The 71,898-nt window shown below is 40.8% G+C and overlaps 4 protein-coding genes and 1 pseudogene across 7 annotated transcripts; 4 read left to right on the forward strand and 1 right to left on the reverse strand.

Moving 5' to 3' along the window:
* Positions 1 to 13,944: 13,944 nt before the first annotated feature.
* Positions 13,945 to 15,365, reverse strand: LOC124046880 (annotated as a pseudogene).
* Positions 15,366 to 24,368: 9,003 nt separating this feature from the next.
* LOC124045956 (solute carrier family 13 member 3-like) lies at positions 24,369 to 37,809 on the forward strand. The gene is made up of 13 exons (XM_046365801.1): positions 24,369 to 24,594; positions 25,216 to 25,481; positions 25,675 to 25,838; positions 28,623 to 28,683; positions 28,792 to 28,971; positions 29,320 to 29,445; positions 29,643 to 29,735; positions 30,027 to 30,131; positions 30,255 to 30,352; positions 35,025 to 35,137; positions 35,362 to 35,523; positions 36,208 to 36,345; positions 36,461 to 37,809. The coding sequence occupies exons 1-13, from the start codon at positions 24,478 to 24,480 to the stop codon at positions 36,644 to 36,646; spliced, it is 1,809 nt and encodes a 602-aa protein (XP_046221757.1). The 5' UTR covers positions 24,369 to 24,477; the 3' UTR covers positions 36,647 to 37,809.
* Positions 37,810 to 38,856: 1,047 nt separating this feature from the next.
* LOC124045126 (osteoclast stimulatory transmembrane protein) lies at positions 38,857 to 41,439 on the forward strand. 3 transcript variants are annotated; one of them, XM_046364368.1, is made up of 3 exons: positions 38,857 to 38,985; positions 39,478 to 40,492; positions 40,650 to 41,439. In XM_046364368.1, the coding sequence occupies exons 1-3, from the start codon at positions 38,942 to 38,944 to the stop codon at positions 41,028 to 41,030; spliced, it is 1,440 nt and encodes a 479-aa protein (XP_046220324.1). In that variant the 5' UTR covers positions 38,857 to 38,941; the 3' UTR covers positions 41,031 to 41,439. The 3 variants fall into 3 exon arrangements, with proteins under 3 accessions (XP_046220324.1, XP_046220323.1, XP_046220325.1); XM_046364367.1 differs by lacking the exon at positions 38,857 to 38,985 and having other exon boundaries at positions 39,352 to 40,492; XM_046364369.1 differs by lacking the exon at positions 38,857 to 38,985 and having other exon boundaries at positions 39,352 to 40,492; positions 40,669 to 40,904.
* A 9,286-nt stretch (positions 41,440 to 50,725) lies between these two features.
* Positions 50,726 to 53,707, forward strand: LOC124045128 (thyrotropin-releasing hormone receptor-like). Its single transcript, XM_046364370.1, has 3 exons — positions 50,726 to 50,827; positions 51,016 to 51,877; positions 52,417 to 53,707. The coding sequence occupies exons 2-3, from the start codon at positions 51,083 to 51,085 to the stop codon at positions 52,828 to 52,830; spliced, it is 1,209 nt and encodes a 402-aa protein (XP_046220326.1). The 5' UTR covers positions 50,726 to 50,827; positions 51,016 to 51,082; the 3' UTR covers positions 52,831 to 53,707.
* A 12,135-nt stretch (positions 53,708 to 65,842) lies between these two features.
* LOC124045129 (transmembrane protein 198-like) lies at positions 65,843 to 70,744 on the forward strand. 2 transcript variants are annotated; one of them, XM_046364371.1, is made up of 5 exons: positions 65,847 to 66,058; positions 67,135 to 67,607; positions 68,855 to 69,430; positions 69,578 to 69,717; positions 69,890 to 70,744. In XM_046364371.1, exons 2-5 carry the CDS (start codon positions 67,418 to 67,420, stop codon positions 70,031 to 70,033), a joined length of 1,050 nt encoding a protein of 349 aa, XP_046220327.1. In that variant the 5' UTR covers positions 65,847 to 66,058; positions 67,135 to 67,417; the 3' UTR covers positions 70,034 to 70,744. The 2 variants fall into 2 exon arrangements, with proteins under 2 accessions (XP_046220328.1, XP_046220327.1); XM_046364372.1 differs by lacking the exon at positions 67,135 to 67,607 and having other exon boundaries at positions 65,843 to 66,058.
* The last annotated feature ends 1,154 nt before the right edge of the window (positions 70,745 to 71,898 follow it).

Below are 71,898 nucleotides of genomic sequence, written 5' to 3' on the forward strand. Positions count from 1 at the left end.
AACACTGCGAGACAGGACTGTGTGTGCTCACACTATCCTGTTCCAAAGATGAGGTCATTTAATCCTAATCAATCTATGAACTATTATGATAGGGACTGTTTATTGTCCATGTCAGCGAAAGGATGCATGGGTGAGTTATAATTAGACCAAGATGATGACAGCATTCTTTCTGCAACACAAGTAACATGGCTGGAGTATTTCATAAAGCAATTTCTATCTTCTAATGTGAAAATTAAGATTTTTTGGGGGATGAGTTGCAAGTGTGTGTCAGACAATATCTACATGTCTGGTGAGATCAGGATGGGATGTGTGTGTATGTGTCACATGGGGAATTTTCCCAGCTGTGTTAGGCGCTAGGCCTGCTGGAGACCTAGAGCGGAACCATTGGCTTATTACATTTCGCACAAGAGCAAAAACTCAGAGGATATCCTTAATCAGGGGCCAGAAAGTGTGCAATGAACAACCTTGTTGACAGAAAAATGGAGCCCTACACTTGCAGCTGGGCATGTTAACAACCTCAGGGATTTACTGTAGTGTGACATAGTAAAGAACAGAATTACTCTCCGCCCCACAAAAACACAGACACACCTACTCCGCTGGGAGATGTTGCAGTGACTGTATTTAGACTACATGCGGATGCAACTTCTGTTGATATCTGTACAGCCTTTGGTCCTCTGTTTTGCACACCGTGACATGTTGTATCAGTTGCAGCTCATTCCACAGCATTTGAATAAGATGTTTTACTGAGCCTAACATCGGAACACCTGGACATTTGCATGGTCTAACAAGGAAAATATTATTTTGACAAAGTGTTGCAAGCCTCAGCACCAAAATAATTGGGAACATATTTGTTAGACCAAGTGGTGTGGAATATTCCATTCCACTTCATTGCAGTAAGTTTTCTATGTTCATTCATGAACAATATGAAAGCAATTTTAACACACTTTTATGGCCTTTACAGTACTTCAATTTTAGTCTCTCATGACGTACTGTCACGTGTACTCCCTCTCCAGGTCACCAGGCTGCTTATTATGGAGCACACCTGTCACCATCGTTACGCGCACCTGCGCATCATCAGACTCACCTGGACTCTATCACTTCCTTGATTACCTTCCCTATATATGTCACTCCCTTTGGTTCCTTCCCCAGGCGCCATTGTTTCTGTTTCAGTTCCCTGTCTGTGCGTTGTTAGTGTTTCTTTTTGTTGTTGTATTATGTTGTGTTTATTTATTAAAACACTCCCTGAACTTGCTTCCCAACTCTCAGCGCACATGGTTACACATACTTAACATAAAAGTCCAGCACACGTGAGATTTAGGACTGGGTTCTGAAATTGCTTTAATTACTAAGGTTCATGGAATCATGCAGGGAAAAAATGGAATGAACTTACCCAGCATTATAGCATCGTCTCCAAGATCACCACCTCTTGCTAATGTGTAAACACTCATAGCTGCAACGACCAACATTTAATAGGAAGTGGCCACATTTCCATTGATCTTATTTGGTCCTCAGCAGCAGCTCGCTATTCCTCCCTCCCTGTCTCTCATTGTGTCAGTATCTCCTGAAAGAGGAGGCATTGTTTATCCAGATGGTAGGAACCCAAAGGCCTCACTCCATAAAGTCAGTCTCCTAATAATAACTCATATCTGAATACCTCTTTTGTCAACAAGAGTGACACGTTCAAATAATATGGTTCAGGAGAGACAATGGGGAAGTCCTCTGGATGAAAACAACAGGATGAGACAGCCTGCTCTGTATCATAATGACTCCTGAGTGGAGGGAGTTGGGTTGCTTAGCTTTCTTTCTTGCTGGTCTATCAAAGCAAACGATAAAGCCATAGTCTGTATTTTGAAGTATTGGAAATAACATTGAATCACAGGCAATCAAACAGCATTGAATCATTTACAGATAACTGCCACATGATGGCATGATATAGTCACTTTTACCTCTCTCTGTCCTCTGTGTGTGTGTGTGTGTGTGTGTGTGTGTGTGTGTGTGTGTGTGTGTGTGTGTGTGTGTGTGTGTGTGTGTGTGTGTGTGTGTGTGTGTGTGTGTGTGTGTGTGTGTGTGTGTGTGTGTGTGTGTGTGTGTGTGTGTGTGTGTGTGTGTGTGTGTGTGTGTGTGTGTAGGCATAACGTTTTAGTGCTCACTCATTTTTGAGTGAGTGACTGTGTGTCACATAACAAGAGAAAAAGTGTTGATACACAACCAAATTCGAAATTGCACCTTGTGTATTCAATTATTCTAACTCTCAACAATAAGTTGAGACCTCAACTGAGTTCCTAAAACCATTGCAACCTTTTTTGGGGGATTGGGGCCCCCTAGCAGCTGCGCATAGTCTGTGTATAGGAAGAGGTGAGTGGGTGTGTGTGCATGCGTGTGTGTGTGTGCGCATATTATTTTTCCGATTTCAACAACTCTTGTTTGGAAATAAGAACTGAAAATAGGCTACCACCTAGCCCTAGCCTACCTACATCCTGTTGATAACTGTGCGGTTATCTGCTACTATAAAGCAGGTATTCTAGTCATTACTGCTGCAAAAGATGTATAAGAGATGCCTCCATGTTAATTTGGGTTGGGGTAAGTGTGAATTTGTTTAATCAATTATAAACAAAGTTATTGTCAAATTAATACATTTGTAACATTATTATCATAAAGATGGTTTTCACAACGCTCTCCATAAATGCAGGCTTAGAAGGTTAGAATGTTGCGTGTGTCAGAACGTACCTAATAAATCATATTTGTGAAATAAAAATGTTAGTTTGAACCAAACAATCTTTCTTCATCAGGCACACATTAGAATTGACAAGTTGTCTTCCGTGTGTTTATTTTGTGTTTGTTTGTTACAACAGTGTATATGATGGCCAGTTTAGTCCTTTCCAAGAGTCTAGTAATCCAAGTAGACTGCAATGAAGACATCTCTATGAAGTGTGACGCTATCGAGGATAAGAGCTATCGATCCATTACATGGTATAAGGTAGGCTACAGTAGGCCATCATTGGTACTGTGTTTAACCTATTTCATCAGTGAATGCCTCTGTTTCAAATACATTTGGGTATTTTTTGATGATGTGAGAAGGAAATCTTTCAAATCAAACTATATAATGTAGTTTTGTAATGGCAAATATTTTTGGGTTTTCTGATCTGATGTAACTTGTGTTACTACATATTATACTGAACAAAAATATAAAACGCAACAAGCAACAATTTCATAGATTTTACTGTATGAGACATTAAATCTCATTTTAATCCCCTCTTCTGGTAAAATACCTCTGATAAATAACAGAATAGATCAATATACAATAAATACAATCTTCTTTTCTCTGTGTTTAGCTGAACAACCGGACTGGTATTATCAGAAGAAGTGATGACGAGAAGCCGCAGTTCTATGAATTTCCCCGACCTGCCAGGTTTGGAATGAGGGACAGTCTGGTCCTTCCCAGAGTCAGACCTGAGGATGCAGGGACCTACCTGTGTCTCATCAGGGCCAACATAGGACAGACCAACAGAGAGTCAAAAGTCACCCTCAGTGTATCTACAGGTAAACTATTACTCACTATAGTGGGTTGACTTGCAGTAGGCTATGGAAATGAACAGTATTATAACCTAGGTATGACGAGGGATGATGGATTGATTGATTGGATACATTGCTTTAATCACCATAGAAGCCACTGGGCCAAGCAAAAATACAGGTTTCATAGTACAGTAACAGGTCCAGAGAATAACAGAGCACTCTGTAACTTTCCTGGTCTCATTGACTTTAATCACGTCCACAGATTGTGTTATCCCGACTACAGTGGCAGTGACAGCATGGCAGGGAGTGACTCACACTACCCCACAGTGTACCATGCATTTGGTGGAGGCCTCTGTCATATGGACTTTATGTGGATTCTTGATTCTTGGCCTTGTCAAAATCGCTCTGTGTCTCATCTCTATGCAGGTAAATCAATATGTTTTCTATAGCCTTTAACCCTATGTGGTGTCGTTGTAGCAGAATATGTAGTTGATAGGCTACTTTACTGGGTTTTCTCAAATTTCACCTCCTCAGATTTACCATAGCTACAATGACACAAACTAGTGAGCGTGGAGGGTACTTACCGTAATCATGCGAGTTGTTTTCATGACATAGAATTATCCAAACTCCATAACTGCAGCGGTTGTGACAATCTATGTGAGGTGACGTTGCCCTTTCCTGCAGTCAAATCACCTCGTGGCCTCATGGCTAGAGTGTTATTAATATTTTTCAGAATTTCAAAGTTAATAAACATAGAAATAAAACAATAGGCAGGAAATCCGTTTTTTCTATATCAAACGTTTTTGTTATTTTTCAGTCTTCTGTGATGTACGTAAAGTGTATTATTGGGATGTAAACTCAAAATGTAATACATTTCAACTCTTTATCTGACATGGTACAGGTGTCTTCTTTTTTAAAAGTCCATAACCATGTCTGTGAGGTGAATACTTTTGTTTCAAAGAAGATTTGTTTAAGACGACCAAGACCTTGATTTCGCCCCACTGTAATGACAGGGTGTAGTGGAGGAAGGAGTCAGACACAGGAGACAGAGAGTTCAGAGTAGCGCGACATCTTTATACACCGACCAGGTGAAAACAGACGCCACTCAAAACAAATACCCCAAAACACAGGGGAACTAAACAGTATCAAAAAACAGCTCACGTACACGAACAACCGTGACATACATGTGTGTACAACGAGTATAACTAATAAACAGACAAGGAGGGGGAGGAAAATAATCAGTGGCAGCTAGTAGGCCGGTGATGACGACCGCCGAGCGCCACACGAACGGGAAGGGGAGCCACCCTCGGTGGGAGTCGTGACACCCACTGCAGTAAAAGTTTAATAGATGGATGATGATTCACTCTGTGAGGTAACATTTCCTCTCAAAGCGGGAGCCGTCACTAAACAGTTGTCCCCATAATTTCCCACTCAAAGACGCTGCCTTTATATTAATGTTTATTTTTCTCATCAGGTTGTTCGAAACATCAAGAGGAGACATAGCAGGGGCAAACAACGGCAGTGGTAATGAAAATGGTTGAGCCTTGGTCAACAGTTCCGAGTGCAGTGATTTCAAAAACATGTTAGGCCTGTGAAAACATCTGAGGTTAGCTACAAGCAGATGGCAAAATAAAAGGAAACACTTGAGTAAATGAGGGATTCAAGGTATATTGGAAGCTGGTGCTTCCACACAGGTGTGGTTCCTGAGTTAATTAAGGAATTAACATCCCATCATGCTTACGGTCATGTATAAAAATGCCCAGTTGCCCATTATTTTGACTACCATGTCTAGAAGAGATCTCAGTGACTTTGAAAGAGGGGTCTCAAAGGACCATAGAGGGTTGAAAGGCTGTGTGTGTGTGTGTGTGTGTGTGTGTGTGTGTGTGTGTGTGTGTGTGTGTGTGTGTGTGTGTGTGTGTGTGTGTGTGTGTGTGTGTGTGTGTGTGTGTGTGTGTGTGTGTGTGTGTGTGTGTGTGTGTGTGTGTGTGTGTGTGTGTGTGTGTGTGTGTGTGTGTGTGTGTGTGTGTGCATCTCAGTCACCAGATCTCAACCCAATTCAACACTTATGGGAGATTCTGGAGCGGCGCCTAAGACAGCGCTTTCCACTACCATCAACAAAACACCTAATTATGAAATTTCTCATGGTCACATCCCTCCAACAGAGTTCCGGACAGATGTAGAATCTATGCCAAGGCGCATTGAAGCTGTTCTGGCGGCTTGTGGTGAACCAATGCACTATAGATGCACGCATATCAATGAGACAAAAGTCAGTGTGGTGTTATGATTCTGAATGGTCAGATAGCTAGCAACAATGACAAGAAACTACCACGTGGGGAATCATAGGTGGCTCAAATTTTAAAAAGGCAAAAATTCGCTAGCTAGCTAACCAACAACGGCAACAATGTATTTGAGAGACAACAAGTGCACATTGTGCACATCAATTAATACACATTTGGAGACTAAATATAGGTTAAATGTTGTAAACAATCTAAGTTACCCTGTCTGTTTTGCCTTATAGTTGGGCACACACCGGTTTTGTTGCTAAACATCCAACCCGTCTATAAAATAAAGACACTTTTGTGTTGGTGTTTCCTTTATTTTGGCAATTACTTGTAGGTCACCTGGATAAACTTCAAATTTATGACAAACACAATAATGTAAAGTAAAACCTAACAATACGATGAAAGATGTAAATATCAGCTTCAAATATACAGTATATCAGAAGTTCTGCTTTGTGTTGCAAAAATCTTGCAATGATACCCTGAGCAGTTATCCACTAAATGCCGTTCTATACAGATTGTTCACCCTACTAATCATAGACTACTGTACTGATTTCAATTCTGCCGATGCTGGAGTTGATGGGTGAAGATCCATTGATTGGTGAAGATCCAAGATCCACTTTGTGAAGTGTTTGATGCTGATGAGGTATGAATCATGTCCAGGATTGCTTGTAGCCCTTTCTGGTCATGCCCTATCGAGTAAACCCCTGCTGTTCAAACTGCAGGGTGCTGTAATGACTTTAGCGTCAGGCTTTGGGGATTTCTCTGCCTATGATACTGTATTGTTATTAACTATGTAGGCCAGAATATACACATGTTATGAGGCTCAGGTGTGTTGTTTTCTGTATTCAACTGTATTGTGCCCTGTATGATACAGAAGAAAAAAACCTTTCCAAAGAACTGTCTGTGGTTTTTCACAAAAGTATCTATGCTTCTGCCAGGAAGTGTGTAATGGAGGGGGGAAGGGGGTTAGCATTTTGCAATTTTGTTTGCACACGAAACACCATGGCCTATTAACCTGTTCAGTGTATTGCCCTTTCTCCCTAACATGGAGAATTACAGTGAGTGAGGTGACTCTGACATTTCTCCATAAGACTCTCTCACCTCCTACGCTTCTAGGAGGGTACTTTGTCACTATGTGATAACACACTTACACCTTGCATTCAAACCTCTGTCGTATAGGTCTGTCTGTGATATGTTTTCCTTTTTTTTAAACGTAAATTGTGTCTGTTAAAACAGCAAGTAATACAAGTTGAAAATCATTCTGTGTTTCATCACTGATAATCCTCCTCCTGCCCGTGCAATGTTGTTTCAGTTCCTGTTCTTGCTTTCCTAACTATGGAAAGTGAAAGAGCTGTGTCATTCCTCCCTTACTGTTCTCCAGCCCGTATTGGCCTTACCTTGTGGGGGGAAATCCAGCTGGTTCGGATGCTGGACAGAATCTACTGAACACAGAGGGGCTAACGCAGACTCCCCAATGACTTGACCTATGTACTGCAGCAGATTACCCTGGTAGCATCAGAACAAAGGAACATGTTTTATGGATCCCGTACGCATCGATTTGACATTTACAGAGATGTGTCTTCTCATTGCGGGTCGATTGAAATAGACCATTTGAAAACATTGAGTAAAGACCTCCACCTGTTGGTGATTCTTCAAAATACAACCAGAATTGTGACACAACAACTTAGATAATATCACATGGATAAAAACGTGTGAAAGTTGTTTTTCTTAAATAAAAATACAAATACAAAAATATATTTGAAATATTGTACTGTAGTTTATCATGTGGACATTAATACAGGTTCATAGTGCTACTCATGCGTACATGGCAAATCGTACCATGCACACACGTTGAGCTTTTATGGTTCCTTTTTTTCTTCTTAAATACTTGCAATCATATTCATTGCTCCTGTTTGATACAGCCTGACAGGAGGCCAAAAGCAGCAGCTATTCTTCCTGGGATCCACATTAAACATGAAACATGACATAAAACAGAACATTAATAAACAAGAACAGCTCAAGGACAGAACGACATTAAAAAAAATGGCTGATATAGCCTACATATCAATACATACACACAAACAATCTAGGTCAAATAGGGGAGTGGCGTTGTGGGGTGAGGTATTGCTTTATCTGTTTTTTAAAAACCAGGTTTGCTGTTCACTTGAGCAATATGAGATGGAAGCAAGTTCCATGCAATAATGTCTCTATATAATACTGTACGCTTTTTAGAATTTGTTCTGGATTTGCGGACTGTGAAAAGACCCCAAGTGACATGTCTGGTGGGATAAGTGTGTGTGTCAGAGCTGTGTGTAAGTTGACTATGCAAACATTTTTAACACATTGTTTCTTGTAAAAAGAAGAAGTGATGCAGTCAGTCTCTCCTCAACTCTTAGCCAAGAGAGCCTGGCATGCACAGTATTTATATTAGATCTCTGATAACAATGAAGAGCAAGACGTGCTACTCTGTTCTGGGCCAGCTGCAGCTTAACTAGGTTTATTTCATTTGATTTCATGTGTATAATGGCAGGTAAAAGCTGAATTACAGTAACACATACAATAAACAATAAAACATTTAAATAAGACGAGATGCAACAAATTGAACAAAATCAAAACGATTTTGGAGGTAGAAGGAACTGAGCAGTGGAGGGAGGAGGGAGCATCTTTGTCACAGTCACAGCCAGGGAGCTCGGTAGTCATATCAGAGTCAGAGACAGGTTCGCAGCAATCAGCACACCTCGCTGTCCCCGACATCCTCAGCCTCTCCTTATGGAATCCATAGGTAGCTGGCTAGCTACTCCTCTACACTACCAATGTGTAGCACCCACTCCGGTGATGCCCCAGCAGCCGCTGCTACCAGAATGTCAAGAACTTCGAAAGTTTCTTCAAGTTCAGTCGCAAAAACCATTAAGCGCTATGATGAAACTGGCTCTCATGAGGACTGCCACAGGAAAGGAAGACCCAGAGTTACCTCTGCTGCAGAGGATACGCTCATTAGAGTTACCAGCCTCAGAAATTGCAGCCCAAATAAATGCTTCTCAGAGTTCAAGTAACAGACACATCTCAACATCAACTGTTCAGAGGAGACTGCATGAATCAGGCCTTCATGGTCGAATTGCTGCAAAGAAACCACTAGTAAAGGACACCCATAGGAATAAGAGACTTGCTTGGGCCAAGAAACACAAGCAATGGACATTAGACCGGTGAAAATCTGTCCTTTGGTCTGATGAGTCCAAATGTTTGATTTTTGGTTCCAACCTCCCTTTCTTGACAAAGAAGGAGAGTAATGGAGTGCTGCCTCAGATGACCTGGCCTTCACATTCACTCAACCTTTTTTTTCACCTTTATTTAACCAGGTAAGCTAGTTGAGAACAAGTTCTCATTTGCAACTGTGACCTGGCCAAGATAAAGCATAGCAGTTCGACACATACAACACAGAGTTACACAATAATACAGTAGAAAAAAAGAAAACAAAGTCTATATGCAGTAAGTGCAAATTAGGTCAAATAAGGGAGTTAAGGCAATAAATAGGCCATGGTGGCGAAGTAATTACAATATGGCAATTAAACACTGGAATGGTAGATGTGCAAAAGATGGATGTAAAAGTAGAGATATTGTGGTGCAAAGGGAGCAAAATAAATAAATACAGTATGGGGATAGATGGGCTGTATACAGATGGGCCATGAACAGGTGCAGTGATCTGTGAGTTGCTCTGACAGCTGGTGCTTAAAGCTAGTGAGGGAGATTGAAATCTCACAGCTTCAGTGATTTTTGCAGTTTGTTCCAGCCAGTGGCAGCAGAGAACTGGAAGGAAAGGCGACCAAAGGAGGAATTGGCTTTGGGGGTGACCAGTGAGATATACCTGCTGGAGCACGTGCTACGAGTGGGTGCTGCTATGGTGATCAGCGAGCTGAGATAGGGCGGGGCGTTACCTAGCAGAGACTTGTAGATAACCTGTAGCCAGTGGGTTTGGCGACGAGTATGAAGCGAGGGCCAGCCAACGAGTGCGTATAGGTCGCAGTGGTGAGTAGTGTATGGGGCTTTGGTGGCAAAACGGATGGCACTGTGATAGACTCCATCCAATTTGCTGAGTAGAGTGTTGGAGGCTATTTTATAGATGACATCGCCGAAGTCAAGGATCAGTAGGATGGTCAGTTTTACGATGGTATGTTTGGCAGCATGAGTGAAGGAAGCTTTGTTGCGAAATAGGATGCCGATTCTAGATTTAATTTGTGATTGGAGATGTTTAATGTGAGACTGGAAGGAGAGTTTACAGTCTAGCCAGACACCTAACTATTTGTAGTTATCCACGTATTCTAAGTCAGAACCGTCCAGAGTAGTGATGCTGGATGGGCGGGCAATGATCGGTTGAATAGCATGCATTTAGTTTTATTTGTGTTTAAGGGCAGTTGGAGGCCACGGAAGGAGAGTTGTATGGCATTGAAGCTCGTCTGGAGGTTAGTTAACACAGTGTCCAAAGAAGGGCCAGAAGTATACAGAATGATGTCGTCTGCGTAGAGGTGGATCAGAGAATCACCAGCAGCAAGAGCGACATCATTGATGTATATAGAGAAGAGAGTCGGCCCGAGAATTGAACCCTGTGGTACCCCCATAGAGACTGCCAGAGGTCCGGACAACAGGCCCTCCGATTTGACACACTGAGCTCTATCAGAAGTAGTTAGTGAACCAGGCGAGGCAATCATTTGAGAAACCAAGACTTAAAGAATAGCCAGGCATCCTCTACTGTCGGGATGAGGTCAATGTCATTTAGAGAAAAAGCAGGTCCACACCACATTGGGTGAGGCGGGTTGCAGGATAGTATTTTGAAGTAAGGGTTTAGAAAAATATAAAAAGATATACGAAGAAAAATATATATACATGGGACACAAGACAAAGGACAAATACGTCTGACTGCTACGCCATCTTGGAATTGCCCTCAGCCCAATTGAGAGAGTTTGGGATGAAGACCGCAGAGTGAAGGAAAAGCAGCCAACAACAACATATTCAAGACTGTTGGAAAAGGCCTCAGTGGTTAAGGGCGCTGTACTGCTGTGCCATCAGAGTCCCTGGGTTCGCGCCCAGGCTTTGTCGTAACCGGCCGTGACATCTATGGGGCGACGCACAATTGGCCTAGCGTTGTCCGGGTTAGGGAGGGCTTGGTTGGTAAGGATGTCTCATCGCGCACCAGCGACTCCTGTGGCGGGCCGGGTGCAGTGCGTGCTAACCAAGGTTGCCAGGTGCACGGTGTACCCTCCGACACATTGGTGCGGCTGGCTTCTGGGTTGGATGCGCGCTGTGTTAAGAAGCAGTATGGCTGGCTGGGTTGTGTATTGGAGGACGCATGACTTTCAACCGTCGTCTCTCCCGAGCCCGTACGGGAGTTGTAGTGATGAGACAAGATAGTACAACAATTGGACACCACGAAATTGGGGAGAAAAAGGGGTCAAATTAAAATAAATAAAAAGACTGTTGGAAAAGCATTTCAGATGAAGCTGGTTGAGAGAATGCAGAGACTGTGCAAAGATGGGTGGCTACATTGAAGAATCTAACATCTATATATATATTTCCCAACATCTAAAACACTTTTTTGGTTACTACATGACTCCATGTGTTATTTCATAGTTGTCATAGTTATTCTACAATGTAGAAAATAGCACAAATAAAGAAAAACTCTTGTATGAGTTTTGAATGTTATAAATCTTTTGACCGGTAGTGTATATCATTACAAAAAACAGGTAGGGAGAGTGAGCTTGTCCGCAGTGGTATTCAAACCCCAACGTTCTGGGTCGTAGCCCAGTTCAAATCAAATCAAATGTATTTATATAGCCCTTCGTACATTGGCTGATATCTCAAAGTGCTGTACAGAAACCCAGCCTAAAACCCCAAACAGCAAGCAATGCAGGTGTAGAAGCACGGTGGCTAGGAAAAGCTCCTTAGAAAGGCCAAAACCTAGAAAGAAACCTAGAGAGGAACCAGGCTATGAGGGGTGGCCAGTCCTCTTCTGGCTGTGCCGGGTGGAGATTATAACAGAACATGGCCAAGATGTTCAAATGTTCATAAATGACCAGCATGGTCAAATAATAATAATCACAGTAGTTGTCGAGGGTGCAACAGGTCAGCACCTCAGGAGTAAATGTCAGTTGGCTTTTCATAGCCGATCATTAAGAGTATCTCTACCACTCCTGCTGTCTCTGGAGAGTTGAAAACAGCATGTCTGGGACAGGTAGCACGTCCGGTGAACAGGTCAGGATTCCATAGACGCAGGCAAAACAGTTAAAACTGGAGCAGCAGCACGGTCAGGTGGACTGGGGACCGCAAGGAGTCCTCATGCCAGGTAGTCCTGAGGCATGGTCCTAGGGCTCAGGTCCTCCGAGAGAGAGAAAGAAAGAGAGAAAGAAAGAGATAATTAGAGAGAGCATACTTAAATTCACACCGGACAAGACAGGAGAAGTACTCCAGATATAACAAACTGACCCTAGCCCCTCGACACATAAACTACTGCAGCATAAATACTGGAGGCTGAGACAGGAGGGGTCAGGAGACATTGTGGCCCCATCCGAGGATACCCCCGGACAGGGCCAAACAGGTAGGATAAAACCCCACCCACTTTGCCAAAGCACAGCCCCCACACCACTAGAGGGATATCTTCAACCACCAACTTACCATCCTGAGACAAGGCCGAGTATAGCCCACAAACACCCACAGGTGTTTCCCATGTAGCTGACGACCCTCCCAACGCCGCCCACCGGCATCCTAATAAGGAAACAAGAACAAAGAGAATACGGCAGACAGAGTGGGAGGGTCGTCACATTCCCCCCCATAAAACCGGAGACCAACAACGGCCCCGGAACAACGACAGCCTCTGCGTCCCAAATTGACACAGCCTCTGCGTCCCAAATTGACACAGCCTCTGCGTCCCAAATTGACACAGCCTCTGCGTCCCAAATTGACACAGCCTCTGCGTCCCAAATTGACACAGCCTCTGCGTCCCAAATTGACACAGCCTCTGCGTCCCAAATTGACACAGCCTCTGCGTCCCAAATTGACACAGCCTCTGCGTCCCAAATTGACACAGCCTCTGCGTCCCAAATTGACACAGCCTCTGCGTCCCAAATTGACACAGCCTCTGCGTCCCAAATTGACACAGCCTCTGCGTCCCAAATTGACGAGGTGTTCACACCTCCACCTGCCCCAGCCAATCTCCTCCTCCCCAGACCTCAGCAACCTTTGCGCATAGGAAGCAATGTTTAAGAGGAAAGAAGAACACAAGATAAGGAGGGACCAGACAGGAAAGATAGAACATGACAACCCCAAACAATGGTCAGTCACGTAAACAATCAGGAACATGGCACAAACACCCACAACAGCTACAAACTCCAACAAAAAGAACGTCAGGGTCCTTCTTAATTTTTACAACTCCGAACGATTCATAGTCACTTCCAACGATTCATTGTCACTTCCAACAATTCATTGTCACTTCCAACAATTCATTGTCACTTCCAACAATTCATTGTCACTTCCAACAATTCATTGTCACTTCCAACGATTCATTGTCACTTCCAACGATTCATTGTCACTTCCAACGATTCATTGTCACTTCCAACAATTCATTGTCACTTCCAACGATTCATTGTCACTTCCAACAATTCATTGTCACTTCCAACAATTCATTGTCACTTCCAACAATTCATTGTCACTTCCAACAATTCATTGTCACTTCCAACAATTCATTGTCACTTCCAACAATTCATTGTCACTTCCAACAATTCATTGTCACTTCACAATGTAACAGAATTTCACCAATTTCAATCATTCAACCTTGTAGTGTTCAGCGATCTTCAACAGCTGTTCTTTAGTACATAATTCTAACAGTTCCTCTGATGGAAAGCGAATGAACTTGTCTACATGAGACACCATAGTCATAAGTAAATAATCTTGCTCAACCCCTCTGCTGAGAACATCAGACCACGACCAGAGAAATGACAATCTCCCTGAGCACCACAGAAGAGAGATGAGATACGGAGCTTCCCCAAAACCTACAATAACTCAACCCTTCATGCAGATTTGCGGTGGGTATTTACGCACTGTAGCCCGCTGGCAAGGAAATAGAACTCCCCAGCATGCTGGCAAATTCCACCAAGCCACGGATGTGCACCCGAGACAACTGCTCAATCCACAGACACCACAGAAAAATAACAAACATTTAACCATGCCCAACATGTCCAAAAATAAAACACGTCGCTAAGCCTATCAGGGGTAAAAGGCTATAGCTCCAAGTAGCAAGTTCCACTACCCTACCCAAATCTCCCACCAAGGTACACAGCCGATTACTCACCTCAGACTGATGTCCCAACAGAAAGTAGAACAAGAGTTTCCAGGCTGGGCAGGGCCTGGAAACTAACCATTATACTCTCCAACGCAGCACACAAAACAAACAACAAAAGGCAACCAATACTGGACCTATCTAACTCAAACAAAATATGCAAAACAAACACATACCTCCACGGTCTCCAAAACCAATATGTTCAAAAATCCCAGATGAGCCCCCACTTGTCACAAACACCTGGCCCAGGTGTTTCCCATGTAGCTGACGACCCTCCCAACGCCGCCCACCGGCATCCTAATAAGGAAACCACAAAGAGAGAATACGGCAGACAGAGTGGGAGGGTCGTCACAGGAAAAACATTAACATCCACAACATTTATTCCATGGGACAAAACTTGGTCCAGAGTATGACTGTGACAGTGAGTAGGTCTAGAGACATGTTGGACAAAACCCACTGAGTCGATGATGGCTTTTGGAGTGGGTCTGGGGACTTTTCCATGTTTATATTAAAGATGGCATCAACTGGGCCACAAAATAAAGTTTGTGTGGCAGAGTCGATCTCGGCGCTAATAAACACAATGTCACTACAATATTTAACTAAATAAATCACACTGTGAACGTACAGCGTGACCATGAGCACCAGCATGGTGAAGAACATGATAATCAGACACACAATGACTGCCTTGCTCTCTGAGTAGACACACATGTCAGCCAGATCCCCCCCCCCCTGATGGCCAGGAGAGCCCGTCACATTGTCACGATGCTGTGGTAGCGCAGGGCATAGAAGATGGTCACGTAACAGTCAATGGCGATAATTAGAAGGTTACAAATTGAGGCCACCAGAGAGATACAGATTGTGGAGTCAAAGAAGTTGTCCATGAGTTGAATAAAGTGGTCGTCCGCCACTATCAACCGACTGTTCAGTGCAGCGATTACCACCGTCTCTAGTGAGTTGGAGACACTCACCAGCATGTCAGCAGCAGCAAGACTACAAAAGACGATGTACATGGGTGAATGGAGGTTCTTGTTCTTCACCATCGCCGATATCACCAAGATGTTCTCTAGAAGGCTGATGATCCCTAGTGTCAGGAACACCTCAGCCTAGATGTGGACCAGCTCACCCAGACCAGGCTCAATGCCGGTGCCGGTCCAGTTCCCTTGCTGGTCTTCCCTGGCCAGAGACTCCCTATTAGTCTCATTGAGCCGAAGGTCCGGCGGCAGCAGATGTCTGTAAGTGTTGTTCATCTGGTGGTAATTTAGACAACAGTTTACAGAGGGAGATGCCGTGATGCAGGAATACAAGGTAATGAGAGAGCCACCTGCCCCTTAAGAACCTCTTCTGGAGCCCTGCTGCTGGATGCTCCTCCTTTTAGATCACAGCTAGAGAGAACTGTGGTTTCTCCTGAGCCCTGAGAGCCCTTTCAGCTGCCCCGGTCCAATGAACACAGCCTGGACCTGGGTGCTTGTGCAGACATACACAGACACACACATTCACTCAAGTGCACACACAGACACACATAGACACACACACATTCAATAGTTTGACATAGACTAAGTTTTCACATTATACAACTTTCCCTTCACCTGATAATACTTCATCGATGACATTCACTCTATTTGACTGCCTTCTTGAAGGTAAAAATATCCCAGCCAATTCAGAAACTTACAGTAAATTAAACTGGCAAAACCGATGGTGCATGTAAAATCAAAATAGAGAAGTAATCATTGGTTCAAAAGTAGCTACAGTATTTTGCACCAAATCATGTAAAGCCAAAGGTGATGTGGTTACACACACACACACACACACACACACACACACACACACACACACACACACACACACACACACACACACACACACACACACACACACACACACACACACACACACACACACACACACACACACACACACACACACACACACACACACACACACAAAGCAAAAAGGGTGTTTCAAGACATGTTTTTGTATTTAGGTCTAACAGTGGATAGAACCTGAGACCTACTGTATGTCCTTAATCTCTATGAAACTTGTCAGAACATATAGGCATTACAACAACCTTTTCTTGGCTCAGGAACCATCTGTTTGCATTTCATCCAACATAGCATTACACAACTGGATTTTCCTTTTTTATGATCTTTAAATAATGAGTTGGGCAGACAGTTGATGTGTAACCAAGCTGAAGATGCCAATATTCAGGGTCATGTGTAGCCAAGCTGAAGATGCCAATATTTAGGGTCATGAATACCGACCCGTAGCATTCATGTCTGTAGCCATGAAGTGCATTGAAAGGATGGACATGGCTCACATCAACCCCATTATTCCAGAAACCCTAGACCCACTACAATTTGCATACTGCCCTAACAGATCCACAGATAATGCCATCTCTATTGCACTCCACACTGCCCTTTCCCAACTGGACAAAAGGAACACCTATGTGAGAATGCTATTCATTGACTACAGCTCAGCGTTCAACACCATAGTGGCCTCAAAGCTCATCAATAAGCTAAGGACCCGGGGACTAAACACCTGCCTCTGCAACTGGATCCTGGACTTCCTAACGGGCCGACCCAAGGTGGTAAGGGTACAGTTGAAGTCGGAAGTGTACATACACTTAGGTTGGAGTCATTAAAACTCGTTTTTCAAGCACTCCACAAATTTCTTGTTAACAAACTATAGTTTTGGCAGGCCAGTTAAGACATCTACTTTGTGCAAACAATAGTATGCTGGTATAAACACCATGGAACCACACAGCCGTCACACCGCTCAGGAAGGAGACGCGTTCTGTCTCCTAGAGATGAACGTACTTTGGTGCGAAAAGTGCAAATCAATCCCAGAACAACAGCAAAGGACCTTGTGAAGATGCTGGAGGAAACAGGTACAAAAGTATCTATATCCACAGTAAAACTAATCCTATATCGACATAACCTGAAAGGCTGCTCAGCAAAGAAGAAGCCACTGCTCCAAAACCAACATAAAAAAGCCAGACTACGGTTTGCAACTGCACATGGGGTCAAAGATTGTACTTTTTGGAAAAATGTCCTCTGGTCTGATGAAACAAAAATAGAACTGTTTGGCCATAATGACCATCGTTATGTTTGGAGGGAAGAGGGGGAGGCTTGCAAGCCAAAGAACACCATCCCGACCGTGAAGCACGGGGGTGGCAGCATCATGTCAGCATCATGTTGTGGGGGTGCATTGCTGCAGGGGGACTGGTGCACTTCACAAAATAGATGGCATAGTGAGGGAGGAAAATTATGTAGATATATTGAAGCAACATCAGTCAGCAAGTTAAAGCTTGGTCGCAAATGGGTCTTCCAAATGGACAATGACCCCAAGCATACTTACAAAGTTGTGGCAAAATGGCTAAAGGACAACAAAGTCAAGGAATTGGAGTGGCCATCACAAAGCCCTGGCCTCAATCCTATTGAAAATTTGTGTGTGGAACTGAAAAAGCGTGTGCGAGCAAGGAGGCCTACAATCCTGATTCAGTTACACCAGCTCTGTCAGGAGGCATGGGCCAAAATTCACCCAACTTATTGTGGGAAGCTTGTGGAAGGCTACCAGAAATGTTTGACCCAAGTTAAACAATTTAAAGGCAATGCTACCAAATAGCAATTGAGTGTATGTTAACTTCTGACCCACTGGGAATGTGATGAAAGAAATAAAAGCTTAATTCAATAATTCTCTCTACTATTATTCTGACATTTCACATTCTTAAAATAATATAATATAATAATAATATATGCCATTTAGCAGACGCTTTTATCCAAAGCGACTTACAAAATAAAATGGTGATCCTAACTGACCTAAAACAGGTCATTTTTACTGGGATTAAATGTCAGGATTTGTGAAAAACTGAGTTTCAATGTATTCGGCTAAGGTGTATGTAAACTTCTGACTTCAACTGTAGGTAACAACACATCCGCCACGCTGATCCTCAACACAGGGGCCCCTCAGGGGTGCGTGCTCAATCCCCTCCTGTACTCCCTGATCACTCTTGACTGCATGGCCAGGCACTACTCCAACACTATCATAAATTTTGCTGATCACTACAGTGGTAGGCCTGATCACCGACAAAGATGAGACAGCCGTGTGGTGCCAGGACAACAACCTCTCCCTCAACTTGATCAAGAGAAAGGAGATGATTGTGGACTACAGGAAAAAGAGGATCAAGCACGCCCCCATTCTCATCGACGGGGCTGTAGTGGAGCTGGTTGAGAGCTTCAAGTTCCTTGGTGACCAACAAACTAACATGGTCCAAGCACACCAAGACAGTCGTGAAGAGGGCACGACAAAACCTATTCCCTCTCAAGAGACTGAAAAGATTTGGGATGGGTCCTCAGATCCTCAAAAGGTTCTACAGCTGCACCATCGAGAGCATACAGACTGGTTGCATCACTGCCTGGTATGGCAAATGCTCAGTCTCTGAACCTCAAGGCACTACAGAGGGTAGTGCGTACGGCGAAGTACATCACTGGGGCAAAGCTTCCTGCCATCCAGAACCTCTATACCAGGCGGTGTCAGAGGAAGGCCCTAAAAATGGTCAAAGATTCCAGCTACCCAAGTCATAGACTGTTCTCTCTGCTACCGCACGGCAAGCAGTACCGGAGCACCAAGTCTAGGTCCAAGAGACTTCTAAACAGCTTCTACCCCCAAGCCATAAGGCTCGGAGAACATCTAATCAAATGGCTACACAGACTATTTGCATTACACCCCCCCCCCCTCTTTTACACTGCTGCTACTCTCTGTTGTTATCATCTGTCACAGATCCCTCTGGTACTGTTGATCATTCCGTGCACCAGTTTCGGAGGTCTACATCATCGGCCTCTAGGCACTGAACTGTGTCATTACGCACCCCTGGTTCCTATTCCTCGCTGATTGTATTTGTATAAATGTGCCCTTTGTTTCTCCATTGGGCTGTCGATTATTGTTCCAATGTCCATTGTTCCTGTGCTGTGTTGTTTTGGCTTTCGTGCTGTTTGGATGCGCATATATGTTTACGGGTCTCGTCCCATGGTGTATCATTGTGCGCTTGTGTTTTTCAGGACTCGTAGATAGTACGGGTCTCACCCCGTGTATTTATTTGAGGTACTCCTCGCTCATTTGTTTGGGTTCAACCCTGTATTTTGTATACGTGTTTGTTTGGTCTTCGTCCCTGTGCCTTTACATGGCACATTGTAATTTAGGTAAATTTAAAAAACTATTACGCATTCCTGCGCCTGTCTCCCGATCTTTCGCAACGTGACAATCATCTATGCATAGTCACTTTAATAACTCTACCTACATGTAAACATTACCTCAATTACCTCGATTACCTCGACTCAATTACCTTGTTTGGGTTCAACCCTGTATTTTGTATACGTGTTTGTTTGGTCTTCGTCCCTGTGCCTTTACATGGCACATTGTAATTTAGGTAAATTTAAAAAACTATTACGCATTCCTGCGTCTGTCTCCCGATCTTTCGCAACGTGACAATCATCTATGCATAGTCACTTTAATAACTCTACCTACATGTACACATTACCTCAATTACCTCGACTAACCGGTGCCACCCCCCCCCGCACATTGACTCTGTACCGGTACCCCCCTGTATCGCTGTTGGCTGGGCTCCCTTCCTGTGCCATTAAACCCCTACAACTCATCCAGAACGCCGCAGCCCGTCTGGTGTTCAACCTTCCCAAGTTCTCTCACGTCACCCCGCTCCTCCGCTCTCTCCACTGGCTTCCAGTTGAAGCTCGCATCCGCTACAAGACCATGGTGCTTGCCTACGGAGCTGTGAGGGGAACGGCACCTCAGTACCTCCAGGCTCTGATCAGGCCCTACACCCAAACAAGGGCACTGCGTTCATCCACCTCTGGCCTGCTCGCCTCCCTACCACTGAGGAAGTACAGTTCCCGCTCAGCCCAGTCAAAACTGTTCGCTGCTCTGGCCCCCCAATGGTGGAACAAACTCCCTCACGACGCCAGGACAGCGGAGTCAATCACCACCTTCCGGAGACACCTGAAACCCCACCTCTTTAAGGAATACCTAGGATAGGATAAAGTAATCCTTCTCACCCCCCCCCCTTAAAAGATTTAGATGCACTATTGTAAAGTGGCTGTTCCACTGGATGTCATAAGGTGAATGCACCAATTTCTAAGTCGCTCTGGATAAGAGCGTCTGCTAAATGACTTAAATGTAAATGTAAATGTATATAGTCTCGCTATTGTTATTTTACTGCTGCTCTTCAATTACTTGTTACTTTTATTTGTTTTTCTTATTTGTATTTTTTTTTTACTGCATTGTTGGTTAGGGACTCGTAAGTAAGCGTTTCACTGTAAGGTTTGATTTGATTTGATGGCATGTATAAAGCAAAAAATAGGGGGGAAACCTGGCCTTTGGGAATTGCTGAAGTCTACGCAGGTTTTCGATATGAGTACTTCATACTCACTATTTCATTTGGAATAACTGAATGGAACAAATTGATCTGTGATGAAATATGATCTAAAGTACACTGTACCTTTTTTCAATCTTAGAGTAGAGTTGCTTAGTTGCACTGTCTGCTAAGGGTAAACCACTATGACTATGTCATGGTCTAATCTGATTCATCAGACACAATCAGCATGGGGACGAGGTTATGGTTAGTCCACTGCCAGTGCCTATGGCTGACTGAGTCTCTAATCTCCTCACTTACAGTGACCTGCATCCACCTTGTCATTCTGATTATGTTCTATAGCTGGAAGAATCTGATCTATAGCTATTACTATTGGGCAAAACGTAACCCAAAACACAACCAAAACAGACCACAATTGCATCCAACTAGTTTTTAGAGATCACAAGCTTGATGTAGTCATTGTGTGGAAGGAATATGGGACCAAATACTAAACTTTTGACTGCTTTCCTACAACATAAGTACATTTTCAAAAATACTTATGACTTCTTCACATGGGGGTATTAAATAGATAAAGTGCTTTAATTTATAAACGGTAAATCGGGTATGAAAATACTCTTAAAGGTACAATCAGCTGTTACTTCAGTACATCAATTTTTGACCTACAAATTCATGATTCTTGATTCTTGATGAATATAACTCATGAGCCCAGTTCAACTGTCATACCCCATCAGAACCCAAAATATAAGCGTATTTTACTCCAATGTCTGTAAACAAAGAAAATGTAAACAAAACATTGGTTAAAACTATAATATTTTGATATCATGGATGTTCAACCCTTGCATCATAACTCTGTCTATGAATTTGAGAGTGATTCAATTTCTCCGGCCCCCATCCCTCAGCTTTTTGCGGAACCAGCGGCGAGGAGGCAGGTTTGGTGTTGTTTCTACTGCTGATTACTGCTTTAAGTCAAATGTGACATTCTGTAGGCTACTGTAGTCTCATATGAAACATTTGATCTCAAATCCAAAATGCTGGATTATTCAGGATTATTCACTGTCCAAATACATATGGAAGGGAGTGTACCCCACAAACCGTTTTTTTCCCTTCAGTTTTTATGTATGACACATGTTGACACTAGATGGCACCTCTGCATCGCAGAGAATAGTTCAACAGTGGAAAGCGCTAGTTATTCCTGTGATCAAGAGCAATAGAGGGTTGGCTCTGACCTCTATGAGGCCATCAGACTGGTGCCAGCAGTGACCGTTTCTTGCCAGGCCAGGGTAGTTATGAATGGCTTTAGAAAGTCAAAGAGAGAGGGAGCTTTTCCCGTGGGAGAGAAGCGAGCCTGCCATTACCTTCTTTTGAGAAGTGCCAAAGCAGAGAGTCAGTTGTCACTAGTTACCACAGCCACAATGTAAAAATGGACTATATCGTAAAAATGTGCTCGAGCAAGGGTTAGGCATAAGGTTAGCAGTGTGGTTAAGGTTAGTGTTAGGTTTAAAATCAGATTTTAAGAATATACATTTTAGAAGTAGGCAGGGTTTAGTCATAATTATGACTTTGTTTTTAAAACAAGCCAGCTCACCCTTGATACAAGTCAGTATTCAAGGTCCATCCATGTGTGAAGATGTCGGGAGATGACATGGAAACTGGCTACTAGGGGCAACAGTAAGCATCTGATTCCAAAGGTTGCAGGTTCGAATCCTGCAATAGAAAAACATTTTTGAAGTTTAGGAATTAGGAGTTAATGCCCAACCTTAAGATTTGAGTTAATGCCCGAATTTAACCCTAACCTTAAAAGTGAATGCCTAAATGTAAACTTAAACACTTCGAAATTTGAAGTTAGAAACAACTTCGAAATTGTATGTTTGTGAAACATGGAAGAATGTCTAATTCTGACATGCGACTGTGAGAGCAAGTAGCTTAAATTTGTTATGCGGAGTGGAACAAGGAAACCCAAGAGCAGACTCAGACAAGTAGACTGGAATGAAGTAACCAAGGCATTTATTGAAGGAGGCTGTGGCTGGAGCTTAAGGGGGCTGAATAATTTTGCACGCCCAATTTTCCAGTTTCTGATTTGTTAAAAAAGTTTGAAATATCCAATAAATGTCGTTCCACTTCATGATTGTGTCACACTTGTTGGTAAATCTTCACAAAAAATACAGTTTTATATCTTTACGTTTGAAGCCTGAAATGTGGCAAAAGTTCGCAAAGTTCAAGGGGGCCGAATACTTTCGCAAGGCACTGTAAATGCCATTCGCATTCTCTCAAGATGCTGAACGAATTCCGTCAAAGACGAAATGTTGCCTACGTATAGTAGACCTATATAATTATATTGCAAGAAATGCTTAATTCTACAGGAGTTGATATTAAGGCTATGTGAGAGGTTATAGATCTACAGTCAGTGTCCAGATTTCAGTTTCCATTAAACCCATCTGAACAGTAGTCTTATAAGTTCCCTTGACATACCATGCCTATTTGAAGTCCCCGTCTTGTGACTGTCGAATTTGTATAGTGCCTCACAATCATCACACATAACCTAGCTGGTCAAGGTACTATCATCCTCTTTTACCTTTCCCATAAATATTTATTCTGCCACTCCCTTCTCTTTCAACTCTCCATTTCGCAGCTTTACTCTTATTGAATTAAACGCCGACATTGTCCTTTTTGCCTCAGTGGATCTACGTTAACTTTTTCAGCCCATTCACAAAAGCATTCGGCTATTGGCACGTGGGCTATTTGGCGCGCCAACAGTTAGGCCTTAAAGTCTAGGTTTACGCACTAATGCCATATAGCCTAACATAAAAAACGCTTTGTAGCCTAAATATATCAATTGCACAATAATTATACAGTCATAGATTTAAACAAAAAAAAGTATCCTCTTACCTTTATTTAACCTACACGCCACCCACCAACCTACACGCCACCCACCAACCTACACGCCACCCAACAACCTATACGCCACCCACCAACCTACACGCCACCCACCAACCTACACGCCACCCACCAACCTACACGCCACACACCAACCTATACGCCACCCACCAACCTATACGCTACCCACCCTTCATCCACACAATGTTGCATGACCATAAACCACCCACCGTACGGGTAAAACCCGAGGACTGCGGGTTATGAGGAAAACGCGCATCACTAGTGTGTAGGCCTAGGTGTGTGTGTGTCGGAGGGTTTGGGTAGAAAAAAGTAGAAGACCAATTTCCATCTCTATGGACTAATAAAAGAACATATTATATATTGCGTTGTTGTGCGCGCAATTGTGGGAGCCGCCAACGAAATTACAAATGAACTGAAGTCACCTCTTTATCCAGCAAATGCAATAGGACATAGGCCTATCTTTCAATTATCTACAAAAAACAACTAGACTACGTAAACTGTGTTTGATCAAATGTTACTGATTACAATAGTAGTCTCCATGTAGTTGGTCTTCATTTTTTTTCTCCAAACGTATGAATTCTGCTTAAAGGTCCTGACATTTATGGCACAGAGGCATGTTGCTCTTATCCTTTAATAACTTCAAGCAAGGTCACTGGTTCAAGTCCCTACCCCCTTAAATACAGTTTTACATGTCTTACCTGTTTGGCCCGTTTCCTTGTGAGATTCTACATGGATGGGTTATAGGCTATAAGATCACATGATGATTGACAGTTTTTGATTAACGATGACATGGCATCTGTTTTGCAGGGAGGAACCAGACAACCAGACTGCTGGAATGCTTTGCATTTTGGTTGTTATCAGTAAAACAAAATAAATCATCTGCCTGATGGGACAATCAGAGAACAGGCTCAATTTGCGCACATCCATAATAACTTGAACAACGCGCTAGGAGTTAAACTGTAAGCCAATAGTTAAGCTTCTCCAAGAGTGCAAAAACAACAAAGTCAAGGTAATAAAAGAGATAGAGGCGTCAAGTTCTGCACTAAAGCGTAACATAACGAGCTCTGACGCTCATATTCGACATGGAAATGGAAACCATATCAACATTCGCTAAGAAACTTTGGTGTGTCAAGAAACAACTTATTCTTTTCCTCACTCCACTTATTCTTCTCCCGCTACTTTTCGGGCTACCAGAAAAGGTACGTGGTTATTGGAAGATGCACAGATATTCTTACTGTAACAATTTATTCCTCTAATTTACAAAGAAGAAGTAGATTCAACTTTTAAGTTATACCTTAACCAAATTGCTAAACCATATCAAGCCTAAAACTGATATTATCATTAATATCCACACCTGCCTTTAAACCCGAACAAGAACACCCTTTAACCTGATATCTGTTGGTCTTCACTGAAATTAGAATCAGGATCCTAAGAAGAGCCCCATTAGATTAAAACCTACAATTCTATACTTTTGATCTGTTTTAGGGTGATTGTGTTATTCCAGTGTAAAGGACATGGCCCTGCTCCATCATATGTCTAAAAACACAATCCTTACATCCATAACTTGGCTTAACTCCATCCCCCCTTCTTAATCATAACCGCAGCCCAATCTGAGCCCTTACTAATAACTTCAAAGACTTCTTCATTAACAATTCTCCCCCTAATTTTGCAAATCCAGTCACATTAAAAAGGTACATTCCTTGTACATTTAACTTGGCACGGCACGATACAAACATGAATGAAATAGATCACCTTTGTAAATGGTACAGTTGGCTCTTCCTCTTGGGTGTTCACCAACATGTTTCTGTTACGTTTTGCAGGAGGGGAAATGCCTGTACGTGGTGCTGCTGATGGCTGTGTTCTGGTGCACAGAGGCTCTTCCCTTAGCTGTCACTGCCATGCTACCTGTTTGCCTCTTTCCAACCATGGGAATTCTTCCATCCCAAAAAGTCTGCCCCCAGTACTTCCTCGATACCAATTTTCTCTTTCTCAGTGGTCTTGTTATGGCGTCAGCTATTGAGGAATGGGGTCTGCATCGCAGAATAGCTCTGAAAGTTCTTAAGATTGTTGGAGTCAAACCAGCCTGGTGAGAAGACTATATCGCCATATACAACAGTAATAAATTCATCATAATTTATATTTTGGGATTATTTTCCATTATCTAATCTGAATGCCCTGCATATGGCAAAATATAGGCTACATACTCATATTATCAGAAAGATTAAATGTATTGATGTGTCACTCTTACTCCGGACCCATGTGTACATCTCTCTATGCAGGTTGATTTTGGGAATGATGATCACCTCTGCCTTCCTGTCCATGTGGCTCAGTAACACCGCAACAACGGCCATGATGCTTCCCATTGCTAACGCCATCCTGGAGAGTCTCTTTGGAGACCTGGACACTCTGAAGGAAAACTGTAAGGTGAAAGACGAGACAGAGGGTGAGTTGCTGTGTAGGGTTTCTCCAACTGTCTCATATACACTACCAAAGGTCAAAGGTTTTAGAACACGTACTCATTTAATGTTTTTTCTTTATGTTTACTATTTTATACACTGTAGAATAATAGTGAAGACATCAAACTATGAAATAACACATATGGAATTATGTAGTAACCAAAAAAGTGTTCAACAAATCAAAATATATTTTATATTTGAGATTCTTTAAATAGACACTCTGCCTTCATGACAACTTTAAACACTCTTGGCAGTTTCTCAACCAGCTTCATGAAACAGGTGTGCATTGTTAAAAGTGGATTTGTGGAATTTCTTTCCTTCTTAATGCATTTGAGCCAATCAATTGTGTTGTGACAAGGTAGGGGTGGTATACAGTAGATAGCCCAATTTGGTAAAAGACCAAGTCCATATTATGGCAAGAACAGCTGAAATAAGCAAAGAGAAATGACAGTACATCATTACTTTAAGACATAAAGGTCAGTCAATACAGAAAATTTCAAGAAAGGTTCTTCAAGTGCAGTCGCAAAACCCATCAAGCGCTATGATGAAACGGGCTCTCATTGGGATTGCCATAGGAATGGAAGACCCAGAGTTACCTCTGCTGCAGAGAATAAGTTCATTGGAGTTACCAGCCTCAGAAATTGCATCCCAAATAAATGCTTCACAGAGTTTAAGTAACAGACACATCTCAAAATCAACTGTTCAGAGGAGACTGGGTGAGTCTTCATGGTCAAATTGCTACAAAGAAACCAGTACTAAAGGACACCATTAAGAAGAAAAGACTCCCTTGGGCCAAGAAACACGAGCAATGGACATTAGACCAGTGGAAATTTGTCCTTTGTTCTGAAGTCCAAATTGAAGATTTTTGGTTCCAACTGCCGTGTCTTCGTGAGACGCTGTGTGGGTGAAAGGATTATCTCTGCATGTGTATTTCCCACCGTAAAGCATGGATGAGGAGGTGTTATGGTGTGGGGGTTCTTTGCTGGTGACATTGTCTGTGATTTATTTAGAATTCAAGGCACACTTAACCAGCATGGCTACCACAGCATTCTGCATCGATACACCATCCCATCTGGTTTGGGCTTAGTGGGGCTATCATTTGTTTTTCAACAGGACAATGACCAAACACACCTCCCGGCTGTGTAAGGGCTGTTTGACCAAGAAGGAGAGTGATGGAGTGCTGCCTCAGATGTCCTGGCCTCCACAATCCCCCGATCTCAAACATATTGATATGGTTTGGGTTGAGTCGGACCGCAGAGTGAAGGAAAAGCAGCCAACAAGTGCTCATCATATGTGGGAACTCCTTCAAGACTGTTGGAATAGCATTTCAGGTGAAGCTGGTTGAGAGAATGCCAAGCGTTTGCAAAGCTGTCATCAAGGCAAAGGCTGGCTACTTTGAAGAATCTCAGATATAAAACATATTTTGATTTGTTTAACACCTTTTTGGTTACTACATAATTCCATATGTGTTACTTCATAGTTTTGATGTCTTCACTATTATTCTACAATGTAGAAAATAGTCAAATAAAGAAAAACCCTTGAATGAGTAGGTGTACAAAAACTTTTGACCAGTAGTGTACATTGAGTGAAAAGATACAAAATATTAAGTAGTCAAGCCAGGACAAATTTGGTCTTTTCAACACTGCAATGCAAATTGTTTGTAGTGCTTACAAAAACAAATATACTATACTTCAACTTTCTAAAGCCAAGAGTGATATTTCCACACTAAAACTGTTATGCAGGTGAGTGAGGACCCAAAAGCGACTTAACAGAAACAGAGTTTATTCAAGTCCAAAACAGAAAACGACAAATCCTGAATCCTTAACAGGAAATGTCCAAACGGGGAATAACAGAAATCCTCTAGTCTGTAGAGGGGAATAACAGGAGAAGCGGCCACAGACTGCAGGTCGCTTCGGGTAGGCGCAGGCCGTAGCTGACAGAGACACCTGCTCACACGCAGCATCTGATGAAGGCAAAAACACGACAGGACGGAACAAGTACACAGCGAACAGCAAACATCAAACAAGGATCCGACAAGGACAGAAGCAGAAACAGAGAGAGAAATAGGGACTTAATCAGAGGGCAAAATAGGGGACAGGTGTGAAAGAGTAAACGAGGTAGTTAGGACGAATGAGGAACAGCTGGGAGCAGGAACGAAACGATAGAGAGAGAGGGAAAGAAACCTAATAAGACCAGCAGGGGGAAACGAATAGAAGAGAAAGCACAGGGACAAGACATGACAATCTATGACAAAACATGACAAAAACTGTAATAGGTAGCTGAAGGTGTGAACATTTTTACAACTACCTGTTCCATCACATGGAACTTCGGTGCACGACATGTCAATATTCAAATGATAATTGATTAAACATATTAGCCGCCTTTCAAGTCATATATTAAATATGACGAAGGCCTAAAGACAACCTACTTAGAAAACTGGAACTCACAGGCTTTGATGAGAAAGAAATGTTGAAATATCTCTGTTATAGCTTGTCTCATTCATTCTATAGCTATGGATACTGTAGCATCATAGTAATTGGTTCATGGGAAACGTGTTGATTCTCAGTAGAGGTCGTTTTAATTTTTAAAAATGTAGCCTTTATTTACACTTAGATGACCGCCTAAATCATGTTCAAATTGGTCTTCAATATGGAATTGTTATAACGTCTCAACCTGTCCTTAAATATATATATATTTTGTAATTTGTCACCACAGAGTAAACAATGGAGAGAATAACTCTAACACAACCTGTTCACTTCAACATCCATCAGGTCAAGCACGAGTAAAGCTGCATGCACTGCCCTCTGAAAAACAGATCTTGTCTATAGACGGGTAAGAAAGCAAACACAAACAAACTGAACAATTGAAGCTCTCATGTTAGAATAGGATTCATGGTTATTGTGTAGCTATTTACTAATGTTGGTATAATTATATCTTCAGACCTGATCGGATGGAGCGTTCAGATGGGAGTACTGCAGAGGAGATCAGGACAGAGTCAGAGTACCAGATGAAGGTGTGGAAAGGCTTCCTGATATGTATCCCGTACGCTGCCAGTATCGGAGGGACTGCCACCCTGACAGGCACTGCACCAAACCTCATCCTTATTGGACAACTTAAGAGGTACCCAAGTTGAAGACTTGGCTGATCTCACTTTCTCCTACTGCATCTGAACATACACTCTCAGGCCCATCGGATAGAGCAATAAGGTGACAATGTCTCTCTGAGGAGGTCTAGTAGAGGGTTTTGTACAACGTACAAACTTTTAACCATTATGAAAAAAGACGAGACAAGTGACACAGGTACTGGGATGTTTCAGACATTGTAGAACTTCAGACGTCCCTCTTAAAGGCCTGTTAGGATTTAACTGGAAAATAGCTGTGTACGAATAACATGTTACATTTAGACCATAAAAACAACTTTATTCACATTTGCTGTACCATTTCTGACAGTTGCTTCTTTGTGTTCTAGTTACTTCCCAGAGTGCGACTTGATCAATTTTGGCTCTTGGTTTGCATTCGCATTTCCTCTCATGGTGTTCTTCCTCATCTTGGGATGGCTATGGATTTCTTTCCTCTACGGGGGCCTGAATACACGGTATGATGGTGAAATCAGATCTAAGTACAGCACCTCATCAGTGTTAAATAAAAATGTAACCACAGATGATGACATGTGGCAGTCTGGTAGAGTTCTAGGATTTGTGACTGTACACTTTTTGAAGTAGTATGGAGTAATACATTCTTCTACCTGTCAGATATTTCCACATTATTTTCATACTATTTTTTTGTGTTCAGGTTGTGTGTGAAGAAACAGGACGAAAGAGCACAAGCGGAGGCGAAGGCTGAGGCCGTGATTGATGAAGACTACAGAAAACTAGGCCCCATAAAGTAAGGACATATCTCTAGACTAAATCACAGGCAACATGCTCCAGTCTCAAATCATGCCCTACACCAGGGGTGGCTAATTCTAGTTCAGGAGGGCCACATTGTTCACATTTTAGATTGTTTATTTGAATCAGTGTGTTAATGCTGGGATGGAACAAAACGCCTGCTGCAGCCCTCCAGGACTAAAGATGACTACCCTTGTTCTAGACCCTACCCCTGTTCTAGACCCTCTGGACTATATGTCGGTGGTAATATAGAATTCCTGAGACAATCATTTCCTATCTTCCATTTTAGTTTTGCAGAAGGAGCCATCGCATTCTTTTTCATTTTGTTTGCCGTTCTCCTGTTTACAAGAGATCCTAAATTTGTAACTGGATGGTCCACGTTTTTCAACAAAGGGTAAGAGAGACAAGCTGACAATCCACTGCCCGTTAACTAGGATATGTCTGTATAATTCACTGGAGGCTTGAGGAAACCAGCCGCATCATGACTTCCTCTTCTTTGATTCTCTTCCTCCTGCAGGTATGTGTCAGATGCGACCACTGGAGTGATCATTGTGTCAATCCTATTCTTCTTCCCTTCCCAAAAGCCCTCTCTTAGCTGGTGGTTTGATTCTAGAGGTCAGTACCAGAAAGGATATGTCCCAAATAATGAGAAATACATTTTTAGAATATGTCAATTTAAAATACCACTGTCTCAAATCATACAGCCTTTCTGTACTGATATAGAGAAAACTGTATATTTTCAAATCAAAAGATTAGATGGAGTGAAGTAGCTGTATACATTGTATTCGGAAAGTATTCAGACCCCTTGACTTTTTTCCACATGTTGTTAGGTTACAGCCTTATTCCAAAATTGATTAAATCGTTTTTTCCCCTCATCAATGTACACACAATATGCCATCATAACAAAACAGAAACAGGTTTTTAGCCATTTTTGCAAATGTATATATATATAAAAAATGAAATATCACATTTACATAAGTATTCAGACCCTTTACTCAGTACTTTGTTGAAGTACCTTTGGCAGCGAAGCCACTCCTACGTTGTCTTGTCTGTGTACTTAGGGTCGTTGTCCAGTTGGATGGTGAACCTGAGATCCTGAGTACTCTGGAGCATGTTTTCATCAAGGATCTCTCTGTACTTTTCTCCGTTCATCTTTCCCTTGATCTTGTCTAGTCTCCCAGTCCCTGCCGCTGAAAAACATCCTCACAGCATGATGCTGCCACCACCATGCTTCACCGTAGGGATGGTGCCAGGTTTCCTCCAGACGTGACGCTTGGCATTCATGCCAAAGAGTTCAATCTTGGTTTCATTATACCAGAGAATCTTGTTTCTCATGGTCTGAGGTTTCTTTAGGTACCTTTTGGCAAACTCCAACCCAGCTGTCATGTGCCTTTTACTGAGGAGTTGGTTCCGTCCGGCCACTCTACTAAAAGGCCTGATTGGTGGAGTGCTGCAGAGATAGCTGTCCTTCTGGAAGGTTTGCCCATCTCCTCAGAGGAACTCTGGAGCTCTGTCAGAGTGACCATCTGGTTTTTGGTGGTCCCAAACTTCTACCATTTAAGAATGATGGAGTCCACTGGGTTCTTGAGGACCTTCAATGCTGCAGAAATGTTTTGGTACTGTCACGATCGTCGTATGGAATGGACCAAGGTGCAGCGTTGTGAGTGTACATTTTCCTTTATTTGCAAATGTCGCCAACAAAACAATAGTACAACAAAAACGAATGTGAAGCTCCGTAAGGCTATACATGCACAAACGAAGACACCTACCCACAACTACCAAAAGGAAAAAAGTCTGCCTAAGTATGATTCCTAATCAGAGACAACGATAGACAGCTGTCCCTGATTGAGAACCATACCCGGCCAAAACATAGAAACAAACAACATAGAATGCCCACCCCAAATCACACCCTGACCTAACCAAATGGAGAAATAAAATGGCACTCTAAGGTCAGGGCGTGACAGGTACCCTTCCCCAGATCTGTGCCTCGACACAATCCTCTCTCAGAGCTCTTTGGACAATTTCTTAGACCTCATGGCTTGTTTTTTGCTCTGACATGCACTGTCAACTGTGGGACCATATATAAACAGGTGTGTGCCTTTCCAAATCATGTCCAATCAATTTAATTTACCACAGGTGGACTCCAATCAAGTTGTAGAAACATCTCAAGGATGATCAATGGAAACATGATGCACCAGAGCTCAATTTCAAGTCTTATAGCAAAGGGTTCTGAATACTTATGTAAATAAGGTATTTCTGTTTTAAATTTTTTATAAAAACCTGTTTTCTCTTTGTCATTATGGGGTATTGTGTGTAGATTGAGGAGTATTTTATTTAATCAATTTTAGAAAAAGGCTGTAATGTAACAAAATGTGGAAAAAGGGAAGGGGTCTGAATACTTTCCGAATGCACTGTAGATCTGGGTTTTTAAAGTCACATTATTATTCAGTCATGCCTCATCAGACAGAAATTACAGTAACATTGACTCCTATTAAGGCAGAATATTTTTTTTGTAATTTCATTAATCTATTTCTGAAGCAGAACTTGTATTGGCTCTGTTGTAAAGTACTGTAAATAACCTGAGGAATGTTAATGACGTAGATTAGTGAGTCTGAGCAGAGTCCCGTCGTGAGGTAAGACTGTCGCCCCTTATTATTAATCCCTCAAAAATGTGTTGCCACACTTGGGTTTGCTCTGTGTACTTTGCTCTGTGTTCACCCATTGGTTTAACATAGCACACAACTTCTTATGCAACAGAAATACCAGTGTTTTCATTTTCTACCCTCATGTTTTTCCATCGAGATTAGAATATGTACACGTTTGGCATTGAGCTCTTTAATGTTCTTTATTATAAACTATTTTGAGTAGGTATGTTAAGAATTAGCCTGTGAAGTAATAGTTCCCTTTCAGTCAGTTCACTCTGTACAACAAAAGCACAACTCCCCATAGTGATGTTGTACCTCGTTCCCTCCCTTCAGGGAACAGTAGTTATATTCATAACTTTATGTTTTGCCAGGCATTGACAAATGAAAAATGTCCGGCAGAGCGGTGCCGAGAAAGAAACAAAACCCCAACCAGCCTTATTTTGTCCACTAAGTGGGTCCTCAGATCTTCAAAAGCTTCTACAGCTGCACCATCAAGAGCATCCTGATGGGTTGCATCACTGCCTGGTATGGCAACTGCTCGGCCTCCGACCGCACGGCACTGCAGATGGTAGTGCGTACGGCCCAGCATATCACTGGTGCCAAGCTTCCTGTCATCCACGACCTCTATCTAGAAGAAAAAGAAACGCACACCTATTAAGACGAGGTGCTGGCTAGCGGAGTAGAAAACTTGAAAATAAAAGAGAGCTGCAGCTTAGATGAAAACATTTAATTATCAACGTTTCGACAGCCAAGCTGTCTTCATCAGGGTATAATCACAAACACTGCGGGATGACTCGTTTATATAGTGTCAAAAGACACAGGTGTCTGTAATCATGGCCAAGAGTGGTCTAATATCATTGGTTAATAATCAAATATTAAAATGTCATGCAAAGAACAGCATACAAACAACATATGGATAGCATACGATCATAGATTAATGTGACTACACAAGCTTACAAACAATTACAATGGCAAAGTCACAATAATCACAAGAATGGCTTCAGAACAAAGTCTACATTGAGACCGAAGGGCGCAGGGGTCTTTAAATTAAAGATTCAGGCAGCCTCTCGTTTTAACAATAAATTATCAAGGTCACCCCCTCTCCTAGGGAGGGTGACATGTCCGATGCCAATATAACGCAGAGACGAAATCGAGTGGCCTGCCTCCAAGAAGTGGGCCGCAACTGGATAAGTAAAGTTTTTACACCTAATGGTGCTACGATGCTCTGAGATACGTACTTTTAATTCACGCTTTGTTTTACCTACATAATTTTTTCCACAAGGACAAGTTATAAGATAAATAACTGCCTTAGTGGAGCACGTAATAACACCTTTTATTGGGATCGATTTCCCTGTTTGTGGGTGTTTGAAGGATCTACATTTATAAGTGCCATTGCATTGAGCACAGCCATTACATTTGTAATTTCCATCTAGTAGGGGCGCAAATAGAGGTTGTTCAGGAATATCTTGGGGTGGTAAATCAGAGTTTACCAATTGGTCTCTGAGATTTCTGCCCCGCGAGAATACGACCAATGGAAGGTCAGAAAACACATTTTTAATTTTTTTATTTTACCTTTATTTTACTAGGCAAGTCAGTTAAGAACAAATTCTTATTTTCAATGATGGCCTAGGAACAGTGGGTTAACTGCCTGAACGACAGATTTTGTACCTTGTCAGATCAGGGATTTGAACTTGCAACCTTTCGGTTACTAGTCCAATGCTCTAACCACTAGGCTACCCGAGACTATCATTGGATTTTAGGATGTGCCAATGTTTGTGAACAATTCCCTTAATTTGTTCAGAGCACTTTGAATAGCGGGTAGTTAGAACGCAAGAATGCGTCTTTTTGCGAGACTGACCTTGAAAAAGGTCATGTCTCGTTTTGTTTTGAATTTTCTCAATGGCAATATTAATCTGATCATTCTTGTAGCCCCTCTTCTTGAACTTTCTTTGCGTCTCAGCCCTCTATACCAGGCTGTGTCAGAGGAAGGCCCTAAAAATGGTCAAAGACTCCAGCCACCCTAGTCATAGACTGTTCTCTCTGCTACCGCACGACAAGTGGTACCGGAGCGCTAAGTCTAGGTCCAAGAGGCTTCTAAACAGCTTCTACCCCCAAGCCATAAGACTCCTGAACATCTAATCAAATGTCTAGCCAGACTATTTGCATTGCCCCCTCCACCCCCCCCCCTCCTCTTTTACGCTGCTGCTACTCTCTATTTTATCTATGCACAGTCATTTTAATAACTCTACCTACATGTACATATTACCTCAATTACCTCAGCTAACCTGTGCACCCGCACATTGACTCTGTACCGGTACCCCCTGTACCTTCTGTATATAGTCTCGCTACTGTTATTTTACTGCTGCTCTTTAATTATTTGTTACTTTTTTTATTTTTATTTTTATTTAATCTGCATTGTTGGTTAACAGTTTATAAGTCTACACCTGTTGTATTCGGCGCATGTGACAAATCAAATTTGATTCGATAACCGTTACTTTGACCACTAACCCCTAGCTGCAGCTCTTTCTTTATTGCCTCTTTTCAAAGCTCCTTGCAGGTTAGATATTCTGATATTTGGGTGGTTGACCTGGATTTGTCTGTTGGGCAGATGTCGATTTCATACCCTGTCATGTTTTCCACAGCACCAAATACTCCATATGTTCCTCTACTATCATGGAAGAAAGCACAGGAATGTGTCCCATGGAATATCATTCTGTTGCTGGGTGGAGGCTTTGCCATGGCCAAGGGATGTGAGGTAAAACCATATCATTTACATATAGAATAATTCATCCTTAAGATCTCTATGGGTAAACCCCTTTCATGTTTAAGGGTGCACACCATAGATATGAAATCCCTTTAACTCACATTCTCTTTTGTGTACATTCAAATAGATGTTGTGTGGTGATTTCTATACTTTCTGACCTATTTCTGCTACTACTGAGTCAAGGGCCGTCTTGATGCTCTGTCCCTGTGGTGTAGGAGTCAGGACTGGCGGCGTGGATAGGAGCCTACCTCCAGCCTATCGCTCAGGTCCCTCCTGCTGTGGCAGTCATGTTTATCACCGCTTTCCTGGCCTGCTTCACAGAGTTCGCCAGCAACACCGCCACCATTATCATATTCCTGCCCGTCATCGCTGAACTGGTGAGCTGTCAGCTACTGTATGACATGCCCACAACAGTCAACATTTAGTTAGATGTTTCCATTATTAAGAATGAAGTACCCTGTGGGTATGAAGAGGTCAGTCGGCACTCATTTTGAAGAAAGGCGTATTTTTTGTGTAGTATTTTTGAATACCCTTGTGAACTACAGTACGATAAAGCCTTGAACTCCACTGTATTACTAATCCCCCCCATGGGAAAAGATAATGGGAAAGTTGATGCTCTCTACTCTAATCTCCCACAGCAATGTACTTTTTTAGTGTTTGTCATGGGGTCAACAGATCTGTCAGTTTAGCACCGTGGCTGTTTGGTCTGTTGGACATTAACCACAGTTATCAGTAACCAGTTGTCTTCGTCTGTCTGTGCCAATGTCTTACAGTATTGTTAAATCTAAGCAATAATATCACCCAACCAGTATCATCCAGTATCACCCTGACAAGGGCACCCTAGTTACTTATCTCCAGCGTCATTTCTAAGCCAAGTACGTTACTAAGAATTTGGAATATCGTTGCCACTTATTGAATGCGATGTGGATTCACACACTCTTTGTTCATTTGTGTTACTTGTGTTAATCTGCAGAAAACTGTTTCGAAAGTATTATTATTCTCCATTAACACAATATTTCTGCAAAATAATATCAATGACTGTGTTCGTCTCCTCTTTACAGGCTATGTTTGTCAAGGTGAATCCTCTTTACTTCATGATACCTGCGACAACAGGATGTTCATTTGCCTTCATGTTGCCAGTCTCCACTCCGCCCAACTCCATTGCCTTTGCATCTGGCCATCTTCTGGTGAAGGACATGGTAAGATCCTCACGCCAATATACTGTGTGACCATATGTCAGACTGTTCTTAAACTTAAACATACTCTATCCTAGTAGATAGATGATTTACATCTGTTTGGTTTCTCTGTTCCCAGGTGAAAACGGGCTTTGTGATGAACATTTTGGGCATTTTATCAGTTTCTCTGGCCATGAACACTTGGGGTCGTGCCATGTTCAGTTTGGAGACTTATCCAGACTGGGCCCGTCCAGTCAACATGTCCAGTACTCTCACAGATATACAATTCCCCTCCGTCCCACCTTTCAACCTTACTAGTTTGTGATACACTGCATACTGTAGATCTGAAGCTTATCCAATACAAAGTATTACACGGTATTATATAGTAAATACTAGAGCAGCATTTCTGAATATGTACAAAAGTCAACTATAGATTTGGGGAGCATTAGCCGTTACTTTAAGTTATTTAGCCTATGGTGTGATGGCTATACCATGTTGCGAATGTACTGTACACTTCTAGATTCTTCCATTTGCCTACCGTATACTATATGAGTTTAGATTTTTTTGTTGTTCAGGCTCTCCTTGTGCTCTACTTCCTCTGTCGTGTAGATTATACTAAGTTCTATCAGCTAATTTTCTTGCTTGTCACATGCCACGAACCCCTGGTCTCCCAGATGTGTCCAATGTTTTGTCCTGGTTTGTTTTAGGTCCCCATGCCAAGTTTCCATTTGAAGTTAATTTGTTTGGGCAGGGCAGGGGGTGACAGAATAGACAGTGGTTGGTCTGTCTGTTGTTACATTCTCTTCCACAGTTATACAACAAGTCATGTCGGACACCGTTTTTGTCCGGACACCGGTGATGTCTGTGTCATCATTCTGTCGCTATGCTTGCTGAAATGCCTTGCATCTTAGTGACCTCTGGTGTTCAGTGTGCCACTTTGCGAGTGTCTGTCTCATTTGTCACTGTAACATTCCCTAGATAGTATTTGTGAGGATAATCCTTATTGATTAGGGTGTTAGCAGTCTGCTTGATGATAATAGACCCAATCCATTTCATCACACTGAACGCTCAACCTCCAAATCCGCCACCTTCTAGTAAATCACACTTGAACTTCATCCTCCATTGATCTTTAGTTAGGATAATCTGTGCCTGTCTTGATGCACAACAGGAGTTTGTGAATTATTAATGGAAAGATACTTACCTAACCCATGGGGTCACAGGCTGCACATGTTTTAACACATTCTAAGTTACACACATAAAGTCATTTTTACTTTTCATCGTGTCTTTAAAATACACAAATCGTGATTTTCTGATCTTATTTCATTTGAAGTAATCATTTGAAATGTGGTACGTGGAAATCTAATTAACAATTTTCTACCGTAGTTTGTATTTTGTGTAGTACGTTTAGGTTTATCAATGCACATTTTGGAGCTTTGTTATTTTCTTAATACTACTGTTGTTACCAAATAAAACTCAACAGCAAATGGGTCTTTTCTTTTTTCGTCAATCCATGGAATTGGTATATTTAGCTGATGTCAGTGAGCAGGCACCGACAGACATGCCACACAGTAATATATACTACAGAGCAACTCAAACCATGAGATGATATTCAGACGTGGGCCATGCCACTATAGTCCTTTTTAGTTTTAATCATTGACCCAGGTGACACAGCATAAAATGTACTGGAATCAAGTCTCATTCAACAGCCTTATGCCTGATAGCACCAAACAAGATACCCAATAAGCCAAATGAGGCGAACAAACAAGCGAACAACACATGTGAAAGAAAGTTGCATTGAAATTTGCTTGGAACACAATTTCTACATGTGTCTGGAACCAAGCGGTGATATTGGCCCCTGTTTCTCTAAAGAATGGTGAAGGGCTGTACATACCTTATAGTGTCTATTTTGCTATGTAAAGTCTCAAGGTCAGGCACATGGTTAACTCAGCAGAACTCTGAAGTAGTTACTCAGTGTAAGAGAGGAAGGGTCATTGGTGGAGCCGCCATTAAATGAGACAAACTACAACATAACACAATGACACTTTGTTAAATAGAAGAACTTGTTGGAAAAGGAATACACAACATTTTGGAAAAGGATGTTTGACAAGTCGTACCACAACATGAAACTGCTCAACCTTGATGCTCAACCATTCAAATATACGTATTAATTGACTGTAATACAAAGGGAAATTAAAAAAGCCCCAGCTAAACATTTTATTTTGGAAAACTCGCACAATTGCTCACATGCTCATAGTTTCCCAGATCATAGCAATCCCCCCTCCTATCAGTCAGTAGTAGTATGACCTCCCACGGGGTTATGTTTTCGACCTTAAAATAGGATACCACAATGCTCATACAGAACCTTCTAACTCACCAGTACTTCCCTAAATGATTAGTCACCAAGTATTGCATGTTCCATCATGTGTTGATTTGTTATGCCTGTCAATGTCAGTGAGTGTGTGTCAGCATGTGAGCATGAGCAAGAGCCCTTCGGTTCCCTTTGGGAACCGTCTTACACATCTATGTGGCAATGACTGTGCATGATAAGTTCCTGTATCAAACTTCACAGTTACCCCCATCAGACAACTGTGTAACTTCACATGCACTGTTGCAAAGGAGAATGAAGAGCATTACTGAGTGCATGGGCTTTGGCTTTTCATTGAGGTAGGTGTTAATTTTTCAGTCTTTTGAGTGAAAGAGACATTAGGATACTGGACAGCTATTTATGAGATGATTAAAGAAATTAATGTTATGGTGAAATGTATATTATTTTCACAGTGAATTGTGCTAGGCCCTTCTTGTGAAATTAAGAAAGATGGCTTATTAAAGTGTTAATTACACAATAATAAGCAATTCTGCTCTTGTATAATGTTGATATTAAAACAATACATGACGATAGTCAGAATGGTGGATATTGCAGTTTGATCAAATTCACAGCCTAGTTATAATACAGTGCAATTCTAAAATGTGTTTCATGTTTAGTTTATTCTAATAAGCCATTTACTTTATTGTTCGTATTCTTACCTTTTATTATTTCTTATTGTTGTTGCATTGTCGAGGAGCCTGCAAGTAAGCACTTAGTTTGACGGTGTATACCATGTGTATACTGTACATACAACTAATACAACTTGAATTCACACAATCATTGGTTTTCAGGCAAAAACCTTGGAGTGCCATGAAGACCACTCTACAGTATCTGTGGGATGTTTACTCAAAACCAACCCAGGCTGCCAAGGAGGTCCTGACATTACTTTCTATGTGTTTCATTATCGCCATGGTGACTGGTGGTCTCCTCTACCATTGGATGACAGAGATCCTGAGATATGACAGTGGTACTTCCAGCACTGCTGCTTGCATCTATAGCGTGGCCATCCTTTTCCTCTCGTTCCTCTGTCATCCTCTCCGTTGTGTGCTAACTATGATCCTGCCCACTCTGGGCACCAAACAGGGGCGCAAGCTGATCATTTCCACCTCTGTGATTGTGTTAGTGTTGAGCATCATCCTTAACATAACCGTTAACATGGGAGTGGTGATACACGTTTTAAAGTGCACCTCTGAAGGTTTTGTCCACTCTCTTTTAAACTCATCTGAGCTGTTTCAAGAAGCAAAGAGAGATCTTGTTAGAGAGGCTATCAAAGTGAAACAGGAAGAACTGAATATCGTTAACAGGTTGAGGAAATTTGATCATTTTACACACATTGATGTGTCAAAGGTCAAAAATATGTTTGTTACTGTAAGCAAACAGATTGAGAGTGACTTTTCACGTGCCAATAAACTGCTGGAGGATTATAAACTTCTGTCAAACAGGATTCTGGCGGCCATCTTTCTAATCTACCTGATAGTTGAATCAGCCTACTACCTGAAGTCATATGTCATTTCAGTTAAGTTTGACAATGTTTACATCACCAGACAATTGCTGCAAAAAGCATCTGAGGATGGAATCCAGATAGAGCCAACTAACTTGAAAAATATGGTTAATTCCACAAGTTGTAAAATAACAAAACAGGAATTTACCAAATGTCTTGCTCCTATAGTAGTGGTGACTTTGTATTTTATTGTTATTATCTTCATAATGGTTTTGGATCACATTGTGTACCATCTAGTTACAGTGAGTGGGCCTTGGCTGCTGGATGTTCCAGCTACATCTGTCAACATAGCTGTGAAATATAAGGTAGGTCAATATTGATACAGTACTTTACTATGTGAGGTAGGGCACATCACGGGACATAATGTGACGTTATATAATGTGTAGCCTTGAGATCAATGATGATATAGAAATTGAATAACACAGTGGACAAATGGGGACTGGATTCTCTTTTCTCTGACAGATTCACCTGCGCTTTCCAGGTCTATGTATTATCCCAGCTATCTGTAGGGATACAGAACTGGCAAACCTCCACAAGCAGTATGACTGGACATTTAGCCCAGAGGCTTTACGCTGTTATATTGAGCCCTCTGCACCAGACCTGAGAGTGAGGGTCTTCCTGGGACTACTCTGTCTGGTGAGCTACATCATGGTGTTACTGGAGGTCTATGCCAGGCGCATCCGCAGGAAAGTGTCTGCATCCTTCTTCAAAACGCAGGAGGAAAAAAGAATTCATTTCTTATTGAAGAAGATACAGGCGAAACAGGACACAAGAGAAAACAATATATTTTTCATTGAAGCTGTGGATGAGACCTGTGTTCACACAAACCAAAACGTAATTTGAAGCTTGACTTGCTGTCATTATATGTAGTTTAGGGTGACCTCTGCTTTTAATACGTTCACTGCTCCTCTTGAGCTATTGCCGTTATAATAGATTTATTTTAGAATTGGAGAAAACCCTGCTCAGTCTCCCCAGCTGTCAGCTGAGAGAATTTGTTGATTCGATTTGTCCATATTTTCAGATTGAACTGATTCTGCAATATACAAATGAAAAGCATGGAATAAAACATTTAACTTCAAAGTGATACAAGCATGCTTATCCCTGTGTTACAATACAATTGATGAATTCAGTGCCAACATCCTGCTCTCCATGAGCCAAAGGGCCTGTTGAGAACAGGACAGGGCATCCTGTTACTGAGTCACAGTCATAGGACCTTTCTCCTGGTCGTGGAGCACCCCTCTTACGCCCACATTGCCTCGTCTCAACAACACTCATGAAACCATTTTTGTAGGCTTAATGAAGAAATAAATACCATATAACAGACTATCACAAGTGTTTTCACTCAATGTTTTATATTGTGAAAGGTTGATGCTTTTAAAGAATTTGATAAAAATGGCTTTGAGTTCCCTTTTAAAGTAAAACTACTTTTAACATGTAAGGAACAAGACCATGTATTACTTTGTTTCTTACCGCAAGGGAGAACTCCACAATCAACAGACGACTAGGTGACACCTAGCCCCACTAACACTAAGTGCATTTGTGAAGTTTTTAAGGGACAAATAGGCTATGAAAATTCTCATAACAAGGAGCGTAAAACAAACTCATTGAAAATCTGTGTCAACAAACTATTTGTCCAATTCAATTAATTAGACTCAGATGAATGTTCAGAGGGCAAATATTGTGACACATAGTCGTGTCATGTGTGGGCCTTCCGAATGTTATTACAAATGAATTAATATAATCATGCTTGTGCATAATGTGCATAACAATCACAATTATTATTTTAGTGTTTTGGTATTATACCATTTATTATTTCTGGTCAATGATGGATTCGATTGTGTGAAACTCATTTTCATATGACACCTAAAACTTAAACTTTATCTGAGAGCAAAAAACGCTTCTGTACCTCTGTGATTAATATTTGTACTTTTTTTGTCATACCACAAAAATGCTTCAGCGTTTTTAGCAACACACTGCTTTCAACTCCCAGAAGGCATCAGAAGGCACTTTTAGCTAGAGTATTATTAGAACGCCTGTTCATCTATTTTTCATCCAGCCATTTTGTCCATCTTCTTTTTTCTTCATCTTTACCCCATAATTCAAGACTATGTGTCTAATATTTTATGCTTTGTTGCTGTGAGGCCTGGAACCGAATGCATAATTCAGATCATTTCTCTTCACATAAATCTTTGGTTCTGTACCAAAATAAAAGGTTAATAAATTGTATATCTTGGATGTAACTTAATCTCTTGATTCAAATCCAAGCTAGCATAGAAATTGAATGTCATTAATGAAGCATCATGTAAAAAGTAAGACCAGCTTTGTCAAATGGGGTGATTATGAGAGACACAAGGTCAAATAGTCCAGCGGATAGGTTAAATAATTGTTCCATTTTATGATACAAATATCAAACTTGGCACACTAATAGATACCTTAAAGAACATTTGGAAGATTGGAGGCAGTCTGGGAAGCCTGGCCTGGCCTTAATATAAATGGCTGCCACTCCAGATTTCCTGTTAGAAGAAAATAGGGTAAAATCATTCCAAACAATATAAAATTGTATTTACCCACTAAATAAACGCCACGGATAATAAAGACAAAAAAATACTCTTAAGACCTTAATAGGGGTCAAATTGAGGACATTCTGACCATAGTCCAGTGGCTAAATAAACAAATTGTGGACTTTGTGATAGAGCCACCAAATTTCACGCACAGCTAGGTCCTGTCTAAAGAAGTCTTTCTGGTTATAGTGCTATATCAGATTTTGTCCATTACCCCTAGCAATCATTTCCAAAATGGCCGCTGAAACGTATGCTAAGAACCAAAGATAGGTAACTGGTTGGATAGATATCACCAGGGTTGCTCTGCTCCGGTCAGAGAGAAAACGGATGACAGAGATAGTGCCAAAGTTCACATATTTATTAAGGACTTGTGGGTTGACATGGTAAAGTTGGATTTGTGTATGGTTCTGCAAAAAAGGAGAGAGATCATAAGCAGGTTGCATAACATAAAAGGTAAAGGTGATAAGGATGCATTTATTAAACCAATATATTACTTATAACGAAAATAAGGAAATTACATGACATCTTAATGTTAAGGCTTAATGTTAAGATTGAGAGAGAGTCAACAGGTGAAATCAACTTGGTTGATCAATTTATCGCAGCAGTATGAAGCTCTATCAAGTCTGAGGGTTTTTGTACAGCCGCCAACCAGCTGCATGGGGCTGTACTGGACACTTGTCACATGGCCATATTACATTAAATAATTGGTACATACAGCCCAATGATGGCTTAAAATGTTTGAGGAGGTCTGTAAAACAATAAAATGTCCCAAAGATGCCATATAAAGTTGAAGTCGGAAGTTTACATACACTCAATTGCTATTTGGTAGCATTGCCTTTAAATTGTTTAACTTGGGTCAAATGTTTCGGGTAGCCTACCACAAGCTTCCCACAATAAGTTGGGTGACTTTGGCCCATTCCTCCTGACAGAGCTGGTGTAACTGAATCGGGTGTGTAGGCCTCCTTGCTCTCACACGCTTTTTCAGTTCTGCCCACAAATGTTCTATAGAATTGAGGTCAGGGCTTTAAGATGGCCACTCCAATACCTTGACTTTGTTGTCCTTAAGCCATTTTGCCATAACTTTGGAAGTATGCTTGGGGTAATTGGCCATATGGAAGACCCATTTGCGACCAAAGTTTAACTTCCTGACTGATGTCTTGAGATGTTGCTTCAATATATCCACCTAATTTGACCTCCTCATGATGCCATCTATTTTGTGAAGTGCACCAGTCCCTCCTGCAGCAATGCATCCCCACAGCATAATCCTGCCACCCCTGTGCTTCACGGTTGGGATGGTGTTCTTCAGCTCCACCTTTTCCCTCCAAACATAACAATGGTCATTATGGCCAAAACAGTTCTATTTTTGTTTCATCAGACCAGAGGACATTTCTCCAAAAAGTACGATATTTGTCCCCATGTGCAGTTACAAATCGTAGTCTGGCTTTTTTATGGTGGTTTTGGAGCAGTGGCTTCTTCTTTGCTGAGCGGCCTTTCAGGTTATGTCGATATAGAACTCGTTTTTACTGTGGATATAGATACGTTTGTACCTGTTTCCTCCAGCATCTTCACAAGGTCCTTTGCTGTTGTTCTGGGATTGATTTGCACTTTTCGCACCAAAGTACATTCATCTCTAGGAGACAGAACAAGTCTCCTTCCTGAGCGGTATGACGGCTGTGTGGTTCCATGGTGTTTATACTTGTGTACTATTGTTTGTACAGATGAACGTGGTACCTTCAGCGTTTGGAAATTGCTCCCAAGGATGAACCAGACTTGCAGAGGTCTACAATTTTTTTTCTGAGGTCTTGGCTGATTTCTTTTGATTTTCCCACGATGGTAGGTTTATTTGAACAGTGAGAGACAGAATAACAACAAAAACATCCAGAAAAACGCATGTCAAAATGTTATAAATTGATTTGCATTTTAATGAGGGAAATAAGTATTTGACCCCCTCTCAATCAGAAAGATTTCTGTCTCCCAGGTGTCTTTTATACAGGAAAACGTTTGACCTCTGTCATTGCCAACAAAGGGTATATAACAAAGTATTGAGATAAACTTTTGTTATTGACCAAATACTTATTTTCCACCATAATTTGCAAATAAATTCATAAAAAATCCTACAATGTGATTTTCAGGATTTTTTCCCCTCATTTTGTCTGTCATAGTTGAAGTGTACCTATGATGAAAATTACTGGCCTCTCTCATCTTTTTAAGTGGGAGAACTTGCACAATTGGTGGCTAACTAAATACTTTTTTTTTGCCCCATTGTATTTCCCTCATTAAAATGCAAATCAATTTACAACATTTTTGACATGCGTTTTTCTGGATTTTTTTGTTGTTATTCTGTCTCTCACTGTTCAAATAAACCTACCATTAAAATTATAGACTGATCATTTCTTTTCCAGTGGGCAAACCTACAAAATCAGCAGGGGATCAAATACGTTTTTCCCTCGCTGTATGGGTGTTCCCTGATGTCTACTGATTGCAGTGATATACAGATAATATGCTATTCTGTTTTGTGTCAATTTAAGAGACAGGTAACCCATTATGATGAGGCCTTTCAGTATTTACACAAAGTGAGTAAACTACTCCATACATATGTCTAGCTATAGTGTCATTTCAGATTTAATAACCTAAAATGAACACCAACAAGCTACATAGGTTCTAATTGAACAGGATTCACATGGCCATATCTCCATAAATAATTTGTATTTACAGCCCACTATACAATGGGTGGTTCTAATCCTGAATGCTGATAGGTTAAAACCGCATTCCATCTGGTGGCTATTCCACATGTTACCAACGGCTACATCTATGACATTAAAATGCCTATTTACTCTGTTCCATCTGACTGCGCAATCCACTGTCTCATCCGCCCAGCCAGGTAGTTTCTAAACTTGATCTACACTATAAAAAGCTTCTAGACATTATCTTACATTTCTTTTAGACTAACATTTAGTTTTCAACAGCGAATATTTGTATACACCTTACTGTCTATCTCTCCGACATTCGCAACATTGTTTCAATATTCAAATTCGATCTCTAGCTATCCCATAGTAATGAACGTGTCGGGAGTCGGGACGAGCCAGACAGGCAGGCAGTCGAAATCATGAATCAGCTGGCATAATTTTTATGGATATATACAAAGAAATGTCAATAAAAAGCAAGTAAAACGAAATGAAGTGCAGCTAGTTTGCAATCTTTCCAGCTTCAGTTTGAAGTGATTGTGTTTAGCTGTGTTGTTGGCTAGCTCCTCTGAACAACAGTGTCCTGACGAGAGAGCACATTTTCTATGCAAAGTGAAATCGTACCTCATTAGCTCATTGTTATGGATGTATTCAAATAAATGTCCGTAGAAAACAGAGTAAACAAATGCAACTACTTTACTGTTTTCTGTCTGCACTGTTTGACTTGACTGTAAGTTAGCTGTAGCTGGCTAGTTAGCAAGCAAGGGATAAGAACGTTGCCAGGCCAGTATGGCAATGGAGCATTTAGAACGAACGACTGGGTCGCGTCCATGGATACAGAACAAAAAGACTGAACGACTGGGTCGCGTCCATGGATACAGAACAAAAAGACTGAATGACTGGGTCGCGTCCATGGATACAGAACAAAAAGACTGAATGACTGGGTCGCGTCTCTGGCAACCGAACTGATAGAACAAATGATTAGCCAGCTTGGGTAGCAACCCTAGATTTGTGTCAGGACTATATCTTGTGGAAGGATGAAAGAGTATGAATACAGTCATCAAAATAACATTTTTAATGAAAATATATCAATCATTATTTGAATATGTTCGTAACCCGTTGTATAAAAGTGATAATGCCCACAAAGCCGGTGTTTGGAGAATATATTGGCACGGTTTGCCGGCCCTCGACTTCATCTCAGGCCGAAAACAACCGTGCCAATATATCCTCCAAACACCGGCTTCTCGGGCATTATCACTTATATGATGGTTTAAAATGTTTGAGGCGGTGTGAAGAACACAATAAAATGACCCAAGTATGCCTTATGTATGTGTCCTTTAAATGTTATGCAGAAATGTACTCTAAAATTAATGTTATGTAATTTGAATTGGGCATAAATTCATTTGTAAGTGGTATAATAATGATGCCTTAAAATGTTCTAGGTAGTATGGAAAATACAATCAAATGGATCATGTATTTTTTGTTGTTGTTGAAAATACAACTAAAAATGTTTCTAAAATGCTGTCAAAATTACAGATTATTGTTGATATTTTGATCCCTGAATTGAGACGATCAAATTTCAGCATGCTCCTAATGATTTCAAAATATTGTGTTATATATGTGGATTAGAATGATATATAACATGTACCAAAAGAGTAAGGAATGGTAGAATTAGTATCGTGTCCCATACATCCAATTAAAAAATGTGGAGTTCTATAATTGGAATGGCTTCACGTCCATGGTTCCAAAATACAGAATATCATATTTCATATCATTGTAATTAATAGACTTTAGGGGACACCCATTTGACAGTTTTCAGTGTTTAAATGTAAAATACTGAAAATGAGGATGAAAGTATGTTCAAGAACCAGTAATGTTGATAAATTTGTGGCCACTTTTTCACCACTTTTCTACAAAATATTTAAAGGATACATGCAGTACCAGTCAAACTTTTGGACACACCTACTCATTCAATGGTTTATCTTTATTTCTACTATTTCCTACATTGTAGAATAATATTGAAGAAATCAAAACTATGAAATAATACATATGAAATCATGTAGTAAGCAAAGTAAGTAAGTAAAACAAATCTAAATATATTTTAATGTTAGATTCTTCAAAGTAGCCACCCTTTGCCTTGATGACAGCTTGGCACAATCTTGGCATTCTCTCAACGAGCTTCACCTGGAATGCTTTTCAAACAGTCTTGAAGGAGTTCCCACATATGAGCACTTGTTGGCTGCTTTTTCTTCACTCTGCAGTCCAACTCATCTCAAACCATCTCAATTGGGTTGAGGTCGGGTGATTGTGGAGACCAAGTCATCTGATGCAGCACTCCATCACGCTCCTTATTGGTCGCCGCTCCAAAGGCGCCACTTAAGTGGGCCAAGACTATAGTGGAGTGGGGCCCACGTCCCGCGCCAGAGCCGCCACCGCAGACAGATGTCCACCCAGACCCTCCCCTAGGGGTTTAGGTTTTGCGGCAGGAGTCCGCGCCTTTGGGGGGGGGGGGTACTGTCACGCCCTGACCGTAGATTGCTTTGTATGTTTCTATTTTTAGTTTGGTCAGGGTGTGATGTGGGTGGGTATTCTATGTTGTATGTCTAGGTGTTGTGCTTCTATGTTTAGGCCTGGTATGGTTCCCAATCAGAGGCAGCTGGTTATCGTTGTCTCTGATTGAGAACCATACTTAGGCAGCCTGTGGGTAGTTGTTTTCTGTCTTTGTGTGTCTGCACCAGACAGAACTGTTTAGTTTGTTCCACTTTGTTGTTTTTTTGTTCTAGTGTTCAGTTTCTTTATCAAATTTACCATGAACACGTACCACGCTGCACCTTGGTCCTCTTCACCTTCTTCCACCTACAAATATCGTTACACACACACTTTTCACTAAAGTCAAAACAGCACGAGCCATAGGATAAATGTGCTCTGATGGAAACAATACAGGTAGGATAGTCTGTAGCTCATTAATATCCCCTGTTCTGAAATCCGCTCAAATAGTATTTACTCACATCACTCAAGAAGATCTAAATGCATATTCTCATGAAACTGAGTGAGATCACATGGTTATGGTTGACATGCAGATGCAGCTTGGACGTTTCACCTGTAAAACAAGATGAATTTATCATTCATGATTAACAGTGATGATGGCCTCTTTTGAAATAAGATAGGAATCATTTCTTGTTTAAGGGTATTAAAAATACAAACATTGATTAAAGTCAATGCTTATAGGCATAGGGAGATGTTGCATTTGGATTAAGTGTTTTATGCATATAAAATGTTATTATTCAACAGGCTACGGTGCAAACGTTGATTTCGAAATTTCATTTTCATTTTATTTATGCTCCAGCACCTAAGAAAAAAGCACTACACCACTGAATATAACAGGTTAATCCTGCAATGACACTATAGCTAGACATCTTTGATAAGACTTTTACTTACTTTGTGTAAAGTCTGAAAGGTCTCATCATACAAGTATTTGTTAAAATGGGTTACCTGTTTCTCTGCTGGACATACTGTAATATATTCCTGTGGGATTTTACCTGAAGTAATGTGTACAGGGAAGGTTTCCTGTAATTATTCTTAAAATTGTCTCAAAAGAGAATAGCATATAATTGAAATCAGTCAACTTCAGAGAACACCCATATGACGTTTTAGTATTTACATGTAAACTACTGGAACTAGCCATGAAAACATACACACACAAAAGTAATTTGGCATGCGTTTTCACCACATTTATACTAAAAGTTTAAAGGATACATTACATTTTTAGGCCATTTTATTGTGTTTTCCAGGCCCCCTCAAAAATGTTAAGCCATCATTGGGCTGTATGTACCAATTATTTATGGAAATCTGTCGTTCTACCCCTGCACAGGCAGTTAACTCACTGTTCCTAGGCCGTCATTGAAAATAAGAATTTGTTCTTAACTGACTTGCCTAGTTAAATAAAGGTAAAATTTAAAAAATTAAATGGACAAAATCTGTGATGGCACTATAGCCAAACAAACCTCTTTAGACACACCCCAGCTGTGTGAAATTTGGTGGCTTTATCACTATCACATTTATCACTATCACATGGTTGACTTTTTTTTGCTTCCCAGACTGCCTCCAATCTTTAGAAATGTCCTTAAGGTATCCAGTATTACTGTACCATGTTTGGTACTTCTATCATAAAGTGAAACGATCTCAGGTATATTTGTTTCTTTTCCGCTGGACTAAAAGGTAAAAAGTGATCTGCCTGAGCACTGTATTTGTACATTATATAATTTATCAATACAGGGACGCAATGATATTTACATTTGTGAAATTTAGCAGACTTACAGTTAGTGCATTCACCTTAAGATAGCTAGGTGGGACAACCACATATCACAGTCATTGTAAGTACATTTTTCCTCAATGAAGTAGCTATCAGCAAAATCAGAGGTAGAAAGGGCCTACAGCAGGCTCTCCTGGAGGAAGAGCAGCTCCGTCTTGTCGGGGTTGAGCTTAAGGTGTTGGGCCGACATCCAAACGGAGATGTCTGCGTGTCACCACGTGGGTGTCAGAAGGGGGAAGTAGAAAAGTAGTTGAGTGTCATCCGCATAGCCATGATGGGAGAGACCATTGAGAGGATATGACGGAGCCGAGTGACTTGGTGTATAGAGAGAAGAGATCTTTGACTGAAGGAAAGCAAATCAGAATTAGCTATAGCATGGACAGCTCTGTCATAGTAGGGCTGGCGTAGCCTATTCTGATACGGTCCAAGTGGCTTATCCAAATGGTTTGAGAGAACGCCAGATTAGGTTGGCTGAGAGCTGAGGGGCTTCATTAACACGATCCTCAGAATCCAATGCATCCAACAGAATTAAAGCAGTGGTTAATTAAAGCAGTCTTCCCATAGGACCAAACCTAATTACCCAGCCCAACGCAGTTGTGTTCTGTGATTTGTGGCCACCAAAGTAGCTAACATAAAAATCACTTTTTACTTTGCCTTACATGGTAAAAACAAGTGACATGCATTCCAGCATTTTTGGACCCATTGTGTCAACATAGTGCGTCATTAAATCTATGGCCATTGCTGGTACTAGACAAGGCTGAGTTGTGGTCTATTTTTGCTGCAATTTGCACTGTGTTGTCAAATCAAATCAAATCACATTTTATTAGTCACATGCGCTGAATACAACCTTACAGTGATAGAGAGAGAGAGAGAGAGAGAGAGAGAGAGAGAGAGAGAGAGAAAGATATATATGTATATATATATATATATATATATATATATATATATATATATATATATATATATATATCTTTCTCTCTCAGAGAGGGGTACAGCACCACTGAGAGGGCAACTAGTCATTTTACTATCTCTGTGGATATCAGATGGACTTGAGTTATGAAGCTCAGACCTTTCCAAACAATGGTAAGCTCCTTTTTTTTGCAATCATTGCAATTGTTTGATAATAGCTATTTCATTTCAAATATCTTTGTCATCTCAGATGATAAATGACATAGTCATTGACTTATATTTGTATCTCATTTTGAAGGGGAAAAAATAACATGTATATATTCTGGGCAATTTTAGAATAATTTGTATCTATATTTTTTCAGGATTTTTGTCAACTGTTCCACCTCAAGGCAAATTAAAGCAGAAGAAAGGTGCCAACAGTAAAACACCATGGAGAATACTACTGACACCTCTCAAGATGTCTTAAATTTCACACAGAGTGAAGTTCTAATTAGTATGCCACAGAACTCAATTGAAGTGCAAGTTATAACAATTGTTCTCGCACTTCTAATATGCGGAGTTGGGATAGCGGGGAATATAATGGTGGTGTTGGTTGTGCTGCGCACCAAACACATGATGACTCCTACTAACTGTTATCTTGTCAGTCTGGCTATTGCGGACCTTGTCGTCCTTCTAGCGGCAGGTTTACCTAATATTTCTGAAGTAGTCGACTCTTGGATATACGGTTACGCTGGGTGCCTTTGCATCACATACCTGCAATATCTGGGTATTAATGTATCATCCTGCTCCATCACAGCCTTCACCATTGAGCGTTACATTGCTATCTGCCACTCCATCAAGGCGCAATTTATTTGCACCGTGTCTCGGGCGAAGAGGATCATTGCCTGTGTGTGGATTTTCACCTCGCTGTACTGCACAATGTGGTTCTTTTTAGTGGACACGAACGAAACCGTCTACGCCGATGGAGTGGTGGTCAGCTGTGGCTACCGTGTCTCAAGAAACCTCTACATGCCAATTTACTTTCTAGACTTTACTTTGTTTTACGTCATCCCTCTCATTGTGGCCACTGTACTGTACGGTCTTATCGCAAAGGTTTTATTTATGAGCCCCTTGCCAACCAATCTCAACGACAGAAGTGAAGGTTCTATACACCAGGGGCGATCCACCAGCAACGTGAAGGTGTCGTGCAAATCGAACAAGGGTGCAGTGACGTCAAGAAAACAGGTAAGCTACATTTTGTGAATTATTGTGGAAAATAGTAATCAAAGGCTTTTAATTTGACAAAATACAAAATGTGTTCAAATAATAATTTAGGCTACAATATACAAAATAATTCCACTTTGAAAGTTCATCAATGTAGTGTGTAGTTTATGTACACAATGCAGGCTAGTGCATAGTTCATCAATGTAGTGTGTAGTTTATCTACACAATGCAGGCTAGTGCATAGGTCATCAATGTAGTGTGTAGTTTATCTACACAATGCAGGCTAGTGCGTAGTTCATCAATGTAGTGTCGAAGATACAGCAGCAGGCTCATAGTAATGGTTTCAAAGTTCATAACATCCTGTTATTATCACCTTACGTTAATTATAGCTTTGTTTACCATCATTAGACTGTTTTTTCCTAAAGTCCTAAAGTTTCATCAGTCAAACAAACAACCAGAAACATTTGAGTCAATTATTATGACACTGTAGTAACATTTACAGTATTATGAAGAACCTAAATATTTTAACACCATTTTTTCTAAAACCCCCCATAATTTAGGTTACAAAGATGCTAGCAGTGGTGGTGATTCTTTTCGCCTTGCTCTGGATGCCATACCGGACACTGGTGGTGGTCAACTCTTTCATGGACCCACCCTACCTCAACACGTGGTTCTTGCTCTTCTGCCGCATGTGCATCTACGTCAACAGCGCCATCAACCCTATCATCTACAACCTCATGTCTCAGAAGTTCCGGGCCGCCTTCAAAAAGCTTTGCAAGTGCAAGGGCCAAGACCTGGAGAAAGTGACCAAGTACAGTGTGCCAGTGTATTACAGTGTCGTGAAGGACTCTTCCCGTGAGAGCCATGCGCAGACAGAGCAGGAGGATGTCAGCAGCTTTGGTAACACTAGTGTTAAGAGTGTCAACTTCACAGATGACTGTGGGGACACCGGCACTATGTTCAGCATTGCCTGACAGAAGGACAAAATGAAGAGCAGTTCTTTGTGTAAAATGAGGTTTTATAAAGGCCATGTGCGTAGGGTCACCGTTAATGTGATGTACAGTATTTTTACCATGTGTCAAAGGTCAGTACTAATGTACTTTTTTCTTGTACATACACTTTGTCATTTACTGTTGAAATGTATTGACCATCTGCTATAGTTTACATTCTTATACCACAGCCCAAACCTACAGTATATCACCTAATATTTAGGTAGAGAGTTTCTAGTTTAAAAACCCATTGTCTGCTTGTTAAAAGACATTCAGTCAACCAAACAATCTAAAAATATTGGCTGTAGAATTCATGAGGGTTGGAGACTATCCTGATATTAATATTTGCATTTTAATCAGAAACTCATTCAAACTTAGAGCAGCAGGTGGATGGACTAGTTAGTCAATCAATGACAATAATTCATCAATGAAGATCCAGGTAGAAACATAAACAACAGGACTGCAGCCTCTGAGTTATGGACTCCTGTCATTGACAAGAAGTAAAGGCTTGAACGTCACATGACTAATATCATCAAAACACCTTCATGCAGGTTGTGGGTTTGTTGGTTTGTTTGACATTTTCTTGTTGGCCTCTTGAAACCTCTGAAACTATTGCGCTCATCACACTGTACAGTATCTGTTCTGGTCTATGTATGTTGAAGCATGTAAATCCTGTAGTAAAATGTGACAGTGTGGAAGATGGAATGTTTTATTAATATATTGCATATAGCTTTTTTACATTTTCAAATGCAGCACTTTCTCATACCGGTTATAACAATGTCTATAACAGTCACGGCTTTTTGGGGACTTGATTTTTGTGATTAATTTGAGCAATTCATTGAATTAAAGGTGACCAACCATCATGCTTTTGTCCAATATTTGTAGAAGAGCGAGCAGGCAAGTTATTTGCTATAAAGTTAAGTAATGGAAACTGGGAGGCAACTGGCCTGACTGTTTATACAATCTGAAACTCAAACATTCAAAAACTGTATGGACTGCAAGTGGAAATATCCAGCTTTACATTGGCATGTACATCAAATTGTTTTCAAAACATCCCAGTTGATTACTAGTTCCATACACTGCCGGTCAGTTTGAGATCCTGTAGGAATAGAACACATGTCAAGTTTGACATCCATCAATTTCAGCACCACCCCAGTGAACAGCGCCAACAACACACTGCTCAAATCTTTGGCTGCAATCACTGAAAGTTAGGCTATTTCAGGCCTATAAAAATGTATTAGATTGCTCTTGTTTTTCTCTACTGTCTTTTAGTTATTTCCCTCTATAATTTGTGCTTGTTTGATTTCCCACCACGATGTTAAAATGTCTTTTATAGATTTGCATTCAAATTGACCCATTTGGAAGAAAAATATATTTAGAGGCTTAGACAAACACTCTATTCAATACTTTATTTCAAATTCCAGTTCATTAATTTCCCTGTAACATTTTCCTTGAAAGCATACATTTACCAGCTAAACATTCCCTTTCAGTTTGCATGGTGATGACCCCCCCCCTCCCCCTTCAACAGTGTCAGTTGGTTTGACAGTAATGTTGTGCTTGGTAAATAGTGGTTCTATACTGGGGACCTGCCACGCACTGCTCTGCTTCAGATGCTTGCCAGGTTACAGCAACATTGTCTTCTCACACAGCCTCAGTGATGATCATAGACAGTCATAAACAATGGAGGAGTATCCATACTACAACAAACATCCATTTACATTGCGTTCCGCTGAACCTAATTAGTGTTTATGGTTATGTCCACCCCATCCTGTTCATAAAAATAAAATACAAATCTGCCTTAAGATATTTTTTTCTCAGGATTCTGGTTATGGGTTGAAGAGATTTCTTCCAATCTTTCAGACATTATGAGAGCCATTCCTTTCTCATCAAGCTCTACATTTAAAGCCAGAGAGGGGTAATTCTTACTGTTCATTATCTCTTTTAACCCCCCCCCCCCCCCCTGTGCTATGAGCTTCTTTCTCTGAAACCAAGATAACTGCTTCAAGGTTTTAGCAGCCTTTCTGCACAATCAAATGTAGTATGCTTCACACTGGGGGGAGGAGGGGGGGGGGGGTTCAGCTGAATTTTAAGAGGTTTCTAGGGACATAGATTTTTTTTTAGAAACATTTACATCAGATAAGATTAGCTACACAGTTCACATTTATGAATTTTACTCTAAATTGCCTGCAGTGACTAAAATAGAAAGAATGGAATGAAAAGGGAGGCATTCTGACTGCAAGAGGTTTGAGTCTCAAACTTTTAGACTTTACTGTAGACTGTTTTTTCACATACCGCAATATAGTGTGGGAAGTGCATCCTTTATCCAAACTGATATGAACATGTTATTTTGATGGATGGTGTCTATTCCCGAGGAATCATATTATTTGAATATTAATGGCGATGCATAACCTGTGCACCACACCATTAAGACAGTATGTGTGTTGTAAGACTACTATAATGCAGTTATACAAAGCCGCTCTGACAACAAGGCACTCTTCTGTGCCATGCTTTTCACATGTAGCCTACTAAGCCTCATTATGATAGGGATGGAAGTAATTCATCCACCTCTTGCCCCTCAAGGGTGTCTGCCTCCTCACTATTAGGATTCAAACCAGCACAATCAAAGGCTCAGCAGAGACAGACAATAGCCATTCTGTATGGAGAGGTGAATCATATCTGTTTTGGTTTTCAGGATGTCTATTATGCAGCACTGAAGAGTCCACTCAAATGGTCTCTTTTTATTTTTTCATTTCATGGTTATTAATCCTCTTCCCTGTCTGAATATGAATTATGCATTGCCTGGAATATCATGTACTGAGGTAACACTGAGAAACAAGCCATCATTCAGGCGTCTATGTCTGTTCCTGCTCATGTCCGACAGTTAAACCTTATGTATTTTATCACCCTGTTTCTAACAGGGCATAGTTTTCAGTGTTGTCTTCAGTTTCTTTGAATTAATCCCTGTGTGAACCGTATGTACAGTATACTATAGGTTGCATTTTCCTGAGAAGCATACAAGGATGAAAAAGAGCTAGAAGAAGGCTGAGAGGAAGAAAGGTGAGGAGGATGAGGAGAAGCAGACAGTATAGGATAATTGCAAAGTATAAGTTGATTTATTTATTTGAATATAGAGGTTTATATTTCAGACATTTATTTAGTCTGTGAGAGTACCCATTGTAGTCTCAATAATAGAGCACCCATTGTAGTCTCCATAATTTTTATCAAGGCTACTGCAATGGCCATTTTGATGGCAATCAGAATTAATTTCTTCAGCAAAGAAAATATCAAAGAAATTAAAGAGTCTAAGCACATTGAATTAGTTTTAGATCTCTTTTCAGTATGCTCTGAGGCTTTAATAAACAGAGGTAAGGTGGGGGAGGTGGCAGATCATTTTGTTAGCTTTAATCTATGCTTCTAAGTCCAATTAAAATGGTTTTCAGGGTAGAACAAGATAAAAACATTTTAACACTAGCAGTCTACCAAACCGTTTTATAACATAATGTTTGAGTTCATTGGATGAAAGTTTAGAAGGCCTATTCAGGATTGTTTACTGCCAGTTCCAGAACTATAACCAGTCAAGCAGCAGTTTAAAAGCAGCCTTCCGTGGCACAAACGTCATTGGCTCAGAGAGAACTGAAGCGTATATGTGTTTCCTGCAGAAACAAACAGGGACTTGCCTAAGTCGATAGATATTGACTAAGTTGGCCAAATAATTCCTTCCGTTCCGTATTGAATAACAGAAGGGGTTTTCAGACAAGGCTGGCCAACAGACTGGTACAGGTGACCTATTCAGTAAAGTAACAGTGCGTGTGGCTTGGGTCATCTGTCTACACTTTCTCCCTAAGCATGTGGCTCACAGGTTGCCTCTTTCTATCAATCATAGAGCAAATCACACACCAGTCCTGGAGGAAACTATGTGTCATCCATCTTATTAATATTTCGGCCATGTGTTGGCATTGTCACCCAGATTTACTGAGCAACAGTCACATTCTGTCAGTGCCGGGATGGTAGTTTGACCATATTAATCTGGACCACATGTTTCAGGCTGTGTTCAGCCACTTGGGAGATGAAAGGATTTCAAAAGCGTAACACAATTCAAGTAGTAAGCTACAGTGAACAGCAGGAAACATACTTTCATTCAATGCCAGTAGGAAGAACATTTCCCTGTGAACAGGGCTATGATGTCCTTACAGTATTTAAATCTGTATCAATTTCTCTCCCACACATCTACATCTATTTGGAAAAGCCCTGATGTTCACTAACAACAAAACCAAACATATAACCCGACATGAAAAGGTTAGGGTACAGTGTGATGGCCACACATTTAATCTGAAATGTTTGCTATCGGTTTATGACTTTGACTTGAAAGCATCAGACAGCTATTATGGCATTTGCTCTTCTGCAAATGGATGGACATATGAAAAGATTCATGTTTTTATCCCATCTCCTCATGGTGACTGACAGTGTCTATAATTGTCCAAACTTGGGTTTACGTAGTATGAATGCAAACCTGGGAAAAACATAGTTATCCACCTAACATTCAGAAAGATCAGCTGATTGATTAACAAAGCAATACATGTGTTATCCCCAGATGATACATTTTTATATTGTTTTCGCTGCATCTGACAGATGTCTTGTCATTTTTTTATCTTGATGTCTCATGCTCTCTGGGGCAAAAAGCAGCTGAACACACCATCCCCTCAGTCACAAAGAAAGGAAATAAAGCATATTCTAGACTGAGCAGAGAGGACATATGACACTTTATATATTCCAATATGGCTAAGACATCTGCTTAAAACAATTACTGTGCAGCAAAAGGCAATTTCACAAAGACTAGTATGTGTCCTGCATAGAAGGCAGTCATAGAGCAATAGAAGTCTACAGGAGACTTTCTTTCAGGCTCCACTCCCAGGATGATATTGCTACTCACAGATGCGGTGTGATATATAGTTCAGCAGCACTTCACTGCAATGCAATATTCCTGAGGTGCTGCTGGTCTTTAAGACACTTGAAGTTGAATCCATAATGGATGGGCATTGCTCTTTTACCACGGAACATCGCAAGGGATCTTTTGGCGGGACACCTTGTTGATCCTTGTGGTGAATTACATTTCTATTCCATTTGTCTTTTGGACAATGGCTGAGTTTACACAGGCAGCTCAATTTTTTTTTCTCCACTAATTGGTGTTTGCACATCAGATCTTTTTCAGTTAGTGAATAAAATACTATTTGATTTAATATGTTGTAGTCATAAGCCAAACTCTCTGTAAATGTAAGTATCCAGGAAAGATGAATATATTTGTATTCATGAGATCTCAAAGTGTTTACCCATACACGCAGAGCAGTAATTTGCTAAGACTGGAATGTGGATAGAATCACAACACGTAAATCACCAGGCAGATGATCTTTCCCCCAGGTAAAGATGTCTGTAATCGTGTAGCAGCTATGGCTGGTCAGGTTTCTAATCAGGAAGGGCAAAAGAGTGCATGACTGATTTAGCTGTATTTAAAAATGACTTTGATATATCCACTAACACATTCCTTTGCCTGGAATCTCTTCTGTGCCGGTAATAAATCAAAGTAAAATGTATCCCTTTCTGTCCCATGCAGACAGTAGTCAGTATGGCCCTCTCAGGAAGCCACAACAATAGATTTGACCACATAATACAGCCTTGTATTTAGGAACATTTGTCATAACAGATTTATAATTTCTCTTATGTCACTGTGGTTGATCACTAACAAATCATTTTCATTGTTTACTGGGAGTTTTGGCTGAGACAAGACAATGGGACAATGTTCAAACCAGAGATTCAGTAACCTCAGATGTCTTATAATGATATTCACAGACTGCATTTTCTTGTTTCCCCCGGGGATTTCAAGTTCTCCCGGGTTTTGTCAAAAAGAAGTGCAGATTTCAGGCATACTGTACAACTTCTAAGCTATTTTTGTAAGCGTTGGGTGACAAGGCTTCAGAACCTCAGAGATAGAACGTTCAGTCTGGAAATTGCTTCAAATCCACAGAACTGATGGACAAATTTAGTTCGTGAAAGAGGCATAAAATGCTAGATTATTTTAGGAAATGAATCATAGAAAGATAGAACATCTACGCCAAAAGTATAATTGCAAGTGCAGACTTTGTAGACTTTGTGAAATTGCAATCCATCAAATTAATTTTAGACTTTGAAAGAGACTTTCAAAGGAAGAGAGAGGATGTCCTGAAATGGACACGGTAAATCTGAGGCCGCAAAGGCTGTACAGAGAAGAAATACACCAAAACACGTCCATTTTACTAGTAATTTATGTGGCCATTTTCTCGACACAAACCATTGTTAGATCTTCCCCTGAGAAGTAAAAGAAAAACATCTATTCTCTATAACTAAGCCTTTCCTAGAGACAGAAAGGCCCACATGTCTTAACAACAGCTCAATAATATACCGTATTGTTCTTTTTCATACAAATTCAAAGGCCGATAAAACAAATGGAGTTTACAGAGAACCCAAGAGTATTGTTAGGTTGGGTTGCTGCTGCATGACAAACAATAGACACCTCAAACTTCTCTAAACTGTTCAGCGATATCCTACATTGTTTGGTTGACATGCAGGAATCTTATGGTAGTATGGTGTAGGCCTACCCCTACATAGGGTATGTTATGGAAAACAATTTGATATATATGGGCCTATGAATTGGGCCTATGAATGTAACTTTCTACCACCCTCTATTATTAATTCTCATGAAAAACACAATGCTATGATTGAAAAGCACCTATTGTTTATTTTGGCATTATTGAAACTGCAGTTAAACATGTGCGTCTTGTATATTCTCCAAGTGATGCAACAAGTGGAACTCAATGTATTTTCTCGTGGATTACCCAAGGGTAGAATGAAGACGTGGTTTCTCCAGTGCTCAATATTGGAATTAATGGGAATGAAATAAATACCCAACAAGTTACAATATTCTCTTTGACACACAATATATTCACAAGAAAACACACACAGAAAGAATCTTAATAATTACATACTGTATCATACGGACACTGTTCACTCCATAAAAATCTTATTTACATACTGTATCATACGGACACTGTTCACTCCATAAAAATCTTATTTACATACTGTATCATACGGACACTGTTCACTCCATAAAAATCTTATTTACATACTGTATCATACGGACACTGTTCACTCCATAAAAATCTTATTTACATACTGTATCATACGGACACTGTTCACTCCATAAAAATCTTATTTACATACTGTATCATACAGACACTGTTCACTCCATAAAAATGATCATCCCAGATCTTCCTCGTACCTCTAGAGATTCCACTCTCCACAGGTTCTGTCAACAACTGCAAAAGGTGCAGATTCTGCGCCTACAGTGTGTACAACTAATATGCTTTATCTAGCTCACAAACATTGGCTAGATGAGACATCTGAAACATCCGACTGAATGTATTCTCTGTTGACTATGCCCATGCCACAACCATTTTAAATGAACGGAGTCAAATACGACCGTTCCTGGCTGGACCACTGAAGTGAAAAACACCTTTCATTTATGGAGGGTAAAATGGTCAGTCATAATCAATACACTTTCAGAATTCCAATCAGCAGTGCCATAAAGAACCCCATGTAGAAAGCTCTTGAGAAATGATGAACCTTTTGGTTTGATATGTCTGTGGCCAACAGTGCCTGTAGGTATAAAATATACCCCCCCCCCCGTATTTATTTGGACAGTGAAGCTAAAACTTTTCATTTGGCTCTATACTCCAGCATTTTGGATTTGAGATCAAATGTTTCATATAAAGCGACAGTTCAGAATGTCACCTTTAATTTGAGGGTATTTTCATACATATCTTTTTTACCGTTTAGAAAGGAAAGCACTTTATGTATCTAGTGCCCCATTTGAAGGTGTCATAAGTATTTGGACAAATTCACTTATATGTGTTTTAAAGAAGTCCAAAATATAGTATTTGGTCCCATATTCCTAGCACGCAATGACTACGTCGAGCTTGGGACTCGACATGCTTGGATGCATTTGCACTTTGTTTTGATTGTGTTTTGCACAAAATAAATTCATGGTAAATAATGTATTGTGTCATTTTGCAGTAACTTTCATAGTGTTCTTGAACAATTCTTGATGAATGTGGATGCTACCATGATTACAGATAACCATGAATAATGATGAGTAAGAAGGTTAGAGGCATAAATAACATACCCCCCCCCAAACATTGCATGTTTTGGGGGCATTTTTATTTATTTTACTAGGCAAGTCAGTTAAGAACAAATTCTTATTTTCAATGACAGCCTAGGAACAGTGGGTTAACTGCCTGTTCAGGGTCAGAACGACAGATTTGTACCTTGTCAGCTCGGGGGTTTGAACTTGCAACCAGTCCAACGCTCGAACCACTAAGCTACCCTGCCGGCACGATCTTTGTGCATCTGTAACTTTCTCACTCATCATTATTGGGCAATTCCTTCATGATTATCGGTAATCATGGTAACATCCACATTAATTTAGAAGTGTTCAGAAACATTTTGCTGCATGTGATGTGATCATATTTGACATGGATAGAGGGCAGAAATAGCAAGTAGGGACAAATATCAAAATCAGTGGTGTTAAGTAAAAAATACTTTCAAGTATTACTTTAGTAGTTTTGGGGGGTGTCTGTACTTTACTTTACTATTTCTAGTTTTGCCAACTTTTACTTCACTACATTCCTAAAGAAAATACATTTTCCCTGATACACAAAAGTACTCATTACATTTTGACAGGAAAATGGTCCAATTCACACATCAACATCTCTGGTCATCCCTACTGCCTCTGATCTGGCGGACTCACTAAACACAAATGCTTCCTTTGCAAATTATGTCTGAGTGTTGGAGTGTGGCCCTAGCTATCCGCCCATTAAAAAATAAAATCTAAATTGTGCAGTCTGGTTTGCTTAATATAAGGAATTTGAAATGGTTTATTCTTTACTTTTACTTTTGATACTTAAGTGTAGTTCTGTCCTTGAGCTGTTCTTGTCTATTGATGTTCTGTATTATGTCATGTTTGATATTTTGTGTGGACTCCAGGAAGAGCAGCTGCTGCTTTTGCAACAGCTAATGGGGATCATAATACAATACAACAACTACCTCGTCAGCACATAGATTGTGGCGTCAGCATAATCTCAAAACCATAGCTTTGTCATGACTCTCCCTCTTTGGTGAGGATCAAAGGTGCCAGATCAGCTTTGCAAATGGCTGACAGATATCTAGACCCCCCCCCCCCTCACAGGAGAGGAAAGGGAGTGAGTTGGGACAGTTTTATGACTCTTAACACCTGGCCATAAATAGTTTGCAACAGACGACTCTCCTTCACTGCAGTATTGGGAAATAAATCTCCTTTTGTTACAGAGAGACTATTGCCGCCAACACCCTTTTCTCCAAGAGAATGAACTTTGGAACAATATTCGTAAGATAGGAATATTAAGAATGGTCCATGGGGATCCGTGGGGATCATCAAGAATAATCATGTCATATTGTTTATTATTTTGTGATGTCATTAAGGGTGGTATAACAAAGTAACTGTAACTCTGAAAGTGTACGCATTCTATGTATCAAGTTTACATCTAAATGTGGTATAAAATATATGATTAAATATGAGAATACTTTTGTGAAGATAGCAATGTCATTTTAGCTTTCTAAATTAGATAATTGTTTTTCATATAAACTTGTGCCCAGTCAGTAACCACACCCAAGTGAGCACAGGCGACGTGATGGAACACACCCTTTTTACCCGAGGATAAAAGGACTCGCTAACTAAATTTACATTGAACCAAGTAGACAGACGGTGACATTTATGAATGGTTGAAACTACCAGACCAGATAGCATGGAGCGGTGGCTACATGGCTGAAATGGTGAGACCAGTACATTGCCATGTTACTACTGGCGTGTAAAGTAATCAACCATTGAGACCATGCAGACAGATGGTGTGAGCCGGACGTTACAAATGGTTAAAGATCAGGAAGCGTGGAGCGGTGGCTACAAATTGAAATGGTTAGAAACTATGAAACACTCAACACAAGTGAAAAAAATAAAGACTAGACCAGAACATTCACAGTTTGGAGCTGTGCATGTAAAAGTGGTCCTAGAATTTGACTAAAGACACGAGGGGGGAAGGAAGACTTCCCATCTGAGACAACCGTTGGTGCATCTGAAGTACTTGTTCAAACAAACACTTCACTACCAGAGAAGCTCTACAACTAAGAAGTACATTGTGACCTCTGGTGGACAACCAGAGCCTTACATGGAGCCACTCCCCATAGACGGATCGATTGGTTTCAACAGAGAAATGACAGAGAAAGACATCTACGCGTAAATATATACATTCCATTTCTTATCCGAATGAGTGGAGGTTCATGTGCAAAGTATTACTATTCATTTGAGTGTAAGTTCTGAATGTATCCAAGTGTTCCCTCTTTGTCTCTCCCTCTCTTTACCTACCCCTCCCTCTCCATATGTATAACCAGCCATCATATATTGTCAATCCACTAGGGTTCTTTTATCACATGTATTTAGTATTTGGTATTTTATGAGGATTCCCATTAGCTGTTGCAAAAGCAGCAGCTACTCTTGCTGGGTCCACACCAAACATGAAATTGAACACAAAATGACATAATACAGAACATCAAGACAAGAACAGCTCAAGGACAGAACTACATTTAAAAAAAATGTAAAGGCACACATAGCCAACATATCAATACATACACACAAACTATCTAGGTCAAATAGGGGAGAGGTGTTGTGCCGTGAGGTGTTGCTTTATCTGTTTTTGTTAAACCAGGTTTGCTGTCTATTTGAGCAATATGAGACGGAAGGAAGTTCCATGCAATAAGGGCTCTATATAATAATGTATGATTTCTTGAATTTGTTCTGGATTTGGGGACTTTGAAAAGACCCCTGGTGGCATGTCTGGTGGGATAAGTGTGTGTGCCAGAGCTGTGTGTAAGTTGACTATGTAAACAATTTGGGATTTCCAACACATTAATGTATCTTATAAAAAGAAGAAGTGATGCAGTCTGTCTCTCAACTCTTAGCCAAGAGAGTCTGGCATGCATAGTATTTATATCAGACCTCTGATTACAATCAAGAGCAAAACGTGCCTCTCTGTTCTGGTGTGTATGTGTATTCTGTGTTATTATTATTCTGTGTTTGCTTATATATTTGGTGCTATTATTTAGTTAGTTGGTAAATAAATGATTAAATCAATTTGTGTAGTACTGAATATTCAGAAAGGCTGGGGTTCAGAATGAGACTGATGGGGTAATGATTATTAATAAGTGACTGTTATTGATGTATCATTTATTGATGTATCTTCGAGTTTCATTTGGGAGATGGTAACTTGTTAAACAACTTATTCCGTGGTGCCCCAAATTCCTAATGAGTTAATTGTCATCGGATTCATTAATCATAAGTAACAATTAAACATAGTTAGTAGATAAAATAAATAACAGTCATCAGATTAATGATAGTCACATCACAGCAGCTTTCTATATACCCCATAAGCCTCATATAACTCATATATGGGGTTTCACTACATGTGATTTATGATGAGTAGTGAAATATAGGTGGTGCAACAAGGACAGTCAGTGATTCCCACTTTACCAGCAGGTTAGAGTTATTCAGTCAGATTCATCTCCACAGTGTCGGTATCAACCCTCTGAGGAGACTTCCCCTGGTTGTCTTTTAAACCCAATATCCTTATGCTGTGCATTCCCTTTGGGGGAAATAGACGAGTCTTATACATTTCATGATAGCCTTCACAGTTCTCTTTAAGGAGCATCAAGAGGCCATCTTTTAAAGATGTGTCTAGAATCATAGCTTTTCTAACTATCAATTGGGAAAGGTTGGCTCTAGTATATGCTTATTCTGTTACAAACCTAGAACGTACATCTCCCTTTGTCAGATGTTTTATGTTATTTATTCAATCTCGCCAGCTCTGTTTATTCAATCCAGTCACCAAGAATAATGGTTCAGTGAACAGTGCATCAAAATATTGCATAAATTACTCTCTGAAATAAAAACGGCAACATGATTCATCATGCAACATTTTGGGGACATTTTATAAAAATATATATATATTTTTTTACCTCTATCCTATCTTGTTTGAGATGTGGGACAATTGTCCCCATTGATTTAATTCAAACACAGCAACACACATACTCAGTACATGACTGATGGACATTTAGTATAGCATCTTTATTTGCCACTCAATGCTGCATGACAGCTCTATTTTACTGCTGATTTCAACAGCATTGCAGCTCAGTGCACTGGCAGTATGAGTAAACCCATTGTCATTTTTAATCTGCTCTTTTTCACATGATATTTGGCTTAATAGTGTCCGTGCCCATGCAGTGTTACTGTGACATTTTGACTGTGATCTTTTGCTGGATATATGTGTAAATGGCAAATTGGGTATAGACTGAGGCATGCTTTCTCAGCCTTCTCCAATCTCAATCCAGTGGCTACTGCAAACTGTGTGTCTGTAAATATACCTCTGTACATTCTGTGAGTTTCATAACTAATCTGTCAGTCGTATAAATAAAATGTGTATGTGCACAATCTTAAAAAATAAACATCAGTGGTTGATAACGTCATCATGAAGCACCATTTAATTCATCAAGCTTGTGAGTGAATTTTTCTGTTCTGACAAACCATTTAATTAACATTCGCATATACACTGAGATACAAGACTACATGAGTGCATTTCATTATTCTGTAGTATGGGTGAGCTGTTTACTCATAGCATCCAGAATATCACCTCTTTCCCAGAACACTCACTTTTTCCAGAACTCAAACTTCCATATTCCATCCCTGACATGTTCCATCATGCCTGACTCATGATGGAACCTGTCTGGCAATGGATTTAACCAATCTTTCCTCTGTTGTCAATTGAAAATCTGTATGACTGGAGAGACATCATGTGGACAACAACAATATTGCCTCACCTCTGATCTATAGAACAAGCTTGGCACGGATGGTCACTCTCTTGCACTGATGTCTGACGCTGTCAGAGGTCCAGTGGCCACATTTGAGAGGGACGCACCGCACGAGTAGGTTGTCCTCAACGCAGCATAGATAGAACAAACTAATGTAACTCCTCCAAGGGTCAAATGAGTAGCAGACCTATTTCTTCTCATCGCAGTTTGTAATTCTGGATATGCCACATGTCAGGTAAGATGACTTATTTTCAGACTCTTAAAATGATTCATGCGAACAGTATTTGTAAACTCATGACCTCAAATACTCTCTGGTCTGCATATGTCTGCTAAAGTCAGATCCAAAATATGTGATCCTATCTATTAATGATCAAACAAGTGGAATTTGGTTTACCACTCATGTCACGCCTGTTGAATATGACTACTTTGTCGATAACTGATAATGAGGTGCTTATGTGTCTGACTGTATAAATATATATTTTCACATGAAGTCTCTTTTTGGCAGATGGCTCAGTGTTCAGTTTTAATTCATTATCAAAAATGAAGCGTTTTTCATCCTGACATGAAGTTATATTATAATAGCAAAGGTCCCTTGATTGGTGCCATAGAAAGTGATCGTTTTTTCTTTGTGACTTGCAAACAGGTAGCAGGACATGAGGCTAGCTAGACTCTGCTAATAGGCCTCTAATTCAATTATCTGGGGATCTGCCTGGAAAGCTTATAAGGTCATTCAACGTAGAGCATACTCTGTTGCTAGTCAGACTAAGGCAACACAATTTCTCCTTGGGTGAAGAGTTAAGTATGTGGTCACCAAGGTGGATGTGGTTTGAATGCTGAGGATATAGCTTTTTTTCAACTTTCCAGATTATTCTAAATTGTGTTACATAGTTTCCCCCACAATTCCTTTTTAAGGTTTTGGAACGATATGTCCTACTGTTGGGGTGTTTGTTTGCTTAGCATTGTTTTGTGATTGGAGCGCTTATAACATATGTTCAAAACAAAGAGGCTCAATGACTCAGTCGGCATCAATCCACCCCTCGTTTCCTCAGCTGCATCCTGCATTTTAACAAAGGGTCAAGAAAAAGATGCATGACCCAGAGAGGATCTCAGTTTCCTTTTCTGGTTCCTGGGGAGAGGATTGTGTAGTACAGAGATTACCATCTCTATGCAGATTATTTAGACAACACCTTAGGTGTATATGTGAAGACTAGGTACATAGAGTAATGTCCAGTTTGATCATTTAGAGTCTGCCTATTAAAGGGGTAATCATTTTCTCTGGATGTATTTGACTCTCCTCTCCTCTTGTTGCAGGTGCAGAACAGGAAAGGGTCTGATTCACACACTTCTCATAGGAACTCCCTGTTTCCTCAGCTCTTAAATTCTACCAAAATGAAGCATTCGTCAAATTCTTTAATTAAATGAATGAAGCAAAGTCCTGTCCCAATGGAATACTGACAATATCCTGGCTTGGTGTTGACTGTTGAAATATGCTCTCACGTGAGATTAAGACAGGAAAACAACACAGTTACACAGATGGCCTAAATTGCTAAACAAAAGCAGTCTTTATCCTAACCTGTTAAACGACTGCTCCAAGATGGCAAACCCCAGCTCACTCTTGGTCACCGATGGGGCAGTGCAGAGGCAGGTTGAAGAGGATCAATATATCCTCTATGGCGTGGCTGAAGAGGATGCGTGTGAGTTGGGGTTCACTAGGAAGTATGACCTCATCCCATCCATCGTCTGCTCAGTATGCTTTCTGTTCGGCCTCATCTACTGCTTTTTTGGTAAGTCCCTGGCCTGTAATAGAGGACAGTTGGAACTTGCACATGTGTACTCTCAAGACATACACATGAAAGATATGATAGGAATATCTGCAATTTAACTACAGCATTAACACAAAACAATCCAACGCTCCACTGTAGATGCATCATTATTTAATTCCCAGTCCAAATCAAATTCAATTTATTTATAAAGCCCTTCTTACATCAGCTGATATCTCAAAGTGCTGTACAGAAACCCAGCCTAAAACCCCAAACAGCAAGCAATGCAGGTGTAGGAGCATGGTGGCTAGGAAAAATTCCCTAGAAAGGCCAGAACCTTTCAGTTGACATTTAACCCCATCAGACTAAGTGAAACTATTTAATCAGCTCACTTTGAGTCTATTGATGATATACCCTACCTATACTGTAACCTTACAGTAAACACAGCAGGGCCAGCCCGGGGTATAAAGTGGATAACTTCCAGGGTAGGCTAGGAGAGAGAGGCAGATGGGCCACCTGGTTCTGCTGCATTCCGCTGCAATAGAGTTGGAGAACAGCCACCTGGGATAATTCAGGTAGACTCCTAGCCAGGTCCAAATCCATTAAACCCAACAGATGCACTCGCTGTGAATGTTGTCTGATAATAGACACGTTTAGATTGTCTTAAGCAGACTATGCCTCATGTGAAGTTAACTATATCTCTCAAATATTCTGCAAACTGTACAGTTTACCAAAGACAAAATCTAGTCTACAAATGACTTTTTAGGAATAAATCCCAACTCAGTCAAACCTAGTACACCTAAAGGACAATTCCACCACTTTTTAACCTCATATTCTTCATCTCCAGCACCATACCTGTGTGTACATATGTGAAATGCCTCGTTTCTATGATCTGTGGTTAAAAAGACAAAAAGGTCCTAAAAAAAATGCTTCGTTGTGACATTAAACATTTTAAAAAACTGTGATTTTCAAAACCTGCAACAAGTTTCTGGCCAGAGGGAGGGTATTTTTTTGCTCCACATCACCACAAATCTTAGAGTTTGAAAATCACTGTTTTCTAAATGTTTTAGCTTTTGATGATGTCATAGTGTAGCACTTTTTTACATTTTTCTTTTTTGAAATCCATTGTTTTCACATATGTAGACAATGGTATTGTGCTGGAGATAATGAAAATTAGGTTAAAAAGTGGTGGAGTTGCCCTTTAAGTACACTTTGCTTCCTTCTCCATATTTTCTTACTTAACATCCCTCCACTTGTCTCTCTTTCTTTAGGATACCGCTGCTTTAAGATGGTCATGTTTCTGTCCGGCTTCACGTTTGGGTCTGCACTAGTCTGCATGTTGTACCATAAGGAGCCTGTGCTGGACACCCAATTGACTACAGAGACCAAAGCAGGCATCCTCCTGGGAGTGGCTGTGCTCTGTGGCCTGGTGACTATGCTGGTACAGACTGTGGGGTTCATCATTACTGGCCTACATCTGGGGAGTCTGCTCACCCTTGCCAACCTGCTGGTTATCGGACAGTTTTACAGCCTTACCCCCCTATGGGCGCCTCTCGGTGCCCTCCTGGCCACGAGCACCTTTTGTGCCATTCTCACACTGCAGTGGCAGAAACTATTCACTGTGCTCTCCACGGCTGCAGTCGGTGCCGCTGTGGTGATGGCGTGTGTGGACTTCTTCGTAGAGACGTCGCTGCTGGCTGGCCATGCGTACGACATCCTGTCTCAGGTTCCTCCTCGTTCCCTCTGCTGGTACAGCTTGGTTATAACAGGTGTATGTCCTCTATTCAGTCTGATGGGGGTGCTGGTGCAATGGATGCTCACTGCCAAAGGAGTGTCCCACACAGAAGGTGAGTGGCAGTTTCATAAAAAATATGGAATGCTTTCTTCCTCGGTCATCACTACTTCATTTGATACTTAGGTTACACTTGAAAACTGACTACAACATAATTTGCTCTTGTTCTGTCCTATGCTAATTTACATTGAACATCCCCAAGTACCTGTCAGTGGCCGACAAAGACAGGTCCAACTGATGCGAATCAGACAAAGAGATGCCCAGAGACGACCCCAGCAGGGCACTTACCGCCATCGCAAGCCTCCAATCCTAAAGCGCTATGCTGGGGACGTCCTGGCCCCAGTGAGTTTCTTCACTCCTAATGGGCATGAATGAGCTCGATTAAAACACTTATTTCAAAATGTTTATGCACTTAGCTAAAATACATCATTGTGTGTCACCAGTGTCAATTATTTTCTATCATCCTAGAACTAGAGAATCAATGTCATTCTTTCCTTACCACTTTGACTTCCAGAGTTACATCCAAAGCATTCGTGACCGCCAGATGGGTACAGGCTCCTCTACCAACAGCAACAGCACAGTCAACCACTCCATGATTGACTTTGAGACAGGCTCCATGGTGCCCCTGACTGCCTCCTCTCTAGTTTATAGGGCCTGAGGGATGACCACCAAATAATAGGCATCTCCTCCCAGTTCCACTTAGGTGCCCTATACCTCTCTCCAGCAGACCATTCATAGACTGTTTTTTGAGACGACAGAATGATTCTTGAGACAAAATTCAAAATACTAAATCAATCTGTTGTTTTGTTTATTATTGACAGTCTTAAGGTATCATACAGTCAATCGTAATATAACACATTGATCCTTCTTCCAATAAATCAAATTGCTTTATTTTAGTCAGTTTGCTAATATACATTTTTGTGAAGACATCCATTGTTAGTTGTATGCAGTTTACAAGGGGGGAATTATACATTTAGGGATTTACATACTTTACACACACATAAAACATTTTTGTAACTCGTGTTATCAAAATAAATAAAATCCTTAAATGTTACTATATTTCACTGTAGCGGGTTAGGTGATACATTGGCTTGGCTATACAGTATGAAACTCCTGCCTACTTCCTGGATCGTGTCACACTGTTTTTGAATGGCCTTAAAGATTATATCATAACATTTATGAAGACGGTAAATTCAAATAAATGTCAAATTATACTCGTATTCGTGGATGAATTTACCATAAGCCATGAATATAATTGTACATACAGTTGAAGTCGGAAGTTTACATACACTTAGGTTGGAGTCATTAAAACTAGTTTTTCAACCACCCCACAAATTTTTGAGAAGTCGGTTAGGACATCTACTTTGAGCATGACACAAGTAATTTTTCCAACAGTTGTTTACAGACAAGATTATTTAACTTATAATTCAATGATCACAATTCCAGTGGGTCAGACGTTTACATACAATAAGTTGACTGTGCCTTTAAACAGCTTGGAAAATTCCAGAAAATTATGTCATGGTCTTAGAAGCTTCTGATAGGTAATTAGCATAATTTGAGTCAATTGGAGGTGTACTTGTTGATGTATTTCAAGGCCTACCTTCAAACTCAGTACCACTTTGCTTGACATCATGGGGAAATCAAAAGAAATCAGCCAAGACCTCAGAATGTATTTTGTAGACCTCCACAAGTCTGGGTCATTCTTGGGAGCAATTTCCAAATGCCTGAAGGTACCACGTTCATCTGTACAAACAATAGTACACAAGTATAAACACCATGGGACCACGCAGCAGTCATACCGCTCAGGAAGGAGACGCGTTCTGTCTCCTAGAGATGAACGTACTTTGGTAAGAAAAGTGCAAATCAATCCCAGAACAACAGCAAAGGACCTTGTGAAAGATGCTGGAGAAGACTGATATCTATATCCACAGTAAAACTAGTCCTATTTCGACATAACCTGAAAGGCCGCTCAGCAAGGAAGAAGCCACTGCTCCAAAACCACCATAAAAAAGCCAGACTACGGTTTGCAACTGCACATGGGTACAAAGATGATACTTTTTGGAGAAATGTCCTCTGGTCTGATGAAACAAAAATAGAACGGTTTGGCCATAATGGCCATCGTTATCTTTGGAGGAAAAGGGGAAGGCTTGCAAGCCGAAGAACATCATCCCAACCGTGAAGCACGGGGGTGGCCGCATCATATTGTGGGGGTGCATTGCTGCAGGTGGGATTGGTGCACTTCACAAAATAGATGGCATCATGAGGAGGGGAAATGATGTGGATATATAGAAGCAACATCTCAAGAAGTCAGAAAGTTAAAGCTTGGTTACAAATGGTTCTTCCAAAAGGACAATGACCCCAAGCATACTTCCAAAGTTGTGGAACAACAAAGACAAGATATTGAAGTGGCCATCACAAAGCCCTGACCTCATCCTATAGAAAATGTGTGGCAGAACTGACAAGGGTGTGTGAGCAAGGAGGTCTACAAACCTGACTTGATTACACCAGCTCTGTCAGGAGGAA

This window comes from Oncorhynchus gorbuscha, linkage group LG10 (genome assembly GCF_021184085.1).
Source record: "Oncorhynchus gorbuscha isolate QuinsamMale2020 ecotype Even-year linkage group LG10, OgorEven_v1.0, whole genome shotgun sequence".
Taxonomy (NCBI): Eukaryota; Metazoa; Chordata; class Actinopteri; order Salmoniformes; family Salmonidae; genus Oncorhynchus; species Oncorhynchus gorbuscha.

Bases quoted from the DNA above. Each gene is read 5' to 3' on its own strand.
- LOC124045956 (XM_046365801.1), top strand. From the start codon at position 24,478: ATGGAAATGGAAACCATATCAACATTCGCTAAGAAACTTTGGTGTGTC. The intron at 25,839-28,622 runs GTGAGTTGCTGT...AACATCCATCAG, and splicing joins GGTGAAAGACGAGACAGAGG to GTCAAGCACGAGTAAAGCTG. The intron at 29,446-29,642 runs GTATGATGGTGA...TTTTGTGTTCAG, and splicing joins TACGGGGGCCTGAATACACG to GTTGTGTGTGAAGAAACAGG.
- LOC124045126 (XM_046364367.1), top strand. From the start codon at position 39,419: ATGTGTATACTGTACATACAACTAATACAACTTGAATTCACACAATCA. The intron at 40,493-40,649 runs GTAGGTCAATAT...TTTCTCTGACAG, and splicing joins ACATAGCTGTGAAATATAAG to ATTCACCTGCGCTTTCCAGG.
- LOC124045129 (XM_046364371.1), top strand. From the start codon at position 67,418: ATGGCAAACCCCAGCTCACTCTTGGTCACCGATGGGGCAGTGCAGAGG. The intron at 67,608-68,854 runs GTAAGTCCCTGG...CTCTTTCTTTAG, and splicing joins CCTCATCTACTGCTTTTTTG to GATACCGCTGCTTTAAGATG. The intron at 69,718-69,889 runs GTGAGTTTCTTC...TTTGACTTCCAG, and splicing joins CTGGGGACGTCCTGGCCCCA to AGTTACATCCAAAGCATTCG.
- LOC124045128 (XM_046364370.1), top strand. From the start codon at position 51,083: ATGGAGAATACTACTGACACCTCTCAAGATGTCTTAAATTTCACACAG. The intron at 51,878-52,416 runs GTAAGCTACATT...CCCATAATTTAG, and splicing joins CAGTGACGTCAAGAAAACAG to GTTACAAAGATGCTAGCAGT.